Consider the following 72089-nt stretch of genomic DNA (forward strand, 5'->3'; position numbering starts at 1 on the left):
AACGTTGACACTGGAGATAGTGGGTCATGCTGAGAGCGAATCACTTATTATTCAAGCAAGCATGATGGTCAGTGATGATTAGATGCACCCCTCTAAAGATGTTGGCACACAGATGGTCTGTCCTAGGAAAAGCTGTGTTGGGACCAATCTTCAAGTGAACTTGACTCCTTTGAATTATGACAAGAGAACTCAGAACGATTTTTTGTGGATGCCGCGATAGTCCTGGGGAAAAAGACAGAGGAGGGTCTCATTACAAGTATGGCGGTAAGGCAACAACGGCGCCGGTATCGCTACCGGCACCGTTGCAACTGTACAGCCATACTACGAGTTGAGCTCGCAGGTCTGGCTCTGCCCGCCAGGTCTGACCTGGCGGGCAGTGCGGCACCCACAAGCACAACTCGTGGATGCACCGAGCTCCCCATTCCCATTCAGCCGTATGGGGCTGAATGGGGATGGGAAGTTCCTTATTGCCGGCACCCGCAAGTGGGCAATTACCGGGTTCACTGACCTCGGCATGACCCGGTAATTGCCCATTCGCGGGTGCCAGTAAAATCACGGGTCTGGCGGCAGCCGTGCCTTTGTTGCACGGCTACCACCAGACCCGTAATGAGGCCCAATGTAATACAAATTATAACAGGGAGGTTGGGACTGGCAAGCCAATTTTAGAATTGTGGTAGAGTACCTATTAGCAGATCGTAAGGGACCCCTCTTAAACAGAATTAATATTTTGGCCATGTTTCATGACATCCCCAAACTCAGACTGATGAATACTCACGTTATTGACCTGGTTGATTTTATTGGGTATACAGTGTTTATATCGAAAATGTTATAGTGAAAGAAACATATATTGAGCATTTTATAATAGAAACCTTTATACCGAATGCATTTTGGGGTGGAGTGAAGGGATTCATTTTTTCGGGAAACTTTTGGGGTGAGTTTTTAAGGGTGTTAAACAGGGGATCGGGGGGGACACCCCAACATTTTTTTTTTAACTGCATTCCGTATAAAGGATTTCATTATAAAATACTCGATATATGTTTCTTTCACTATAACATTTTAGATATAAAGACATGTAACCATTTTATTGATGATCTTAGATGTGACTTAGTAGCTCTAGAAATTCAATCTTGTGCTATTTGGGATTTAGTTCTGTCAGAAATGGAGAACTTTAGGATGATGAGCTATGACATTGTGCTAGAGTCAGAGTGGGATCATTGCTCGCAAAACAGAAGCTTCTCCTGCCTGGATCATTACAATGAGGGCTGCCCTCCTTCAAACATAAAGATAATTTGTAATGCAGTGATGGTGATTCTCAAACACGCAGTGAGTGAGCTCTGGCAAATTGAATAATTGGGGGGGGATCCAGATTTGTCACGGTTAGCAGCAGCACTGAATAAAAACCCGTGCCACTTGTGTGGAACAAATCACAGCCTTTAGCCAGGGCCCAAACTGGGAGTCCTCTCATGGAACTATAGACAAAATAGCCAATTACTAAACAATGAGGAGTTAAGTGATAAAATTAGGCAGTTCCCACTACTGATTCTGCAAGAGAAATGGCTAACCTCTATTGTTTTCCTGGACGGCTATAGTATAAGTCAGAAAATGGCAATCCGAGGCCAAATAGGGAGGACATCGGGTGGCCTTGTGATGGCTGTTTAAAATTCTTTGTGTTGGACTCTTAAGCACACCAAATCTAATATGTATGGTATCCTTGCAAATTGGTTTGTGATTACAGATGTGTTCCTTGCTATTAACGTATTAGTCATAAATATCTACTGGAACCCATCTAAGCGTTCCATTGTCCGATTTCTTAATAAACTGTCATCTTTGCTGGAAGATAAGTACTCATCAGGCAAGGGAGGTTTTGTTCCTTTGGCTGGTGCTTTTAATTCCCATCTTTCGCCCGGAAGAGGAATTGATAGGGATGAGGAGGAAATCTATCTATACGTAGTAACTTCTAATGACAAAGGTCACTTATGGTCTTATTTTATGCAAAAATGGGAATTCCAATGCTTAAATGGGAATGTTGTGGACGATCTTGAGCGCCGCGATACTTGGCAGAATGAAGCCTGTAAATCTCAAATGGACTAAGTTCGGGAGAAAAAGGATTTATTCCTTCGTAGCATAAATTGCCATGTCATTGACATGGATCTGAGTGAGCACAGAATATTAACTGCGTTTTCCTCCTCCCTCATAAGCGGCCAAATGCTGATGGGCCTTCGATTGGCTCTGTTAATTTGTCTGGAAATCGTATTAAATGTGCTCACAGTACCACCTTAAGATTTAACAATGCCATTGTGAAGGCTCTTCACTCAGGTCAGATTGATGTAAGAGAACAGTACACCTCTCCCTCCACCTAGAGTCTGTTTCTTAAGGATGCTATTCAATACCTGACATCTGGCCAAGCGGTACCAAATCAACAACATAGACACACATTTGATCACTGAGGAGGGAGCCCATGCGTAGCAATCCTATGAAATGTACTTAAAACACTAAATTCGACCTTGTTAAAAGTACAAAACTGAGACCTAAATATTGGATGAAACAACATAAATAATAGAGCTACAAAAAGAGGTAGAAAACTTGCTTAATATTGTACTAACATAGCAAGATGGGAAGTTTTGGTCTCTGATTAACAGGCTAGATCGACAGCAAAGGGAAATGTTGATAAATCCTATACCAAAAATAGTTTGGGTAAATCAATATGTCAAACTCTACGCTGATAAGGTTAACCCGCAAAATAAACCAGAGAGTTTAGTGGACCCCAAGTGATCACTTACCTTTGAGCTTAATGATGTTTTCTCAGCAATCAAAAAGGCGAGAAACTCGAGTGCTAAGGGCTCAAATGGCCTCTTGGACATTATTTTGAAAAAGGCATCAGAATTGTGGGCTGAAGTACTTTTGTTCTCTATTTGTCAATATCATCACCAGTAAAACAATTCCCCTTCCTGGACGCTCGCTACAGTGATGCCAATCTATAAAGAAGGAAATAGTGAAGACCCTCTGAATTATAGGCCCATCACTTTACTGGAGGTCGATAGTAAAATCTTTGGTACCTTAATTTTAAAACCGGTGAGAAAATGGGCCATTGATTCAGGACACGTAAATACCTTTCAGACGGCTGCTAGTCACCTCCCGCAATGGTACAATATTACATGTGTTACAAAATAAGGCATGCACACAAAATTCACCTAATGTCAACATATGTTTTTTTGATTTTACCTCTGCGTTTGATGTAATTAATTGAGGAAAAATTTGGGGTAAACTCATCAAGTGCGGCCTGCATAGTGTTCCACCTACACTCAAACACTTGTTTAACACTAGTTTAAGAGTGAGTTTAGATCAAAATGCGACTTTGCCCCAAGAGATCGATACGTTGAGGGGTCTTCGGAAGGCTGTATTATTGCACCTTGTTTATTTAACTTTCTTTTTTTTATATAGGCGATAGCCTGGAGAGCTGTTGATATGTGTCCGCTAGATTAGGCTGTCAACATCTGAAGTCGTTGGCTTACACCGATGACGTTTTCTTAATGGATTGATCTGAAATCTGCCTACAGAGGTTATCTATGGGATTATCAGTCTATGCAAAATCAAACAACTTGATTATTAATAAAAGTAAAAGGAAGATTCTGAAATTACTATGCTCCCCCAGAACGGTTAACTTTAATTGGTGTCCAAAGAAGGTACTTCTGGAAGTAACAGATCACTTTGTAGAGTTGGGAATCCTGATCCTCTCAAAACCTAATACATCAGCCTTAACAGACTATTTACGATTTAAGGCTGAGATATTAAATTTGAGTTGGGGGGAATGGAGACGCACCTATTGAGAGGCATTTTAAGTTTGCCCAACTTTGTGCCAAGAGCTGCCATACGATAGGAGCTGGGTCTTATCTTTATGAAATCGAGACTAATGTGGAATGCACTTCTATTTTTCAGAAAGATTGTATCTCCCGCTAAAGACTGTTTTTCGGTCTGCAGGCTCTTTTTGTGAATAAGGATTATGTACTTTTTAATCAATGGTATCTTAAATGTAATGATATTTTAAAGGGTTTGAATTGTAACCATGAGGCATTAGTCCATCCTGTCAAAGTAAAATTGAGGGATTGGGATTGAATTTCTACTCGTGAGACTCTAGGGAATTATAGATTACACCTAGATTTATTGTTGTAACATAAGAGGTGGGGTTGTTTACCAGTATACTTAAGATTTCCCACTATCTACCGGAGGCAACAATGTCTACACTTCAGACCGAATCTAATCCCAACACATGACATTTTAAATATTAGATGTAAATATTAATCCTCAAGTGTGGTGTGTAGGTTTTGCAACATACTGGAATTTTAAGAATCCCTAAACACATACTCTGCCAATGCCTAGCAGTGGGGTGCGGAGTGGGCTGCAACAGCGATTCTTTGAAATAACTCTAAGAGAATACAGATTGTATAATGATGATCTATTCTGGCACAGAATTGTACAAGGTTCTTCTACTTCAATTATAATTGCCACATTGAGATAGTTAGCCTACCGGAGTCTAATAAAACTATAGAGGTTTGTGATCTAGGAAGCTACTATAATAAAATGCTGTGATGATTTTAAGGAGATTGATTTTTTAATGATGTTAGCTGATTAACCCCATCTCCAGCCGAAGACCCCAAGAGACTTCTCTGAGAACACCAATCAGGAAGATATCGCCTCATCCAAGCAACACCATGGACAATATCAAACAGACCAACCACTGACAGACTAGATCAGGTGACAATAGCGTGTGCCATCTCTTCTGGCTTTTGGCTTCACTTTCTATCTGAAAGTTCACTGCCAGCGGCCATCTTGGATAGGTGACGGACATCACTTCCAGTGGCCATCTTGTATTGGTGACATCACTTCCTGTGGCCATCTTGGATTATATACATCACTTCCTGTCAGGTTCCCATGGATGTTTGTCAGGTTCCCTGTGAAGTACCCAGTTAAAAGGCGGGTAAGGGCTTGGGGCAAGTGCTGTGACTCAAGGTAGTTATTTGCTTTTAATTTTAATTTCTTTTGGGGTTGAGTTGGCTTGGACTGTTCTTCTCCTTAACCATGATATCAGCCTGCTACAATTGTCCCAACTCAAGATGGAGAATTCACTGCGCAGCAATGATTGGTCCAAAGACTATTATGAGGTAGTTTGGATCCTCTGGAGAGGTTCTTAACTGCCTTTCATTCAAGTTAAGCCCAAGAGAGGATACAGCCACATGAAGGTCCAGAAAGAATATCAGAGAACTAAATTAAACTGAAGTCAGAAGCAAATTTCAAGAAGTCAAATAGCTGTGAGATCCAGTAAAAACTCAAACTCAGATAAGTGACAGTAATGATACTAAAGAATACATGTTTGACATGACATGTAATGGAAAGAAATATGAGCTGTTCATTTAAAGAACTCTCTAACAGAAAAAGCACTGAGGAACCATAAGACGGTATAACGGAAGTTAATGTTTTCTAGTGGAATTTTGAACTGTAAAGTTTTAATGTATAGGAAATATGCGAGTTAGAAGTGACGCACTGCCAACAGCTGTGGAGGAAGGCAAGCATATTCCAAGGCCTTGCAGGCGATCATTGTAATATGTAAATAGTTTGTGCAGCTTCGTAACGAGTATGAAAAGTTTCTTTAGCACAGTAGAGGAAAGAACATAGAGATGCGAACCAGTGTTGTGTAGAAACTATGGAGGGATTGCATCGGGTGTTCCACAGATATCGAGAGCCACGCAGCAAGAAATCCCTGTGTCGGATCAAAGGTAGTTTACACACGAGTAAGGAAGCTTATGTCAGCTTAGCTTTGCGCCGCAGGCAAATGCAGAGTGTTTTAAAAAAAGGCCAACATCATTCAACATTTAGTTATTTCTCTCGTGTTAGGGAGAAGGTTGTTAGGAGGACTTTGAGGTAACAAGGAAACAAAAGGTCATTTGAGACTAGAGGATAGACAATTCCCTGTGCAATCTCCATAATCTTTAAGTTAACTGGAAGACTCAATGTTATTATAAAGAACATCTGTTTTCAAGTAAATTGACCACGGCAAGAGTTTCTCAAGTAAAAGCAGTAAAAGCATCTATAAAGGAACAACAGCAGTAAGCAGGGTAATTTAAGATTAATTTTCCATTCCCATAAATTGCCACCAGGCTTGGGATGGAGGTAGTCAGGTAATCTAGGGAAGGATGGATTAAAATAAAGGGAAGTGTAATGATATTTGGAAGATGTTTAACCATAGAAATATTTATTGCAGGTTTCCTGAATACTGAGAGATCCTGGAGTTGGAGGTTATCGGAGGAGAACTGATATTTTGTTGTTTTATCCACTTCCCCTTTCTCCTGGCCTAGTCTGCTCAGTAGTTGTAGGTAACAGACTGCTGGGTGAACCGGTCTAAGGGGTCTGGTGGCCTATTTGTCTGCTCCTGCAGGATTTCAGCGCTGGGACTTGATTCTTCCTGCAGCCACCTTGGATCAATCCCATCTCCAGACGAAGGCCACAAGAAGTTCCTCTGGGAACACCAATCAGGAAGAAATTGCCTCTTCCCAGCAACACCAGGGACAATATCAGAGAGACCAACCACTGATGGGCTAGACGATCAGGTGACAAGAGCGTGTGTCATCCCTTCTGAAATTCCTAGTGACGTCCAGCCGGGGGCATTCCAATCAAGGTTGCAACAGTGAAAGATGGAGTCCAGTCATTTACCAGCCTCTTTGCCTCATGCCCACTCACCGATCCCGCCCAACAGCCCACTTCTTCCATTACCCCCACAGCTCCATGGCATTTACTTCAGTCTTCAGAGGTAGGTGTCTTGACTGAAATACTTGGCTGCTCGCTCCTTCTCAATACACCAGCTGATCACTTCACGTTGCTCATATCGTTGTGACTTCTCACTGCCTTGAGGTTGCTCGCCACAAATTTACTTAAGGTTCTTCAGTTAGTTGTTATAAATACCACCTTTTCAGGGCACACACCATTCCCATTTGCTTTTCCTTCCCATACATTTGTACTCCATTTCTTAAAGGGACACACACTTTCGTCATTGACTTTTCTATCCACACATTTCTAAGAGAAATGCAAAATACTTCTCAGTCCCCTCCCAAGTCAGGTTCAAGCAAAAAAAACAGTAACCTCTGCCACCTTATTTTCTTCCTTATTCCATTGCAGTGTCCAACATGTATATTGCTCAACATCAGCACTACATGCCGGTCTTAATGGCAACTGGTTTATTGCAAACCTAATTAAATCAGCAACATATGGTCAAATAAATATATCACTCTTCCCCACAGGCATCTTCACCGTCCTATAAACAGAGCTGATGGCACAACAATCACCATGGACTTCCGACTAAGACATGTCCATACATTGATCAACATCGTTCAGACAATCACTCACGCAAACCCAGGTACGGAGGGGGAAGATGACAGTAGATACAATAAAGCTTAACCGGGACCCCTGATATTTAGACATCTATGCTTTTTTTTTGCAAGTCTATCCACGATGAATGGGTGGACCCCCTTTTATGTTGACATCAAAATGTCTAACTACCAGCCCATATATTTGTCGGTAGTGTGCCACAACCATTGAGATAAGGCCCGTTGATTTATACAAGTAACAACAAAGATCAGGCATCTAAGTAAAATACCCATTCAACTAATGTTATTATTCCATGTTTTTTGTGCAGGATCAATTTACATTTAAGTCATCCTGATGAAGGCGCAGAGAGAGATATTTCACCGAAACGTCTCTGTGTGCAGCAGACACACTGCCCTTCAGCTTCGAGAACGAGGGAACATCACAATATTTGGACAACTTTTTTTTTTTCTTACCAACAAGGTAACGCTTTGAGCAAAATGCTTTTGAGTAAAATGTTGGGGAATAAACTTTATGTTCAGTTTATTTAATAATAAAAACTCTGACACGATTTCTATTAAAATGTATTCAGAAATTGCTTGACCCTAAATAACTAGCATTCATGCTAATCTTGATTTAAGCATAAATAGTTGAAACGGGTATACCAGCTATCTGAAGTGACATGCACAACAGGATTCAGGTAGAAGAGTAGAAGGCTTGTCTCTTTGGAAGCCTCAGCAAGAACCTAAGCAGAATACCTACAATCACTGCCTCCATGTACTGCAAAGGGTGGTACATGTTGTGGTCACATGGATTTACTTATGCAGTTTGCTTCATCAAGAGTCGTGTCTTGGATGGAAGTCACTACACACTTATTCTTGTTCCATTCCATATTGCAGTTTTGGTTTATATCGGGCATCTGGGTAAGCAGTCATCTTGACTATTCTCCCGCCAGGAACATATTACACGTCAAACACAACTTCTTCTACATTGGCAGCTAACATGGTTGGGCGTGCTGTAATGTTTCGTGTCGTATCTTGGGTGACGATAGGAATGAGGGGCTTATGGTCAATATAGACATAATATAGAGCCTCACATATACATCCTGCAATATTCAGTGGAGCGTGTGCAGGAGATCACTTCTCATTTATTTACAGAGTCATTATTGTTAGGGTCAGGCAGAGATCTGGAGGCAAACATAACCATCTACTCAGAATTATTGCTTTTTTGCACCCTGATAGCCCCTATGCCATAGGCACTGTCGTCTGTGGTGATAATGGCTCTATCCTGGTGTAAAATGATTTATTAATGATGTCAGATTCCAGGGCACCAAGTTTAGTCTGGCAAACGGCACTCCTTGTGTATATGACACCCTCTTCTTAAGTAAAAGCGGACCCGTTTTTGTTGAAATGTCAACAAACTTAGAACAGGTTGCAGGGGAAGAGAGGGGAGGGCACCACAATAGTTCATTAGGTTCAAATTAATTCCAATTATAGTAATTCTAAGTGAGGTATTGTATGAGCTATCTGGGCTGAACAGATCCTGTGACACAGGGATCCAGAAATACATACAAGAGAAAAACCGGGTGAAACTTCACACTAAAGCCAGATGCTCACAAGAGACTTGATCAAAGGGAAACCTTTTGGATTGATCGCTTTGGCACTCTTGCACCGATTGGAAAGAATGAGGAGATTAATTATCTGTGCTTCATTTGATACTCAATGCTGTTTTCAGAACCGATGTTTTCAACTTGACTTTATTTGGTGTTTGCGTATTACATGTGATTCTTTATTGACTGTCATTTATTTACACCAGTTTTACATACAATGCCCCTTGTGTAAACGCCCCGTTTACTGTTCTTATCTGTTTTGTTTTGTGCTTGATTGTTCATTCTGCATTACATTGGCCCTCATTAGGACCCTGGCGGTAAGGGGTTTACGCCAGCGTTAGCTGCGCCGACCCCTTACCGCCAACTACGAGTTCCCAAAGCGCCATGGTCACTTTTACGCCCGCTTTTTGCGGGCGTAAAAATCCATGGCGCTATGGGACCTTGGTGTTAATTACGCCACCGTAATGTACGGTGGCGTAATTAACGCCTTCCCCACTCCCATTGAGCCCTATGGGGCCGAAATGGGAATGGGGAAGGGTAAATGGGTCAATGGGGACTTACCGCCCCGCCAACCTCGGAATGGGGCGGTAAGTCCGCCATCCGCCATGGCGTAAACGGACTTTACGCCATGGCGGAAAAGTCCGTCGATGGCGGAAAAAATCCGCCAGGGTCGTAATGAGGGCCATTGACTGTATTTGCATCATACATACATAGGGCGTTGCCTATATTGACATCACAGTTTGTATATGCCCCTTTGCACTAATAGGTGGATTTATTTTCTAGCCTCATTATGATGTTGAGCCTCACGCTCACGTTGGAACTTCATCAGCCTATGTTTCACCATGCAATATACACAACTGCGATTTTGCCGGAGATACTTTCAAGTTGTATCATAGAGTCTGTAAAGGCTTATACTGCCACTTACCAGACCCAGCCCGTGCCTCCCTGTTTGCACAGGTTGTCTGGTGCGAGAGGCGTCAAAGACGTCACTCCGCCACACGGTGCGAGAGACGTCGGCGCCACGGTTCTCCATAGTTACACATATACAAACTTACGGATGCGCGCCCCCATGTATGACATCATTGCGAGCAGAACGCCCGCACAAGCAGGTAAGCTTCATGCTGTTGGCGGTTGGAAATTCAGCATGACACTTGCACGGCGTGTTTGATCATTATCTTTGGATCTTTTAGAGATCTTATCACTCAAGCTTCCTTCCCATGATCGCGGTACATATTTTAAGGTAATACTCTTTAAATATGTTCCCCTCACCTCACATTGGTTTTGGGTTCCAGCTAACAAGCACCTCATTATTACTCACAGAGAGTAAAGGCTCTACTGTTAGGGCATGGAGCACAAAATACCTATTTATGTCATTGTTGACTTTAAGTTTTATTAGTCATTTATTTTTTACCTTTGCTTTCTTTCTCCACGTTTTTTTGTATATGTTTTGTTATGTTATGTTAAAGGTACTTATATAGTGCACCGTCACCAGCGGAATTGGTCCCCAGGCGCTCCGGTGGATCTGTAAACAGGAAGGACATGTATGGTTAGTCTGGAGTAGGGGAGCAGGAGAGTGGGAGAAGTGATGTGCTGTTGGCAGCTTCAGCTCGGAATACACTGAGTGCTGGGCTTTGGTGCTAGTATAGAATCGGGTGGGACCTCGAGTGCTGTAAGTGATGTTTATGTGTTGTTGATGCAGTGTGGTAAAGTGTCTGCGGATTGCTGGGAGAGAGATGGTTGTCTGGCTTTATGTGGTTTAAGTATGCAGAAGATTGAGGGTTGGGTTAGTAGGGTCTGTGTCCTGATTCAGGTACTTTCTGGTTCCGTTAGAGTTGTATCCCTGTGGGTTGGGATACAACTCTAACGGATCGTATTGCGGCTTTCTCCCAGTTGATGCTGGCTCCTCATGGGCTGACTCGCTTTGTTGGTGCTGTGCTGACCCCGCTGTATCATAGTGAGTATTGTTTGGATTGATAGGTGCGTCTGAACCTTTCTTCGGGTGTGCGACTGGGTTGGTAATATCTCTATTCTCTCGTTATACTGGTCATTTGAGGTTTTGAATGGTTCAGGGTCGGAGTGGTGTTGATATAGCATTCCATTGCTTCCGTCTTGGTGAGCCTGTGTATTCAGTCGTTTGTTTCATCGTGTCATGACTGTCTTTCCGTTGGTTCATTGGTTTTTGTGGGGTGAACATCCTTGGGGATGTTGTTAGTTGTAGTTTTTGTGTGATGGGGCATTGTGCTTCCCGCTGTGTGGTAGCTGGACAGTGTGCAATGATGAAAGATTCTCTTTCTCACCCACTAGATTGCGGCTCGTGGTGTAGTGCTTCCTTTATCTCTCTGTCTGTTGTCCTTAGGTCTGTTGGGAATGGCTGTTTCTGTCTTTGTCTTGCTATGTGTACGGTTTTTGGCCGTATTGCAGCTGTCTCTCGGTTAGTCGTTTAGTATGTTGTGGGATATTTTCCTGAGGGTTTTCCCCATTGATTGCTTGGTGTGGATCCGGGGCTCTCTCTACGTTCATAGATGTTTTAGTTGTGTGCGTGCCCCTGTGGCTGGTCTTTCTAGTTAACACATGAAGAGCCAGGTTTTGAGTAGTTTCCTGAATAGTAGGTGGTTTCTTGTGTTATTTATGTACTTTGGAAGGTTGTTCCAGGTTTTTGGGGCTTGGTGAGAGAAGGAGGATCCTCCAAGTTTCCTTTTGCTGTAGGGTTTCGGTTCCAGGCGGATGTCCATGCTTGATCCGAGCGTTCTTGTTGGTTGATGTAGATGCAGTTTGTCTCTCTAGAACTCAGCGCCTTCGTTGTGTACCGCTCTGTGCGTGATGCACATTTTTTTAAAGTTTTATTTGTTGTTTTATTGGTAGCCAATGTAGTGTTTTCAGCGCTGGTGTGGTGTGTTCTCTTTGGGGTAGTTTCAGAACTGCCGCGTTTTAAATGCGCTGTAGTTTTTTTAAAAAATTTTCCGGCATGCCTAAGCAAAGGCTGTTGGCGTAGTCTACTCGGGACATGACTAGAGCGATGATGGTGGTTGTTTTGTTGGCGAACGATAGGAATGGCAAGATTCTCTTTGCCGCTTGCAGGAGGAAGAAGCTTTTCTTGAGAAGGGCATTTACTTGTGGCTCTAGCGTGAGATTATTGTCCATCAGGACCCCCAGGTTTTTTACAATCAGCAAGGGTGCTGGGGTTGTCTCAAGTTCCCTTGGCCAAGTGATGAAGTGGTTTTTGCCTCCATTTTTTGTGACGATCATTATTTCTTTTTTGCCTGAGTTGATTTTGAGGCAGTTGGAGTTCATCCAGAGGACTAAATCGCAGATGCAGTTTTCTAGTGTTGCGATTATTTCCGGGTGATCTTGTGTTTTGAAGATTAGATGTTTGTCGTCGGCGTAGTTGTAGCAGGTGAGGCTGTGGCTTTTGATGATTCTGATAAGTAGATACAGGTAGATGTTGAATAGTAGCGGGGAGAAGGAGGATCCTTGTGGTACACCACAGGTCGAATCTCTCGGACTAGATTTGAAGGGTTTCATCCATACGGTTACCGTTCTGTTTGTTAGGAAAGATTTTATTCATAGTAAGGCAGTGTCTGTCATTTCCAGTCCTTCTAATTTCGTTATGAGGGTGTCGTGGTTAACTGTTTCGAATGCTGCTGATAGGTCTAGGAGTATCAAGGCAGTGCTGTTGTCCGAATCTGCATTTATTTTTAGATCGTCCCATTTTGAGAGTAGAGCTGATTCCGTTCCTCTCACTGGTCTGAACCCAACTTGTGCTTGGGCTAGTAGGCCATGCTTTTCTATGAAGTCTTGGGTCATTTTGTATATGTATGTTTCGAGCAGTTTGGCTGTGTATGGGATGTTGGAGATCGGTCTGTAGTTGGAGAGGTCCTCTATGTTTCCCGCTGTATCTTTGAGTAGTGGCCTGATGTATGCAGTTTTGAAGGCTTGTGGCACTTTTCCAGTTGTGATGGAAAGGTTGAGGATGTTCCTGTGATATTCCAAGGGCGTTTCTTGTTTAAGAATCAATTTGTATATATCTGGTGGGCTGGGGTCTTCGGGAGACCCTGATTTATTGCTTTCATTCACCATTTTGACGAATGTCTCCACTGATATTTCTGGAAAGCCTTGTAGTTTGTTTGGGTGCTCCTCCTGCGTGTAGGTGGGGATCATGATCAGAATAGGCATTCTGCTTTGTATGATTTGTTGGATGCTGGTGATTTTGGTTTTGAAGTGGTCAGCAAGGTCATTGCATAGTTTTGTGGACGGAGTTGGTGTGTTGTTACATCCCGTAGGGTTTTGATTTCGTTTATGATTTTGAAGAGTTCTTTTTGGGTGTTTGGTGCTTTGAAGATTCGGTTATTGTAGTGTTTCCTCTTTGCTTTTGGTATTTCCTTTTTGTATGCACGGTTGAGTTTCAGTTGCAGGAATTTCAGGTTTTTTTCGCATTGTCGTTTTATTTTCTCCAATCAAGTTCTAGTCTTCGGTTTTTCCTTTTCATGGTGCTAAGTAGTGGGGTGAACCATTTTCCCATTGAACATTTATGAGAAGGGGTGACAGGTTTTTCTTTGGCCATGTTGTCTATAGTAGTTATAATCCAGGAATGCAGCAGGGCTACTTTTTTGTCCAGGTCATCTTCTTCCATGAATGTTTGGTGTGGTTTGTTAAGCTCGAGGAGTTCAATTAAGTTGGAGTTTTTGATGGTTCTCGAATTTCTTTTCATGGTGTTCAGTGTTTTGTCCGGTTGACTGTTTGTTGAGGTGGTCATTTTGATTACGAAGGGGATGATGAGATGGTCGCTCCAGGGTATTTGAATTGGGTGTGTCGTGGTGAGGAGTATTTTGTTCGCGAAGATAGCGTCAAGTGTGTGCCCTGCCGAGTGGATTGCTCCTTTGACTAGTTGTTGCAGATTCATTGCTGCTAGTTGGCTGGTTAGCGATTTTTGTATGGTTGTGGTTTCTTCTTCAAACCAGATGTTGAAATCTCCAAGGATTATCAGGTGATTGTGTTTGATGGCTAGGACGATGATTGCTTTTGTGAAGGCGTCTAAGAAGGTTGCATCGTAGGTTGGTGATCTATATATTAGTATGAATTTCAGGTTTGTTTTGGGGCTTGCTGTTAGACTTATGATTAGGGATTCACATTTATCGTTGTTTAGTGGGTTTTCCATGTTGATATCCAGGTGTTCCTTGTGAATGATTGCCAGCCCCCCTCCTCTTTTGGTTTTCCTATTTGCTTGGACGCATTTGAAGTATTCAGGCAGGCAGCTGCTGAGGGAGATCATGTAGTTGTCGTCTAGTCATGTTTCTGTTACAAATAGGATGTCGATCCCTCCGTCGCAGAGCAGATCATATATTTCAGTGGCGTGTTTGGACATTGACCTTGCATTGATGTGGTTGCAGCGGATCTTTTTGGTGTGGTGTTGCTTGTTAGTTGTTCCTTGTTTTGGTTTGGGGTTGTTTGGGTGCGTTGCATAGTTATTGCTGTTGATTGGGGGTGGATGGGGGATCAGCAAAGGCTGCATCTTCATTGTAGGGTGGCGGATGAGGATCAGCGAAGGCTGCATCTTCATTGACGCGGTCTGCTAGATTGAAAGCTTGGTTGTTCAATGGTGGTGCTTCTCTATTTATGCCGGTTAGGTGAAGGTCTGTGAAGGCTTCTTCTTCATTGAGTTGGTCAGTTAGGTTGATGTTTGGGTTGTTGGATGTTAGAGCTTCATCATCGTTTTGTCCGGTGTGGTGTGGGTGTTGAGGGTGTCCTTCTGTTCTTGTGATGTATGGGGAGATGGGGTCGGAGTTTATCCACACTCTTCTTGGGTGCTCTTCTCTTTTTCCTGGTTGTCTCGGGCTGTTCTTTGTGTGCCTTTATGTCTCTGCGTCATTGAGGTGTCCTGGTTCAGGGGTTGTTGCGAGGTAAGGTGTGAGATATAAGGATTTTTCCCTTTGGAAGATTGTTCTGGTTGTTTCAGTTTTTGGCGTTGTGTTTCCTCTATTTTCAGTTGTTGCAGGTAGGTTGGATTTGTGTGTCTGTGTCCTGTGCGGCCTTGTCTTGTGCCCTTTCTCAGTGTCCCTTCCTGGTCCGGGGCATTTTGGTGCTCTGTGAGGAGGTGCCGGTTGAGTGGTTGGCTGCAGTGTCTTGTGAAGGCAGTACTGGAGTTTCTTCTTGTGTTGGTAGGCTAGGGCGCTTTTTGTGCTGTCTGTCCTTCAGGTTGGTTGGTTTATGTATCCTCAGAGCGTAGTCCGGGGGGTTGGGGTGCTGGGCGTACAGTTGTCGGGGGTGTAGTACAAAGTTCAGTGGCTGTCTATGTAGGTCTCTCGGAAAAGGTGAGGGCGGTTAGACTATACTATAACGGTCTGGTCCTCACTAGGAGTATGTTAAGGTGGATAGGGCTAAGTTTGTGCTTGAGACTAAGTCTATGTTCTAGGGTCCTCTATGGTAGGGGGGACTCTAAGGAGTATTGTAATCCCTACAATGCAAATTCTGGGAGCAGAACCTCTGCTAGGTTTGAGGGACCTGTATAGTGGGAGAGAGGCCTATCAATGCAATCTGAATATCATACAATGCAATTTGGGAACCGAACCCTTGTTAAATTTGAGAGACCCTTATAGTGGTAGAGAGGCCTATCAATGCAATTTGAATATCATACAATTCAATTTGGGAACGGAACCCCTGCTAAATTTGAGAAACATGTATAGTGGGAGAGAGGCCTATCAATGCAATTTGTATATCATACAATGCAATTCGGGAACAGAACCCCTGCTAAATTTGAGAGACCTCTATAGTGGGAGAGAGGCCTATCAATGCAATTTGAATTTCATACAATGTAATTTGGGAACAGAACCCCTGCTAAATTTGAGAGACCTGTATATTGGGAGAGAGGCCTATCAATGCAATCTGAATATCATACAATGCAATTTGGGAGCAGAACCCCTGCTAAATTTGAGAGTATATATGCCACATGACCACAATTGATATGTATGCACTGATTTATTGCTGAATTACGACTTTGTATGTAACCCTTGTATTATTATATGTGTACAATTCATTGCTCAGCCCTGAAGATGGAGCAAGACTCCGAAATGCATTGGCTGTGAGCCGTATACCGTTAAGGAAGCTGTATGTCCTTACACTTTTTACTCAACTAATTTGGTTAAATAATCATTTGCATAATTACTTGGAAAATAGTGGAGATTGCTTTAATTTCTCTACAACCTGCCAAGATAATTTAAGACTACTTGAATAGATCATTTTGAACAGTTTTTGAACATACACTGCAGCTTTTGACTTGAAGCGCAGTTTGTGAGCACCTGGCTTTACTGGGTCGTTTCCCCCGTTTTTTTTCTTGTGAAACTTAGAACAGGCCCATAAATGAACAAAGTCAGTCTTTGTGGACACCAGAGCCTGGTGGATCACCTCCACCAGGGCTGTTTTAGGCTATATTCTGGCTCTATAAATCGAGCATTAGTCCCTGAATAGTGAAAGACCACTGTCCTGAGTGTTCTGCAGCACGCAAGCAAGGGTACAGCTGTGGGCGTCATATACGAAGATATTGGGCCTCATTACAATTCCGGCGGTAGCTGTGCCGGTAAAAACGGCAGGCTGCGGCTGGAGTTGTGTTTTTTTTCCGGGGCCTGGCTTTAGGGAATCTCCGGGTCATTACAGCCCCGGCGGTCCGTGAAGCCAGGCGTCGGAATAATTAACTCCCATAATGGGAATGGGGAGGACGGTATTACTGGCAACATTCATAATGGTGCCGGTGCTACCGTCAAAGTCTGCCACCAGGTGCTGGTCCGCCCGCCAGGTCAGACCAGGCGGGTGAGAGGGCATCTGGCCTGCAAACTTACACTCTGTCAGTCCGGTAACAACGTGGTGTTACCGCACCGGCAGGGTCGTAATGAGGACCATTGTTTTGAAAGTAGCAAACCTTTGTCACACTGGCAGCAGATTTGTGATGAGACATTGAAAAACGGAGGTGACAGATGAGAGTTCAAAGCATCCTCTGGTGAAACAAAAGCAGCATCGTGTTTGGAGTCTGATTGAAGCGTGATTTGATGATACACAATTTTAAGTTTAATTATGGTGAAAAAGTTAGCTTCTTTCTGCAGAAGGAGCAGCGCTGTAATGTTGGGAAAGAGAAAAGAATCTGTGTTTAAGCTGCTGTCGAAGCTGTGAAGGTTGCCACTTCCATCACCTTTCCTTGCCAGTAAAATGGGAAAGGGCCCCTTAGTGCCCTCGAATGTTTTGATTATGTGTTCTTAAAGGTGACAATTGAGTGGGTCTTTCATATTTGTTCTTAAAGGTGAAAATGGAGTGGGTCTTTCTTTCTGTCTGGTTTTTGTGCATTATAAATCAAATCAAATCTTGACTCAAAGACTCAACAGCAGATACAGACTAAAATGAAACAGCATCTTCTCAAATCGACCCTCTAATGACACGCGCTTATTTTCATAAACAAGTCTAAAACAATATTACAAAAACCCTTGGTAGGATATGCATTCACGAACTCGGTGGGTTTCCTGTATGTTTCTTGTAAACTTCAAATAACTTTCAGCATTTATTTTTGCAGGATCGATGCAATTTTTGTACATCCTTACCCTTTTGGCTGAAAGAGCAAATGTGCCTTTTTTAGAATATGGTTTGAATGCTAGACGATCGACTTTTAAGCAGCACTTCCTCCAAGGACAATCTAAAACACTGCCTGTTTGCTTTAATGCACACTGCTCTGAGGCAAGGATGGGTTGGCTTTATGTGGACTTAAGTATATCTAGATGGTCTGAAGTATATCTTATTTTGCTCTTCAAAGTGTTCAACATGTCTGAAGGTAAACTGACAAAATCTAACAGTGGTTGTGTACTATATATCGCAGAAATTATTCACTAGATAAAACTTTCAACTTTCAAATATTGATTTTTTTTGTTACAAACTCAATAGTGGAACTCTATTTTTCTCAAGTATAAGACCAATACCAAACGTAATCATACAGTGATTGGACAAAGAAACCATTGTTATAGCCATATTGCGTAAAGACAGATTTGTTATGACGTGGCATTACGGACTGCATGACATTGCATTACCTTTGGTATCAACAACGCCAAAGGAAGTAGTATCGTGTGACCTTTGGCTCGAATGACATCACCAGAATTTAAATCAACAATGATGTAAAAACTGACAATAGGCTTAAGTTAATAATATAATAAATATGTATTAAAGCAGACAAAAGAATATTTCTGTTTCCAACCATATATTAACCATGGTGCTGCCTTGATATGTCATGGGTGTAGTAATGATATGCCATGGGTGCGCCCGCCTGGACCATCATAGGCCAGTGATGCTGCCTTTTAATGCCCTAATGTAGCCAGTCACTCACATTCTATCCCAGTTATAATCTTTTATGCAAGGTATAGTCGTTATATGCATGCAACAGCCTCCTAGGCTAGAGGCTGCCATTAAATGCTAAGCCTCAGATGCCCCAGCACTGATATCATATGCCATTAAATGTCTCATATGCCTGGTAGTTCACTGTATGTAAGGTACAGCTTTACATACCCAGGTGCTGCAATCACATGACAAGCGCAAGCCCAAACTCTACTGTAATACCACCTGGTAACAGTTTGTGTCTCATACGCCAGGTATAATTACCATATGTAAGGTATAGCCTCACAGGTCCGCAAGCTGCCGTCATACGAAAAGTCCAGCCTCAAGTGTCCTCTTAAATCAGGGGTTGAAATAGCAGTGCCAGTGAGCAAGGACGTTTACGTCAATAACAGCCAGCACCCCTGGAGGCTCCAAAATGACAACACGGCAGAGAGAAAGGCATTTCTTTCTCTCATCTGGGATGCCATTTTGGGGCAGTCACTTGACTGCCCCAAAATGGCATCCCCGATGAGAGAAAGAAAGTCCTGTGCCCTTTGAGGGTTCAACGCCTGAGGAGCAGGATCTACCATTTTAAAACTCAGCAAAACAGATGTCCAAAAAGCAGATATTAAACCGGTCGAGAAAATAGCCATTGATGGTGGTTTGCAGAAGAAATCAAGTCATTGATTGCAAGGCATTTGTAATTACGAAAGTGAATAGTGTGGACAGGACAGTGGATAGTGACATGTCTTTGGAAAGATGTGTAATGAAATAAGGTTGTCATTTTGGATTAGATCTGACCCCGCCCGGGTCTCAAAAGCTCGAAATTCCCTCCCCGTAGAACATGGGACATGATTCTTGCATTGAAATTAAACGTGCTGCTAAATTAATTGATTTTTTGAGACAGTGTTACTTGCTGGTTTCTGTTTTAATTTGATACGATATGATGTTTTATTTAGCTTTTTATTTTTTTACTCCTGCTTCTTTGCTTGTTCTGTTCTATTTCTTGTAAATGATTGATTGTGTATTATTCAGATGAATTGAGCTGTTTTTTGTATGTGTATTGTAACGGTTTGATCATTAACCGTATACAATAAATAAAATAAATAAATAAATAGTGTGGGCAGGCTAAGTATTACTGCCTAAAGAGATGAAATAGTTAATTCTTTTTGTTTTTATATGCTTAAATATTTAACCTTAAACAGAAAAAAGCACACATTTCAATATTTCATGTCAAACGATTAAAAGAATCATAATCACGTTTCAAAAACACATAGTTTATGAGCTGGAAGTATACCTAGCTATGAGATTGTGCTGGGTAGGTCGGGGATATTGGTACATGGCTCAGAAGGAGTTTTCAATGTTTCAAATTCTTCTTAAACAATGATAGTCAGAAGGAGGGGCTATGTTATTTGCAGCCCACAATATAAATAGACAGGGTGCTCATGGTACCCCTTTGCCTTCAATATTCAATATATACCACAGCCACAACAAAACATTATAAGATCCCACTGGGGCCACCCTACTCTCTAACACTGTGGCACCATGCTTTGTTTCTGGCCATTAAGTTTAATTAAACTGATACCTAAAATGGCAATGCAGTGGCCTCGGGGCACAATGTCTTGAATATGTCTTCTATCCCACAATTCCAATGTTTCTAGTTTGTCTTGTCTTGTTTTAAAAAGAACATTATACCCTCATTTTTGGGAATGTCCTAATAGCATCAATGCCCCCCTCCTCAAGCCATTACCAGTTGGTAATAACCCTTGGCCCTTGCTAAAGGTCGGGTAATGCCCTTGGAATGCAGCATTATTACTTAAGTAGAGGTAACCGCTGCCCACATCTTCGAGGTGCTGAGCCTAGTTTAGTTACACATATCAATGTTGTCTTAGGTTTCTGGATGAGACCTGAAAATAAAATGTTTGTAGAGGAAAGACTCAGAAATCGTCAGAATAAAAATGAGCATAAGAGCTAAAGCCACAACCCTTAGAATCCTGCCGGAAAGAATAGTTCAGATTTACTTTATTTCCAGTGGGGGCAACCAACAGACCTCGCAGACGTCAATGCTTTGGGTTGCAGCCGCGAGGAAGTAGATGTCTTAATCTTTCAAATATCTGAATGCAACGTCTGGATCTGAATCAGTAATAAGGATTCCACACCGAGCGCACCCGCCCAAATCATGTGCCCAAGGTCATTTGTTAGGTCGCCCGACACTTTGACCTTGCCCATCATTCCCACTTAGATATCCCCCATGAATTTATATTCCAAAATGCTCTGCCTCAGGCTGTCTGGAGTGAGATATACCATGCTCTTGCTACACCTCAACTAACCTGGACACTTGGCGAGGGCTGACTATGAGGTTCTCATGATGAAGCATGCAAAGATTGCATGGAACTAAACCCTCAACGATCTCGGAAATTCAGTGAATCACCTCCTCTCTTTCCATCCACCAGGAAAGAGCAGCAAAATGTACAATGATAGGATGAAGGCTCTTCTCCTTCCTCGTCCCAAAACCACTGTGTAAAACTGAGGGCTACCATGTTCCTCTGAGCTTCTTGGAAGCCTTTCAGTTGACCTAACTCCAACATTAGGCAATGACCAATCACTGACCACTAACCAGGCCTCACTAAGACTACTATCCCAATGTGAGCATTACAGCTGCTGATTTAGTTTGATTAAATGGGTAAAATCACATCTGATCCCTGGCAGAGACAATGCATAAGGAATGGTACACAATGCAATCACCTCTTTGGGTAATAGTGACTACTACATGGAGGGAACTGGACTTTACTCTTTGCCCCCTCCTACCAGGTTTTCTCTGTGACAATCCCATATTCGGTGTGCCCACCAAATAGGCCTCAACCTTCTGTCTGAGTTAGACCAAAGCTTAGGTGGGGCCATGATGTTGTGATGTTAGTGATGTTGATTCACGAAAATGCCAGGGGTATCAGAAAGAACGTCACACACCCAATGAAAGTAAGGCATTGTGATTTTTGACTGGGATTGCATCATATCACTTAATGTAACTTGACCTTTCAGACAGATTTCAATGCAGGAAGTGCAAACACTCGTGTAAAAACACAATAAGTGTAAGAATTACAGAATGCTACTAAAGAAGGCAAAATGATACTTTATTGTATTTTGTTTTGTTGCTTATAAAACAGACCAAGCTGAAGAGTTGCGGAGTGCTTTACCCCAGGAGGGTGGCAGCACAGGGCTCGGAATCGTATACACTAGCACAGTACTATTGCTGGAGAAAGAGAGGGATTTTTATTCGCCCAGCAAGTACTCTTGAAAGAGCTATGCATATAGAGTTTTGCAGAACTGGAGGATGGTGGAGACATTTCGGGCTAAAGCAGGGATTGAATTTCCGATGGTCGTGGGTTGGGAGGAGAAGGACAGCTTGTGAGTCTTCTCTTCACGGGCTAGCTTAGACTCCAACATTTTTAAAGTTTTGCCACGTGTGGCGCGAGAGCCTCCAGAGGTGTGAAGTTTAGCTGCCAAGTATGTTGGTTTTCTTTTTAAGACTGCCTTGCAGGTGATAGATGCAGTTTTGGATATGATCCCGGGGACTTGGGAGAGCCAATAGATCTTGCACGGTGTTGGAGAGATAATTTCGAATTTGCGGGCACCCGTGGGAAAGTCATTAAGGAGGAGGACGGATTTGATTTTTCTGAGAGGGAAGATCTATAGCCACACGGTTTGCGCCTCTTTGGCTATGTGCTTTTGGAAGTTTTTCATCACCTGCATATATATAAATAACAAATCATTTATCATTTATCAATTATAAACAAGGCTTTCCCTTATCTGCTAAGGGTACAGCCAGCAGAGACATACTTGACCAGGAGCAGTGTCCTCCCGTGCCAATACAGCCTTGTATGCCCATTGCCATGCCAGTTGTGTCTTACAATATGCGCGTTCCACATACAGCGTTGTATTTTACTCTTCGCATTTCTGTATACGAACCAGAAAGGAAAGGCACTCAGTACTTGCTGATATGCCCACGCATGACACAGAAGCAGAGCGGAACATGGACACGGCCTGTGAACATTTCCTTCCTGTGTCACATTGCGGAAAGATATTCTGAACTGAAGGGTTTATGAGGCAGCTCTATCACTGCTTTTGTGGAGGCAGCACTGGTGACTGGGCCGGCTCTCGCCGTATCCGAGATCCGGCACCAGAGGTGTAGCGGGATCTCGAGATCCGGGCAGAGTCAGCTGGCCCAAATCCATGCCACTAGCGCTCTGTGCTGGATTAGTAAAGAAAAAAAGAAAGCGCCTGAGACGGCATGGAGTAGGGGGGGCGGAACAGCACATTGCCGCCATGAGCGCTCGTTTGGCTCCGCCCCTTATGTGTACACAGCGGGACACCAGCCCCGTTTCCTTTGTCTCTCTGGTGTTTGTCAAATAAGAACAAACACGGAGCCAGCACACATTCAAATCGGTACAAACACTTGAAATTGTCACCTCTAAATGATTGCGCAGCCCTGAGCAAATGGTAATTGTCCTATTCAAATTGAGTGTGTAACTGGACAACAGATACGGTGAAACAAAGAGTCCAAAGCAAGTAGATTCTTCAGTCAAAATACGCTGTTGAAACAGATTTTATGAAATGATGCAAAAACAAGACTGCCGACACGTGTTTCGACCCAGAACAACGGGTCCTTTTCAAGGCAAGACGTATGTTATTCAAACTGCGTTGGAAAACCCAAAGCCCTCCTGGGGGGGCAGATATATGGGCCAATTCTAAAGTAGTTGATTCTCCTCAAGAAAATAAGCGGCAAATAACTGAAGCAGTCTCTGTTACTGATCCAGTGTGGTACATTCCCAGAACATGGGAGTTTGTTCAAACGTTGCAACTGTGAGTTCAGGGGCTGGTTCCCCACTGTGGCCAAAGTCCAAACGCTTCACGCTCAAATCGGGCCTGTGAAAAATGAAGCACATCAGATAAGTTACATTTCTTGTGATGTGCTGCATTTTTTATAGGCCATATTTGAATGTGTGCTGGCTCCGGTGAATGTGAAGGGCTCCAAGGGAAATGTGTTTAACCTTCAAGCCCCATATTTCCGTCCTACAAAAAATAGTTTCCTGGTTAACGGTGCATTTTCTGGGTGCACCAGTGCCATGGAAGTGGTTTAAAGTGGAATTGATATATAGTTTGGAAAAGAAGCAGCATGAAAGAAATTGGCCGTTTTTAACTGTTATTTTGGACATTTCCTTTGAAAACTATTATTTTAGACATTTCCTTTGATCAGAGGTCAACTGCTAGCTCCACCCTCTCTAAACCCTGCCTCCTCGGACACGCCCCCCCCCCAACTCTGCCCCCATCCCGGCCCTTGTGGGATCCGCCACCACATTTTTTCAATTTCCACCACTTTGTGCAGGGTTGAACTGGGAACCAAAAGAGGCTCTGGAAATAATTTTTAAAGTGGCCCCGTATTACACATTTTCAGCAAGCCATATCCTTTTCCTATGGGAAAATGTGGAAATAAAATAAGTTACCAAGCAAAAGAGGTCCAGGGTAGAGGCCTACTGGGATATGTCCAGAGTTCCTAATAGGCGAGTCCACCCCTGCTCTTGTGGCAGCAGGAAGGTGAGGCTCGCCCTGGCAGAGGCCTGGTTACTGCTGTAGTGAGCCTGCACTTCACTTGTCAAGTTGTCACCAGTGCTGGAGCAGAACTGCATTGGTGTGACAGAATCCTGCCGTACTGGTCCAGTCGCGCATCTGGATCTTGTGAGTTCAGCCAGAGTCAGGAAAACACAGCAAGGCATTGAATTATAGTGTGTGTGTGTCTGGGTGAGTGCATGGGTATGAATGGGAGTGTGTGTGTGTGTTTGTGTCTGTGTGGTGTGTGTGTGTGTATGGACCCCGCCCGCCTGAAGCCTCATATCTAATACACATACTTTGAGACAGCTAAAACAAATGCATATGATCACAGCATTATTAAGCAACTATCATAGTTAATGCAGCATGCAAGTTTGTAGTGTAAATACCATTTACGCGTACGAACATTTGGCAGCTGGGAGCCATTTACGTTGGAGTGCTAAAGTAACGGCTCCCCGCTGCCAAATTACAGGCTCCATTAAAATGAGCTACTGTGTGATTTATGTATGAAGTGTATTTTGTTGTTGTATATCTGTGTAATGTCCTCTTTTATGTTATCCTTTGGGACTAATTGTATATATCAAGCAACCTTCTCCCCTCTCTTGGCTGAAGACTGACCGCTTGGCTATTGCTACCCATAGAGAGTTTGGTCTATCTTTGGTTCAAATATGCCTTTTCCTTAGGATAGATTGTTGCACCCCTCAGCAGAAGGCTGTGAACATTTCTTCCTGACAACTGTCAATAGGGAAGGACCAAACAAATTGAAAGTGCAGATTGCGCGGGAGAGAGGGCCATCATCCAGAGTAGAAACTCCTGAGCCTGGGGAGGGAAGGACCCAGGGTACTAGGGAGAGAACCCTCAAGGGGCTGTGGAGAGAAAGACACAATAGTTTGGTTGGGACAATTGTGGATGGGGAGAGAGAACCCCAGGAGGATCCAACAATATTGCAAGAGATATTTTTCTTGTCACAATTCATGCTCGATTAGAACACTAAGTACTGGCCCCTAGGTTTGTTTTTGTGTGTTACAGCCACTGGGGGGGACAAGGGCCCAGGCCTGACAAGAACTGAAAGAACCTTTTCATTGACGTTTTAAATATTACTGTTGAACATACCCTTACGCCCTTACACATACTTTAAGTGTACAACCATCTTGACCACATTTGAGTTAGTCCTAAGAGAATTGCTTTAGTGTGTCCTTCTAATCCTAACTGTTGGGAAATGTATACTTCATGTGTGATCCTTGTGTTCTTTGTGTACATTGTAACATCGTACACCGTCCCTGTCCCCCCCATCCTCCCACAGACAGATAACCTACTTTTATTTGTTACACTTTTGTTTGCTTGTAGTAGTCGTCTATCTCCCTGCGACCACCTCGAGCTGCTCTTTTGGTGGTAGGTGGCGGCAGCATGCATGGTTGCAGGGCCAGGTGCCTCATTTCTCCCTGCTTGCCAATCCTGATAACAGTGGCCATTCTGACCTCACATTCATCCTGAGATAGGCGAAGGAGGGTTGGCGAGCCCATCAGTGTGCTAATTGAGGCGGTGATGTTCAGTGCCCATCGAACAGTGTGGGTCATGTGTCATGTTTGGGGCTGTTTTTCAATGACTCTGGCCCTTGCAAGTCACTGCACTGGGTAGTGGGGAACACCAATGTTTGCATTTTTAAAGAATCTAAATGTTTCAGATTCTTTAGGCGGTCAGTACAATTCAAACTTTGCATTATGGAGTTAGTTTAAGGCAATCAATCCTTAATGCGTATAAAGTGAAGATTCTAGCTGCCATCTTGGGTTGGCAAACCCAGCTCCAAATGCACACACGTCCCTCTAAAAAACCTTTGGAAGCAGGGTTTATTGGCCCCTAAAGGACATGTGCTACCCCAATGGAGATCACGGCACTGACTCAGGTGGAATATGCATCTTTTGAAAGCAAAAACGTAGCCTGATTTTGACACTGAGTTCACAAATTTGGCGGAGGGGTTTGTAAATTTAGGGACATGTTTGCATCCCCTGACAAGCATCTATTCCTTCCTGCACGCACTTCACCACTCTGCATCAACAAACACACCACAGAGAACCTCACACAACATACCGCGATCAGATAACACACCAACACTAGCTGCCAACAGCACATCACAGCTCCCTTTGCTGTCTTTCCAAACTTTATCCTACTAATGCGCCCTTACTCTCCCCCCTTTCTCTCAGATCCGGCAGAGCTCCAGGGGACCACTACGGTGGTGATAGTGTGTGGTAATATCCTTTAACATTAACTATGAAAACACACTGGGTGACCTGGGTTGGGCGGTTGCTATTAAAGGAATAGTTTGCTCAGAAATATTATTGTCCCGAGGGTTCGGGCATGTGTTTTTAAGCATACGTTGATCGATCATACAAACATTTCCTATGCACCTTACTGTAGTTTTTCACTTTTGAACACATCCAAAATCAGGCAGCAGGGCGTAGCCATTTTGTGATATTCTTATCCGTTGCTGCATCGCCCAAGCAGGATTGCCCTGGCGGCACTAAATCATATTCCCCGCCTCTGAGCCTGACATCACTAGACGCGTACCGCCCATTTGACAAAGCCAAAGCACATCTCGTGTCAACGTTTTCTGCACTTCAGCTAATGACGTGTCGTCATAGAAATGGCAGGACACCTCTTTCCTCAATAAGTATAAACAGACTGCTCCACAACAGACATCATCAGATTTTCTTTTCCATTCCTCTCACTGTCTTTCTTTGAGTATTCTGTGCCTCATTTCTGTGCTCTGGTCAGCTACCTTTGTTGCTTGTAGCCCGTGCGAACAGATACCTGTACCATTACTATAAATTATTTTTGTTTCCTCCACAATGGCAACAATGCAGCCCTACCAGTACCAACCGCAGTATTCCGAAGCGGAATTACTCGAAAGAGAAAGACACGGAAACAATGGGGTTTCGGACGGCAGTTGGGAGGACGATTCAACAGATCAAGAGCCTGAGCCTAGTCACATGGACAGCGTTTCCACCTGGTACACCTGCAATCTGTGCGCGCTAATGCCAACAGAGGAGGAGAACTTCTGCTGCCAAAAAAACTCTGGATTCTTGTCCTACATATCTCAAGGCGAGACACGGCCGCCATGAGTTACTGAGTTGCCAGACTTCAGGGCAGCCTGCATCACACGGTCCGTGTTGAGGATTATAATGGCACTTATGCATGAACTACGCGCAACAGTTCACCCTCGGAATCCAAGTAACGAGTAAGTATACTCTGGTTGTGATGTCACTTACACCACTACTATTTCATGGTTGTCTCCTATATTGTCGTAACTTCAATATATCAATGTCAAACCAATTTAGTCTTACAATTCTCTAGTAATAGTAATATAATAGTTGTTCAATATTGTAGAGTTTCTAGGTAACATTTGTACTGGCAACAATGACATTGGATACAAGAATTGTCATTGCCAACTACGGTTTAATACACTTATCTTGGTCATTTAAAAACAGTTTGTATCTTTCTCTTTCACAGGTGGTACAGGCTGGTGGCCTATCGTTCGCACACATGGTGGCTTCATGGGAGGCTTGGACACCGCGTTCGACGAGTAATACCCGCCTGTGTCGTTGGTGCCATTAGAGACACATTCCCCAGTGACAGCGGTCAATACAGAGGATTTCCCCTCACTGTGCTGCAACCTGAACTTTACAATGTGTAGTTCATTTGTGCCATAAAATTAAGGAACAAAATAAAGCACAACAGAACTTTTATCAATGGTTGTTTCAATTTTTCTGTGCATCAAGTGTGTCTCCATTCAGCAGTGTTCCAGGTCTTGTCTGCACACCTCAGGCCCATCCATCCCCCTCCATTATCAATGGCAGTTAGCACCAGTGGATGTGCGCTGCCAAGGGGGTCTGGCAGGGGAGCGAACGGCCAAGGTGCCAAACACCATGTATACTTCAAAGTTATCTTACGCCCAGGGGCAATTGTACACTTGCTCTCCACAGACCCTGTGTCTCCAGGCAGGATCCCCTGAAGCAGGCCGCGCCCCTGCAATCCACATAAGTGTGTCTCCATTCAGCAGTGTTTTGGGCCTTGTCTGCACACCTCAGGCCCATCCATCCCCCTCCATTATCAAAGGCAGTTGGCACCAGTGGATGTGCGCTGCCAAAGGGGGCTGGCAGGGGCGCGAACGGCCAAAGTGCCAAAGTTGTACACTTCCAAGTTATTTTACGCCCAGGGGCCTTTGTACACATGCCCTCCACAGACCCCCTGTCTCCAGGCAGGATCCCCTGAAGCAGGCCGCGCCCCTGCAATCCACATAAGACCACGACATATACATGTCATTCATTCACATACACACCCTCTTTTCTAATTCTTTATAAACCACTTGATATTTATCATGAGAACATCTTTGAGCACTGCAAGTCAACTCGTGAACGTGCTACCTGAGAAACTCGGTGACCACTGAGAATCTGCACGTCGTTGTGCTACCTGGGAACCTCTGTGACCACTGCGAGTCAGCTCGTCATCGTGATACCTGTGAACATCTCCCTGTTCTCCTGCCACTAACTACCCTTCTTGCTGAATCTAACTGTTTGTTGGTCAAGGTAAGGGCATGTCACCTAATCATATCTCTTTGATCTCTAAATTTCGATATATTTCGAACGTACCCAGTAGTGTTATGTTCATTTGTCTCATTGCCATTGACTTGAGTTTCATTTGTTATATTATCTATTTAACAATGGTCATCAGTGTCATTTGTCATCGAATTGCATCCTTCGCGGACTGTGTCTATAATATAAGCATGTTTCCTTTTCATGCACGATAGTACATTCAAGGGACGAGTAACATGTTCTGATTTTTGTCACATCAATGAATTGTTTATGAAAGTTATCCTATAATACATCCGGCCACGCTACACTGGTTTTGCAGTGGTGACCAAAACATACGTTGCTTAGATGAATGTATGGTATAATTCCTTCTTTCTCACGTTTTAATGCAAAGTAATTTTCAAATAATGTTGACCTTTTTTTGCAGAATTTGCAACAATGCCTGCATGTTTGTTTGTTATTTTGTTTATTTTATTTATAATGCGCGCAAGACCCGGGGGTATTAGGGCGCAGAAAGCATAAAGAGGATTGTTCAGCTTAGGTTACAAGGTTACATGAAATTACGTTACATTACAAAACATTAGCATACAATGCTGTCTGGTGTCATACAATTTAAACATATTATGGCAGGAAACATCAAGAACATTTATATACAATGAGTACAGACAGTGGCAAAGTGTTGTGTGCAGAGTATGGTAGGAAGTCAGAAGTCGTGTTCCTTGATGCAGTAGATGAGCTTGGATCTTAACTGCATGTGCGATTTTTCCGTTACCTTTCTAAGACCCATGAGAAATCTGAAGGCAATACAATGCATGTATTCCCAAAGACTATAGATCGAATAAGAGAATGGGTCAGATATTGCGGATATGCGCCGGCAGAGCTTGAAAGTAGAGTCAAAGAAGTCTTGCAGGACAAGAGGGGTGATCGATTCACCATCTGCAGCCTGCACTTTACCCCGAATATGTACGACCCATCCATGTACACAAAGAAGAATCAACTCAGAACGACTCGAAAATGACTCCCAAATGCAATTCTGACTCTATTCGTTCACATGCTGCCTCAGGTGAGTCACGGTTCTGGATTTAGCTGTAGCCCTTGGGGTAGTGAACAGGTAACTAAAAGGACGGATTGGTGTTTTAGGTGTAAATGTCCCTTATAACACTTTTCATATTTACAAGATTGTATTGCTTTTTAAATAAAGACCATTTTGCTAAACATCTGTCCTTGGTTTTAGAAGCCTCATAGACAATTGATTTATGGGCACAGATAACTATGCTATAGTGTCCTTTGAAATCAGCATAATGTTTTCGTAATCTGTCTCCTTACATGCCAATTTTTAAGATTAGCATTTGTAAATCAACTAATATTTTCCCTTTACAACTCCATGACTATGCACTGAATTTGAAGGAGCAAGATTCAGTATCCATGTCTTGCCTGGAGTCAACAACCACTTTGAGCGCATATCAAGTAGTCTTACTTAACTATTCAGTTCCGGAATTGTTTTATGCATGGAATTTGAGATAATCTGATCATATTTACGTATCGTGTCATTCGTTTACACAATGTTTCATTTGTGGTCTGCTATTGATATGTACCAATGTCTGCGTCACAATGTGTGTGTTCAATTTCAATTTTTTCATCCATACTAATACAAGTACTGTGTTTCAGGGAGATTCTGAAGCTTCGACTACAATTACATCATCCCTTGTAGTTGATCCAGAGCCAGATGTATGCGTACTGACAGTTCCCTCGAATGAGATAATCTGATCATATTTACGTATCGTGTCATTGGTTTACACAATGTTTCATTAGTGGTTTGCTATTGATATGTACCATTGTCTCTGTCACATTGTGTGTGTTAAATTTCAAATTTTTTCATCCATACTGATATAAGTACTGTGTTACAGGTAGATGCTGAAGCTTCGACTACAATTACATCATCCCTTTTAGTGAAACCAGAGCCAGAGGTATGTGTACTGACAGTTCCCTCGCATGAAAGAAAGTCGGTCCTAGATCTGATACTATTAGACAGTGACTATATTAGAAACAAGCAGTTTTTGCAAATTGCTTGAGTGCAACATTTCGAAGAGTGTGCTTCGCACAGTCAACTTTGATCGAGTAAACTAGCCATCAATCAGGTGAATTTCCAAATGTATATTTTGACTAAATGGCATACACGATGTACGAGTTTATCTGTATAAGCCATGTGTGCGAAGGAATAGTTTGATTTCTAATGCAAATGAATTATTTTAAATGGATACTCTTTTCTAGGGATGTATACAAGATCCGGATATAGAAGAGGAGGCACGTGGATCCGAGTCGGTGGACCAGCTTGCTGTTGCAGACAGTGCAGTAAAGAAGGTTTCAACGAAAAGCAAGAAAGATAAGGTGATTTATAAACAATTTCAATTTTTAAACAGTGTTTTGTGCTGGGGCCTTCATAATATGCTTTTTTAATGTAAATTGTCCAATACTGTATGTTGGATTTACATTGAACATCTTTTTCCAACCTGTCTTCTAGTTCCAGTTGGTGTACGGACTATGCAGACACAGACAGCGACACAAATGAGAGATGCTGCTTGCCAAACTGATTACACCATGGAGCAACTATTAATTGAGGCGCAGCGTGTTCAGACTCGAGATGCATTTGCCCAATGGCCAGAAATGAATTTAATCTGACCGGCGAAGCCAGCAAAGTGTTTTTGGACCATTGCTACAATGAGACTGCTCCACCAGATGAAGATGAAACTGAATGTATTGAAGATGCTTTTGAATTAGTCGCAGACCACTTGACACAATCGACACCCGCCAAAAAAGGGCCACCCAAAAATCAATCGACATTGATGATTTCCCTGATTCACGTTCAAGTAACAGATGCTGAAATGACAGTGGCTGAAGCATCAATACAATTGACCAAGAAACTAGAGAAAGATCTGGACTACAGTATGTCCAGTTTGGCTGATATGTCACCCACAGTTCAGTCAGAAATAACATTAATGCAGGATGACAGTCTGATAAAGGAGGCCAAATACATAGTATTCGACAGCAGCTTGATGGAGATTATAAAGATGCTGAAATGTGTGCATTCAGTGAGAGGGGAAATATGTGGGAAGCCATTGGTGAATGTGACTCATGTATCACAAGGCAGTAACCTCAAAATACATGCCACCTGTGAAATGTTCCATGAAAAATGTTCATGGTCCGCTCAACCAATGCTGGGGAAACTGCCAGCTGGCAATCTACTGTGTGCAGCAGCTTTACTTTTCAGTGGCTCCAGTTTCATTAAATTGTCCAGTTTCTGTCAATTTGTGGGACTCCATTTCATTTCTAACAAGCAGTACTACAAATATCAACGTCAATATCTGTTCCCTGCCATTAGTGAAGCTTGGAAAATTTAACAATTGTGTATTCAAAGTACATTCTCCAAAAAACGGTTCAGGCTAGCTGGCGATGGACAGTGTGACAGCCCCGGATTTTCAGCGAAGTACTGCACATACCACTTTCAGGACATGGAAAGTAAAAAGATTGTGAGTTCGGTGGTCGTGCAGGTGTCCGAATGTAAATCCTCAGTGGCCATGGAGAAACTTGGTTTTATAAAATCACTGGAAGATCTACATTTGAGGGGAATGCAAATCGACCTCATAGCCACGGATAGACACGTTTCAAAAGCCAAGACAATGAGAGAGCAGTTTCCAAATATTCACCATCAATTTGATGTATGGCACATTGCCAAATCCATCAATAAAGAAATCTCAGCTGCAGGGGGAAAAAGGTTCTGAAAGTATTTCACAGTGGTCCCAGTCTTTCAACAACCATCTTTGGTGGAGCTCCACAACTTTAGATGGGTCTGTGGAAATTCTACTAGAAAAATGGCGGTCACTAATGCACCACTGTTCCGACGATCACTCTTGGACAGAAAACCAACATTTCCACCAATGTGAACATGGCCCTTTGTCCCTGGAGCAGTAACGGAAGAAGAAGTGGTTGATTCCATCTTCACCTCCGCACAAAGCCCTTGAGAAGATTGTGTTTGATCTGAAGGGACTCACAGAATTCTGTCACACAGGAGATTTGGAGGTGTTCCACAATATGTGCCTAAAGTACAGGCCAAAGAGATTGCATTTCAGCATTCAAGGGATGAAATATAGGACATTACTAGTGGTATAAGCGCATAACTAGAATGTAGGCTGTGAACAATCGAGGACTGCGGGAAACCTTGGGATGCTTTGCTACACTATGGCCTTTACGAAAAGAAGCAAAAAATGGGTGGTCAAGCCAGTATAAGAGGCAATGGAATTTGATTTTGTGAAAGATCTTATTATTAATGTTTTGGATATGCATAATCATGGAATTGCGTGCGATTTTGTTCTAGTACACATTGCCACAAAATATTGCCAACGTGCCCTGTCCACCTAAACCAGAGCTCGTGGAACAGTTCAAATCCAGGTACAAATGATTACCATCTGTATTTTTGATCAACACTGTTTTTATGAAGTGTCCAAATAAAGCATCCAATTTGTCTTTTAAAATGTATCCTCTTAGTTAAACTATGTTTCAACTAGTGCCATTTTTACGATTGCCATACAATATAACGCTGTGCTTTCACAGTTCACAGTTTCGTCGAGCTACTGTGGGACCTTCACTGATCGTGGGAGGGCCAGATGGATAACAGTGTGAAAGAAACTTTGGGGTTCGGCAGTTGCCTTACCATACAGTTGCCCAAATAGCTGAATAACTGCTCATCCCACAAAAGGGATGAGACCTAGGCTTCATAAGATACTCGGTACACAAGAAGTACTGACTGTAAACAAAACAGTGCATCAAAGTGCATTGTTGGTGAGAAATAGAAGCACTCTGACCAATATATTCATGGGGGCATGTGTTAGGGGTCGTTTCTAATGTAAGGAAGGGGTGGGTCGGCTGAGCCCCGGCCAACATACATTATCTGTGAAAGTGGCATCCTGATCTTGCACTCTTGGTGGGCGCATCCTTTGCCAATCTACTGCATGGGGAAGGTGGCCGTGACATAAGCAGAGGTGGGGCTATTGCTAGCACACTTTGACTCCATTATGTGTACCCTCAACTCCAATTTTGGAGTAGGGCGCATTCTGTCATTGCAAAGTTTCCCCTTCCCCTCAGCAGTGCCACGAACAGAGAGCAATGACAGCCCCCACATTTTTCCTCCTGTGCCCGTGCTTCACAATTCCAGTTCTCATGGATGCGGTGAGACAAGATGTTGCAAACTAAGAATGTAGTTTGCAAAGGTAGCGGGCGCCCCTCTCTCGACAGAACAAGGCCTGATAACCTGTTCAGTGGTTATTAACCACTTGAGAGTTCGCAGCCACTGCTTTTACTCACTGTGCCTTTCACAGATGGGAAATACCCATTTGCATATCAGTCTTTGTCCTGCCCTGGGGCAGTCCAGCACCGAAATGCAATGGCAATTCCAACCTGAACGAGAGTACCACCAGCAACCCCATACACGTGTTTCACCCTTGTTGGGGATCATCAGTGAGGTGAAGCTGATGCCTCTCTAAGCACAGTGAGAGGGAGACCACCTCTGGTTGCCCCCAGGAGACCTCGGGTTACCAATCCCAGGTTCCTTGAAATTTAGTTTGCAACGGTAGCGGGCGCCCCTCTCTCGACAGAACAAGGCCTGATAACCTGTTCAGTGGTTATTAACCACTTGAGAGTTCGCAGCCACTGCTTTTACTCACTGTGCCTTTCACAGATGGGAAATATCCATTTGCATATCAGTCTTTGTCCTGCCCAGGGGCAGTCCAGCACCGAAATGCAATGGCAATTCCAACCTGAACGAGAGTACCACCAGCAACCCCATACACATGTTTCACCCTTGTTGGGGATCATCAACAAGGGTGAAACACGTGTATGGGGTTGCTGGTTAATAACCACTGAACAGGTTATCAGGCCTTGTTCTGTCGAGAGAGGGGCGCCCGCTACCTTTGCAAACTAAATTTCAAGGAACCTGGGATTGGTAACCCTAGGTCTCCTGGGGGCAACCAGACGTGGTCTCCCTTTCACTGTGCTTAGAGAGGCATCAGCTTCACCTCACTGATGATCCCCAACAAGGGTGAAACACGTGTATGGGGTTGCTGGTGGTACTCTCGTTCAGGTTGGAATTGCCATTGCATTTCGGTGCTGGACTGCCCCTGGGCAGGACAAAGACTGATATGCAAATGGATATTTCCCATCTGTGAAAGGCACAGTGAGTAAAAGCAGTGGCTGCGAACTCTCAAGTGGTTAATAACCACTGAACAGGTTATCAGGTCTTGTTCTGTCGAGAGAGGGGCGCCCGCTACCTTTGCAAACTAAACTAAGAATGTATCTTCCTTATGAATGAAGGTCAACAGCTTTGAATTTTTGCTTCATTGTTGTCAATGCCAAAAAAGTGTCAAGGAGGGAATTTAGTTATACAGACTGGTCTATTTGCTCTGAGTATTGTACAGAGATGTCTTTCGAAAATCTTCAGGATCCTGAGTCCTTTGATTGATGGTTATTACAGAAATACTGCCATCTCATTGTCCGTGTTGAGTCCCACTTCTACAGATCTGAATCTGCAAATTATCTGTGCTTCTTCTTGTCTCAGGAGCTTTTCTTTCTCACCTCCCCGACATGAAGAAGTATGTGCTATTGTACTGTAGGATAAACCAATGTTTGAAGTATATGACATTAGCAAATGGCACAAATCAATGCTTATTACACGTAGATTCAGAAACTACAATATACCAAATAGGAACACTAAAAATGGAGACTAGAAAAGCGTATTTGCAAGTATGTGTCATGCAAATTCTCCATAAGCTTTATACAATACAATAATCGTAAAACCTAGGGATGTAACAGTGTTTGCCTAACAGTCAAGACCTAAAGACCAAATACAAATGAAACATGGTACTAAACATACCATTGCTAGATGCAAAGACCATTGAGACACATTCAAATGGCCATTACAGCAGCTACAACATATGGACAGTCATACCTATTGCTGCGCTGTAGTGCTTGTTTAAATTAGAATAATACGTTATCACTATGCTCCAAAAACGTGATTGAATAATTAAAAGACAACGCACAAAATGCAAGTAAATAAACATGTATAAATATCCCCTACTGACAATTTAAATTACATTTATTAGAAATACAATGTATATGTCATTAGAATTCAGATTTTCAACACATTCGTTACTGAAAGTCATAATTCTATTAAAGACACGGAGGCGAAGGATTATGCTTTCTCTTCATCTTTACTGTCAGCAGCAAAGAAAAAAACAATATGCAATAACCATACAAAACCATCAAACTGACCATGTGTTCCAAGTAACTAATCAAAAACAGTCCTCAAATAAAAGCTCTTGTCCTCTTTCTATTCTTCCTCTTTCTTTGATCCTGCGAGGATGTGTTCAGTACTTCTTCGAAACTCCATCTACTTCCTGACTCAGATCCCGGCTTGCTTGTTATCTGTCGCCCCTCCTACAGAAAACATCAATTTAAAAAGGTGACTATAGACCGAAACAAGGGTGGGACAATCGTATACATAATCACCAAAAAACCATATCTTCAATAAAACTAGTACAAATATTTCCTCATAAGCAGTAAGCATAACAGAAAAAAAATGATAATATCAACTAAACATTCATACGATTGATAGGGTGGGATAATCCTTCGCCTCTGTGTCTTTAATAGAATTATGACTTTCAGTAACAAATGTGTTGAAAATCTGAATTCTATGTCAAGACCGGAGGCTTGGATTATGCTTGTTCAAAGCTTACCTACCACCAACGATGTCGCACTTTCCATGGGTTTAAAATAGAAAGTTTTAAACGTCGATTCATTCGACCAATCTGCAGCTCTCATAATATCCTCTACTCTGGCTCCTATATTATACGCTTTAATAGAATGGGCGCCATACCTCTCAACATCTATGCCCGCTTGAACCATCACCCATCTAAGCCATCTAGCAATGGTGGCCGGTGTAACTGCTTTATAAGGTCTACAAATCGCTATCAACAATTGTGACACTCCCGGGGGTCTAACCTCCCTCGTCATCTCTTCATAAGCCTCTATGCATCTGACTGGACACAACTTTGGTTGAGTCGGGAAAGACTCATAGGAAATAGATCTCAAACCTATTTTGGTCCTTTTTACTATAAGGGAAGTCACCCCGTTCGGAGATATACTCTTCCTATCAACCTCCAACGCTCTAACATCAGATGATCTCTTGAATGCTAAAAGACATAACAGCATAGATAACTTGCCTGAAATCGCTTTCCGTGACAATTCCTGATTATCCGGCCAAGATAAAAACAATTTCAAAACTTTATCTACATCCCACAACGGATTATATTTAACACTGGGTGGTCTTAACATCCTTACTCCCCTTAACAATCTACAGATCAAAGGATGTTTGCCAATCGCTATACCCTCTGCTCTAGGGTACCCCGCCGATATCGCAGACCTGGCTGTGTTGATAGTCCTGTAAACCTTGCCCTGTGACACCATCTGAGCTAAACAATTGGCCACATGAACTACATCTGCTCTATCGGGATGAATATTCCTTTCCAAACACCAGCTATCCCATTTAGCCCAAGCTGATCTATAAGCCTTGTGAGTCCCCGGGGCCCATGATTAATTAATGATGTTTTCAGCCTCATTCGATAATCCTGGCCTAGCCCAATGTCTCCTGAAATCGCCCATGCCACTAGCCTGAGTCCTCCTGACCTCACTGCCATCTCTGGGATCTCAAATGATAAATTCTGTGTCGGGTAGAACTACTGGGTTGTGATATGCAGTTCCAGTAGACTGGGAAACCACGCCTGCCCCTTCCAGTCTGGCGTAATTAGAATTATGGATGCTTTTTGACGTCTCACCTGCGCTAGCGTCCTCGCTATCATTGAAAAAGGAGGAAACGCGTAATTTTTCTAGTGTTCCCAGGATTGAAGGAAGGCATCTGTCGCCTCTGCTTCCGGGTCCGGTCTCCAGCTGAAGAACCAAGGAAGCTGTTTAACCTCGATGCAAACAGATCGACCTGGCAAGGACCCCATTGTGTCATAATTTCCTGGAACACTACCTCGTCCAGCTTCCAATCGCTGGCGTCTCTGAGGTATCTCGATTTCCAATCGGCCACTTCGTTCATCTGACCCGGCAGATATTCCGCCGTAACCGAAACTCTTCTCTCTAGACAGAGTTCCCAAAATTCCTTCACCAGATCCGCCAATAACCTGGACCTCGTCCCCCCAGTCTATTGATGTACCTGACTGCGGAGACATTGTCCATCTTTAACAGAACGCAACAATGTGCTTTCTCTTGGGTCCAGCATCTCACTGCAAAAGAACCTGCCAACAACTCCAGGCAGTTTATGTGGAGTCTGGTCTCCTGGTCCGACCACCTGCCTCCTGTGGACAGGTTCCCGCATCGGGCTCCACAGCCCCATCTGCTGGCGTCGGATTCGATAATAATGTCCGGGGATGAACCAAATATGGCTCTCCCGTTCCATGCATCCATATGAATGAGCCACCATTCTAACTCCTCTCTCACCTCCTGTGAAATATTCACTTTTGATTCGTAAGAAACGCCCCTCCTGAGGTGAGATATCTTCAACCTCTAGAGTGCCCTGTAATGTAGAGGTCCTGGAAAAATCGCTTGAATTGATGCCGCTAGACGGCCCACCAATCTTGCGATGTCCCTCAACGACATCTCTCCCTTCGCTAGAGTATGTCTCAACTGTTTCTTGATATCGTTCACCCTGTGAATGGGTAAACTGAGAGTTCCCTGAATCGAGTCCACTATGAAACCCAGAAATTCTATTGACTGAACAGATACTATACTGGATTTCTCCCAATTTATCAGGAATCCCAAACTCTCCAACACCTCTATGTTATCTGAATCTGCTCTATCAACATTTCCTTCTCCTGACACATCAGACATATGTCGTCTATATAAATTATCAGTCTTATCCCTTGAGCTCTGAGATGAGATACTACGGGTTTCATCATTTTGGTGAAACACTAAGGTGCCGATGCAAGGCCGAAAGGCAGACATCGAAACTCCCAAATCGTTCTCTCCCATCTGAACCTCAGAAATCTGCAGTGCTCCTCTGCTATGGGAATAGTCAGGTATGCATCTTTCAAATCTATTCTGGCTAACCAATCTCGCTGAATGAGGGTATCCCTCAACAGTATCCCTTCCATTTTGAAATGTCTGTACACTACATAACTGTTTAGGCCTCTCAGATTTATGATTGGTCTCGTCTTGTGTCTTCCTTTTACTATGAACATATTGCTTATGTAACCTCCGACCTGACCTGCAGCGGGTCGAATAGCTCTTTTGTTTTCCAAACCCTCTAATTCTCTTTCCAGTAAGACCTTGTCTTCTCTGCTCATTTCTAAACATTTTGGCGGTTCCTTCTGATATGGAGTTTCTATAAAATCTATATAAAAACCTTGCGCCGTCTGAAGTACCCAGGGATCCCCTGAAATGTTCAACCAATTTTCCAAAAATTACGCAGTCCTCCCCCCTACCTCTGGGGTCATAGGAAGTAGGTATGGTAATCTCACCTGTGTTATTCTGCTGACGCTCCCCTCGCCAGATCCTGCCTCTTCCCCTACTCCTCGATGGGAAAAAAGGTGTATGTCTGCGCTGTTCTTGTTCGCGCCAATTCGTTCTGTCTTGGAAGGATCGGTTGTTTTGGAACCGGCCAGCTGAGCGACCCCTACCTCTGCTGGCCCGTCCAAAAATTTGGGTCGATTTTAACCAACAAGGATCTCCTCCTTTCGGTGGTTATGGCATGATTAGCATTGCCCAACATGCATATCGCCCTTTGGGCCCATCCTATAAGAAAAGCCGGATCTATCGGCTCCCCTTTCACTTTTGCCTCTTCACACATCTGGAGAATCTTTGTGAGGGGTCCCGTCATATCAAGCATCTTATCCTGGCATGATCGCCAGGATCTATCAAGGCCTTTCCTCACATCTTTTGTGAATTTACTCATAAAGGTTATCATTTTATCATCTATTACAGGTGTATCGGCCGCACCTTCCGGGAGGAGTGGTCTGGGGCATTCCACCCTCATCTTGCTTCTAGCCTCTTTGGCTAGCGGCACCCTCAGGCGTTTCTTTAAATATGCCGCAATTCTTTTGGGTGGTTCCCATTCTGATGATCTGGGATGGATCAGTGCTTCTGGATCGAAATCCTCCTCATCTGCACCGTCCTCCTCTGCCTCCTCCTTCTTTCTTTTCTTTAACGCCTCATGGCTTTCCTCATCTGAAGAGGATATAGATAGGACTTCCTCCTCTTCTGGGTACTCCTCCTCCCACTCATTCTCACTCTCATCTGAGGTATGAGATGATTCTCGTCCCCTGCTAGGCACCGCCTTGCCTTTCCTTTTCCTTTTTCCACCTTTCTTCCCTGGTGGCGTGCCCAGGAGGGTGTGGGCTTCCTCCGCCCTGCGTGCTGATTTACTGCCCCCTTTTGATTTCAAACGAGCCTCAAGACCCTTGACCTCCTCCAGGCCCTGAGAAAAACAGAGCCAATCCTCCATCAGCACTCTTTGGTGAGGATCATGTCCCAGTGAAGCCCCCAGGGCTTTGTGTAAGACATCAGTCATGGCTTGCTGGCTCCTCTTCTGGCTAACACTAGCCTTCCCCTCATCACTGGAGGAACTCATGATTCTCAGTCCCTGGGGAGTTATGAGGAATTGAATGTTATGAATATTTATATATATATATATATATAAATATATATACCGGGGGTCTCCAAACTCTCTCAGTACAGAGAAAAAACCAAATAGTAAAGTATTTCCACCTGGTTCTGCTTATGTCATCGATATAATGACAAATATTAAATCACAGGTTTTACCTGGGACTGTGCCCGTAAAAAGGTGCGGTATCAGCTGACAGCCTGCAGGGGCGTTGTTGACCTCTCGAACAGGACGCTACATTGGTATGATGCGTGCTCTTTAGGATCGAATGGGCAAATATATATAATCTTTACTGGAGTAACAGCATTCATGTAGACACCTCAAAACAACTCGAATATAGAATGAAAACGAAGGAGAGAGCGCCAGAACTACGCGGTCCCATCGCGTTCTCCCTTCCGTTATGCAGTGCCCTCTGTTACGGATCGGAGGAGCTGCGGCCGCCGGTGCACCAGCCCCGTCGCGGCCGCAACTCCCTAGAGCCGACTCCCCGTAGCGGATATGCTCTGCCTGAATAGATACACTCGCTTGTCAAACGAACTTCCTAAAACTCATCAATTCACACACACAACACTTCACTGAATAAAAGAGAAAAGTACTTAACTCGCTGCCGAGCAGCAAAGAAAGAGGAAGAATAGAAAGAGGACAAGAGCTTTTATTTGAGGACTGTTTTTTGATTGGTTACTTGGAACACATGGTCAGTTTGAAGACCAATGGGGATGGACTACAAAATCCAAAAACTTCATGGTTATTGTAGTTTTTTATGGTTTTGTATGGTTATTGCATATTGTTTTTTTCTTTGCTGCTGACAGTAAAGATGAAGAGAAAGCATAATCCGAGCCTCCGGTCTTGACATAGAACTTGAGTACCAAAGGTTTGGAAAAACCAGAGTATTTGAACACTAGACACGGCATTCTGAACCCAAAACATGGCGCACAGAAATGTCAGGTAATCTAAACCGAGAAAGGACTAATGTCGCCACGGCAACGCTAGCCCTTTGGGAGACAAAAAAGAACACTGAGTCTAAACGCGCTTTTGCCGACGCGAGAGGACTGTCCGGAGAGTTTTCAGGTAAGCCCTAACAGCCAGATATAGAGACGTGAGGTTTCCACATATTTAGTAATAGGCTTGCAAACTAATATAATGGGGATCGCTCGTATAGATAAAAGATCGGATTATACCATTCGTATGCCATAACGCGGCGAATGCGGGGTTACAAATGAGATGATTTTCCACTCGCTTGCAGAGCGCATGATTAAACCAATGCACGGATAAGATATACAAGACTTACATTGGACATTACTCAGTCTACTATTTCGTATTAGAACTGTGATATAAAAACTAGTCATACAAAATAATGCACAGAGGGATACAACATGTTTCTTACTGAGACAAATGACCAATCAAAACTAATCCATAGTATTATAATGTTAAAGGAATATTAACGCTGTACACAGACCATGTTTGATTTGTACTATATTGCCTAATAGGAGGGATTTAACCCGCAACCATCATACAAGTTTTGATCAAAGATCTGCACGATCGTAAACAAAATCTGAAAGTCAATATCGGTAAGGAACTCACTTGTACAAATGATGTGATAAAACATGGCCCTCTAATAAGGGCTTTTTATACCAATCATACCAGAACTAATGGTGACCTTTATGGTTTCTTTCTTTTTATTTCTTTCTCTCCCTTTACATTTGTATTATCTCTTTACCTCACCATCCACCCGACTCCCCCCTCCCAAATCTCTGTGGCAAATAATTATTTGACATTTTGGACTGTATAATTGCACATATATATATATATATATATATATATATATATATATATATATATATATATATATATATATATATATATATATTACATGGCCGCAGTAGCGGCCATGTAGTTATGGTTAAATTGGTGTTTCCATAGGAAGAGCACTTTTTGGGCGGCTTATAACTTCGCTCCCCCTGGACGAATCCTCACCAAACTTTGCGAAAAAAGTATATGGCCCACTCCGAATTCTTTTGCAAAGTTTGGTGAGGATTCGTCCAGGGGGGGAAAAGTTATAGGGGGGGTCCCAAAACTTTTTTTTCCCCATAGACTGAATGGGAAAAAAATTTGCGCACGTCTACAGCCCGAACCGCTGGACGGATTTACACCAAATTTACGGCAGTAGCGGCGGCCTGGTCCCGAAAGCGTGCTTTTGCAAATTTGGTGTAAATCCGTCCAGTAGTTTTTTTTAAAAATGACCAAAATGTAAGGCAAAAAAATTAGTGATATCTGTTCGCTTCGCGGACGGACTTCCCTGTTCGCTCTGCGGACAGCACCCCGATTGGCCCATGGCCTTGCGTCATGTCTGCGGATATGTGACGTGTTCGCTGATTGGATGGCGAAGGGCGTGGAGCGCGTCAGATTTTCTGTGGCGCCCGCCATCTTGTATTCGTCGTCGACTGCGTACAGCGCGGTGAAACGTGAATAAAAAATTGTATTTAGTGCCCTGTGTTGGTGTGTAAGAGTGTTTGGGGAGGGTGGGGGAGTATGAGATAGGTCCAATGTTTTTTTTTTTTGTGCTAGACGTTTTTGTTGCGTTCGATTTGTCCGCAGAGAACACTGCTGTTCTGACATTTTGTAAATAAACTAAATGGTGGGGTGTTTAGAGGACGGAGTATGTGTCATTTTTGTTTGCAAGGAAGGTAAAAATGAGCTATGAACACTCGCGGTGTACTTAATTGTTCGTAAATACACAAACTGGGGCTGTCCTCAGGACGCTGTCCGTATTGTAATCTGTCTAGTTGAATGTGTTCTAAGAACACTCGCGGTGTCGCGAAATGGCTGCAATTACACAAAATGGGGGTGTTCTGAGAACGTTGTTTGTATTGTTCGTTGTCAGGGTGAAAGTGTTTTAAGACCACTCCTTTTGTCCGCTAATAGTACAATTTCCTATGGGCGTCAACCGACTTTTTGTCCACTAAAGAAACGATAAATCCGGCTGGTGTGTGCCGACATTATGTGATAATCCTATGACTGGCGCTATTGACCTGGCTGACTTGCTTTTGCGACACTAAATCATATCTCCCGTCCCTAAGCCTGATATTATCAAAGCATTCATATTCCCCGCCTCTCTCCGTGACGTTACAGGGTGCGTCATCAAACGCGCCCAGTCCTCTCCAGTCCTAAGTGACTTTACACACTACCCGGAAGACAACACATATTATGTCACAACACAGCGCGCCACAATTCGGAATATGAAACAGTGATTTAAAAGCGAACAGCAAGATTGTAAATTTTGTAAAGTACATTTATTTGACATCAAATGTTTAGAGAATATTCAGCAATTTGCATTTGTCTTTGTTGTTGATCCGCAAAAGTTCATGTTGAGGCACACGATGTTCCTTTGCGGTACAGAGGGTGTTAGATCAGCTTACAAATCAGTGCGCCACAATTCGGAATATGAAACTGTGGTTTAAAAGTAAACAGCAGGATTGTACATTTGGTAAAGTACATTTATTTCACATGAAATGTTAAGTGAATATTTAGCGATTTGCTATTGTCTCTGCTGTCGATCAGCAAAAGTTTATTTGGAGCCACGCGTTGTTCCTTTGCGGTAGATAGGCTGTTGGTTTATGATAAAAGCAGTAAATGGTCGCTCTGATAATCGGAAGGTTGCTCCAACAACGAGCCATTAGACCACCCTATTGGTTGGTATGTTGTTTGTAGCCGCTAGTACTGCGTAAGGGCATATTGGTCTTTGGCGATTGTCCCATAAAATGGTGAGGGCCATGAAGTTGCATATTTGGACCTGCACCTGGCAGTTGAAGACCCCATCCGCTGGAGTCTGTAAATCGTGACATAGGCAAAATGGGGCCACATACTTGTTTTAAAAAACATAAATTAGTCTCACCAGCCGATCTTCATTAAAAATCATCATTTTATTTATTAGGGCGTGAAACTATTTGCTATCGAAGTATGTTAGTAATAAAATAATAATATTTTCCCATTCATATAGTGCTAAGAACCGTGAGGTATCTAAGCGGTGCTTATTATTAACCACGGTGTGTGGTGCTCATTTATCGACCACGGAAGGATGAAAGGCTGAGTTTGGCCTTGCCGGGATTCGAACTTGCGTTAGCAAGCTGTGCACGGATGTCAAAGCGAGCGTTGTACTCGCTGTGCCACTTGACAGGCTACAGTGAAGTGGCACAGCGAGTAGAGCGCTTGACCGCCAAATGATCGGTTAAATTATTTATATTAACCCACCCTGTGTCGTCTGCCTTTTTCAGAGCCCTCTAAACGACAGGGGATCAATTCGGCGGTGATAGTGCGCGGTAGAAAACATTATGCCACTTTCAACGAACAAGTTCAACTTGAGCGGTCTTCAATGCTACGCTATTGTAATTATATTTGGTATAAAATAATCTAAAGGGTTACTTACAGTACAATTGCAATTTCCATGGTCTACGAGTGATGCGGTCCCAAAGTACGACTCCGCGTATGCCAACGATCTTTCGCATAGTGATATAATATATAAAAGTGGTTTCTTTTCAGAAATTTTATACTTATCTTCTCTTACGTTTTAGCAACCCTACTTCAAGAGAAGTCTTTCATCACAATCTTTGTCTGTCAAGGTCAAAACACCATACAACCTTATAGTCCGCTTCGTGAGCCTCTCTGGGGCCCGAGAAAAAAATGGAAGCAGCTGACCTTCACTGTGAACGAGCATAATTTCTTACTTTCCAACATTCTGTTTAAAGCCATCTGTGAGAAGTTGGTTTTTGCACGCCATGTTTGTATATTGTTTGCGTGATATTAAAAGAAGCTTGTTTAAGGGACGTTATGGTTCTAAGTACAGCCGAAAGACCCCTGAAAATCGCAAGTTATGGTAAGCTATGGAAAATAACTCGCGCCACCACAGTGCACTGCTAAGACTAACACCCAGGACATCAAAGATGACATCGCAAATGTCATTGATGAAATCACTGATGACATCACATGTGTATGTACTTTTCATGGAATTTGTGTACTAGGGATTTTTATTATAATGTTGCGAAAAAAGTGTCAAGGATATTGCAATAAATATCATACCGTTATTAGTGCTTTGAATGATGCATTGATATAAATAGCATTGTATTATGGGATTCTATCTAGTATACTGAGCTACTAATGGAGAAACATAGCATTGTGTGCAGAGTACAAGATGAAAGTATAATATTTGTAATGTTAATATGTTGAATAATGAAATGATAATTGTCCTGAAATGTTCGAATATTCACAAAATGGGGGTGTTCTGAGGACGTTATTCGTATTGTGTGATTGCTTAGCTGTATGCAATGAGGGAATGGCACAGAGAGTAAAGTGGACGCCGTCCGCGGACACCGCGGCAGTTTGTGGACAGGGCGTGCTACATCCGGGTTTTTCCAGGAAATCCAACATGGAAAGAAGACTGTACGGATCAGCCAATCAGATGTCGAGGTTGTGGATTTGTGTTGAAAGAGACTGTGTGTGGTAAAGATGGCAGAAGTGGAGAAAGTCAGGGTGTTGGTGCTCGGAGATATGTTTGTGCATGGTTTACAGCAGTACGCTGAATGCAGGCATGTTACAAAGAACTTTGATGTGAAAGGAGTGGAGGTGGTGTGGAGCACTGTGCCTGATTGCAATGTACAGGGAATTGTACAAGTTTGTGAGGATATGGCCACGATGAACAGTCCGCATGTGTAGTTTTGCACTATGGTGCTTTCCATTTGGGCAACGTCAGTGCCCCTACTTTGTTGGCTGATTTGGAACGCTTGGTTGAAGCCATAATGAAGATCCTTCCAAAAGCGAAAGTAATTTTTTCTGGATTACTACCTAGGGCAATATGGGACAATAGTTCCGTTTTTTGTCCTCAGCAAAACATTGCTAGGTGTGTCATCAACCGAGGCATGTGTGCCTTCATGCTTAGAGCTGGTATGTTCTTCTGTAACAATGAGAATATTGATGCCAGTAATGCTGTTAATTTTAAAGAAGATGGCATGTCTTTATCTTTTACGGGAAATGCGTTTCTATTTTGGAATGTAAGGGTTGCTTTGGAGAAGGTTATGTAAAGATTTTAGGAGTAAAGTAAGAAAAAAAACAAGAATAAAAATACAAAATAACAGGTCTCTGTCAAGCATCTGTAAAAAAAAAAAAAAAACGGTTCTTTTCAGAGCCAACTTCAAAGGGGAAATGGGGCACACTATTTAAATTTACAATCACCACGCTCAGATTTTCGATGTGTCCGCGGACATGGCGCTAGTCCGCGGACATGGCGCGAGTCCGCGGACATGAAAATGACTACGAGGGGGTTAGTATGTTCTATGTTACATGTATATGAAGTCAGGGATATTATGGTTAAGTTGTGCTACTAAAAACCTATGAAATTCAGTGAAAAAACATTGTTAAAGGGATGTTATGGTTAAGTTGCGCTACTAAAAACCTATGAAATTCAGTAAAAAAAACTTTGTTAAAGGGACGTTATGGTTAAGTTGTGCTACTAAAAACTTATGAAATTCAGTGAAAAAACTTTGTTAAAGGGACGTTATGGTTCAAAGTAAAACCGAAAAACCCCTGAAATTCGGCAGTTATGGTAACATAAGCAACCATAACTCGCGCCACCGTGCACTGCTAGCACTAACACCCAGGACATCAAAGATGACATCACAAATGTCATTGATGACATCACTGATGACATCACATGTGCATTTACTTTTCATAAAAACTCTGTACAAGGGATTCTTATAATGCTGACCAAAAACTGTCAAGGATCATTGGGATAAATATCATAAGCTAATTAGTGCATTAAGCAATGCATTGATATAAATAGCATTCTCTTATGAAGTTCTATCCAGTATACTAAGCTACTCATGCAGAAACATAGGCAGTGTGTGCAGCATACATGATGAATTTGCCATATTCACAATCTTGCCATGTTGAATACTGAAATGATAACTGCTTTCTTATTAGAGTTTTGCGAACTGTGAAACATGTAATAAGTAGATAATAAAACCCACTTAATACATAATTATTACAGACAAAACACAAAGAGACAACAACACATACAAATATGAGTATATACAGGGACAGTGAAGTAAACAAAAAAGCAGAAATAGTAGCAGAAAGAGTTCATAACCTAACTGATTGTCTTTATGCAGAGAAACTATTGCTCTGTTTCAAAGCTGCTACTTACCATATGTATGTGTATCACATGATGTGACTGCACCCAAAGGAAAGGAGAGTGAGTATAATGTATACAAATATGAGCATATACAGGGAAGGTAGAGTAATAAAAATAAAACTATGAGAAAGTGCTGATAACCCTAATGATTATCTTCATGCACAGAAAGGATTGCTCTCTTTCAAGCCTGTGTCTTCCGCTATGTATATGTTTCATATGATGGGACTTGACCCTAAGTCTACAACTATAGTACCTTTTCAATTTTTACTTCCTGACTGTTACTGAAGAAAACTATGTGGCTTCGATATGTCGGTAAAGGATAAAAAGGGAGAGCCAGCCATGTGATGTCATCAGTGATGTCATCAATGACATTTGTGATGTCATCTTTGATGTCCTGGGTGTTAGTGTTAGCAGTGCACGGTGGCGCGAGTTATGGTTGCTTATGTTACCATAACTGCCGAATTTCAGGGTTTTTTCGGTTTTACTTTGAACCATAACGTCCCTTTAACAAAGTTTTTTCACTGAATATATATATATATATATGTATATTATTTTGTGGTACAATTCATGAATGGATCAAACATAATGTGTGGTTTTGTTACACTTGATTTGTTGGAATTACTATTGGTTAAACATATTTGTCAATAGCCCTGATTGAAAAAGGCACAAGCATGTGCCGAAAAGTGTGTCTCAACGATGGGCCACCATGTTAAAATAAAAAAGCAAAATACTTGCACACAGCAACTACTACAGCATTTTCGTTTTTCCAAAGTTTCCTGGAGGCAATGTAAAAGCTGGCCTAACCATCCTTGCTAACTGGAAGTATGTGACGCCGCCATTGCAATGTTGACACCGCCATGATCATTTTCTGTGCACTGAGTAGTCACTGGGCCATCTTCTGATCTGGTTGTTACTTTCCCTGGCAGTACGTTTCCACAAGTCAGGGTTCGAGAGGCCCTGAATTGCTGGTTTAAGTTCCATTCCTGGACCTGCCAGTGTCATACCTCAACTGGCCTGGGCATGGTGTAGTAGAATATCTAGGTGTAGGTGGTTGACGTTTGTCACAATCTCCACATGTGCCAGTCTATTGGTTTGTGTTCTGTCTCTTCAGAGTTGTGGTCCTTGTCCTGTCTTTTGTCCATCCCTCCACACTGCTGCTTCTTCATTTTCCTCTTTGCCCCCCTTCTCCCACCCAGCGGTCAGGCCCTATTCACCTCCTCCTGTCTCCTTCTTCCAAACTCTTGTGTTCCACTTGCTTTGCACTTCCATCAAAGATATGTGTTTGCCTTCTGTTCCGCATCTCTTCTTCTCTCATCCACCTGTTGCTTCTCTCTTAACCTCCTCCCTTATTGATGTACCTTACTTCTCTCCTTTCTTCACTCCTGCCTCTCTTTCTCGTCCTCCCTCCCTGAATCCCAATGACTCTTTCCCAACCTCCTACTGTTTGCTGCCTTTCACCTATCTCCGTTCCCCGTGTCTCCTCTCTGCGCTGCTCTTATTCTCACCCTCACTTCTTTTTCTCCTCTTCCTCCTTTCCAGGTGTTCCTCCCCAGTCTGAACCATTTCCGTTCAAAGTGTTTAGATCAAAAAAGCTATTTTAAAGCCGTGGCACAACAGGATGAGGTCATGAAGCTGTTATTCCTTTTTTGCCTACAAACGTTCCACGTAATATAAAGGTATGTTAGTGAATTGCCAAGGTGGTGTAACACCTCAAGGAAGCTCTTGTACACGCAGAAGGAGTACTTTTTCTTGTTTGAGTTGTAGGAATTGCTCCTCTGGGATTAAAGACCAGTCATTTATCACCCTTACAACAGGTCGAAAACTCAGCTAAAAGATTTTGAAGCTTGTGAAACTCCCAATGTGATTTATTGTATCCGCTGCACATGTGAGTTATACTATGTGGGGAAAACTACACGCAAAGTCAGGTGGAATCAGCATCGTTGCAATATTCGGACTGGGAATGGTAAATCTGAATCAGATAGCATTTTGTGGCATGTCAACAGAACATATCACAACTATGTTTTCAGATTTTGGAAGTTCTTCGACCCAATCCTCGAGGTGGGGATATGGGTAGAAGACGACCTAGAAGAGAAATGTTTTGGATACAGAAATTGGATTCCCTTGATCAGAGGGGTATGAATGAAGAGTTTGATTACTCAGTGTTCTCCTTGCAGTTTGATTTCCTTTTTATATGCACAATTAATGACGTTGAACCTGATTTAGTGTTATACTTTTTCCATTTGATTCTTTTTTGTTTTTTTCATTTCTATTATCATTTTTTCCCTATTTTATGTCTTATTTAATTTACTTGTCTTATTTTAATTTTACTTAACTTATTTTATTTTTATTTTTATTTGTTTTGCTCTCTGATATTTTTCTATTTAACAGTACATTATGGACTCTTTTCCAACATAGTTTTTTTCAGTGTTTATTTCTTCTTTCTTTTTCACTCAAAGAATGCATTTTTACGTCATTAATGGTTTACATATGTTTATTATATTGTTGTAACCACTTACATGATACTGTATACATTGAAACATTGATTGATACAGGGTTTTGTGGTACAGAGAACCGATGTATTGTTTGCATTTCTATATATTGTAGATGTATGATCTTGATAAAGGACACTTGGGTCCAAAACGTGTTGAGCAGCAACATTTCATGGCTGTACAGAACTTACATTTGCAATGGTCTTTGGAAAATAAATAATTTTTACCTATTTGTGTGATGGATAAAGAAATACAAATGCTTAAGATTTATTAAATTGGGTGGCACCATTTCTGGGCCCGTGTTGGTGTGCAGACTCTGGGTGGAGGTTTCTTCCACTCATTTTGGGATATTTAAGTTTGCAATCAGTGGTTCATGGTTGCGTTGGGTCCTCGCACCATGAATTGTAAAGAATTTCTCTAACATTTTTGTTGACTCTACTTTTGAATCTGCTATGCATCACTCCATATATGTATTTCGTTTTAATGTATTTGTTGCCAGAACAGGAAGCCAGTGTCACTTCCGCAGAAAGGGTGAAATATGTGCTCATATGATGTGCCAGTTACAATTCTGGCTGTCATATTTATAATTACTTGCACAGCGTCTAATACGTATGAAGTTGCTCCCAATAAAATGGAATTCCCATAAATGATCTTAGAGCTAATGACTGCTCGGGGTAAAAATGCTGCATGATATTCCGAAACTAACAGCCTTATTTGTGTAAGTACGATCAAGTGGTAGTTTGATAAACTATTTTATTGACGTGTTGAGACATAGAAAGATGGGAGTCAAAATGGGCTTCTAGGTTTCGCCCTGATGTTTGCACTTTAATGTTGAAGTTATCAAAAGGGATTTCTTCTGGGCTATTCAAAGATGATGAGCTTAGAGATGTTATTAGGGGTATTGTACAAAAGGACAGTATACCAAAAGTTCGAGTTATTAGGCACTCTGTTTTTGAGGCATTAAGACCAGGACATTTCCATCCATTATTCAATAGTGCTAAAGATATTCACTTTGAATTCATAGTTCATTTGCAGTTTAAATGTGTTCAGTTGGAAAATCAACTGCGTATCATCACTATTGTTTTTAAGGCTGATGTTTTCAGATATTAGCCAATTATGAAGTGTTTTAGATATACATTAAACAGCAGTGGTGACAGGTAGGCTCCTTGTGGCACGCCACTTTCAATAATAAACCTTTCCCATATGTTTCGAGTTTGACTTTAGCAATTCATCCTTTAAGGAAAAAATACCTTTTTCTGAGATTTTAGAAACTTGTTTCAGCTTAGTCATAAGTACTGAATGGTCAAGGTATCAAAAGCAGCCAAAAGAGCTAATAGAAAAAGTAATGCTGTGAACCCTGGTCCATGATGTTAAGGAGCTGATCTTTTACATCGAGGGCTGTCTCAGTACTCTTTCCAGGACAGAACTGATTGTTGGTCACCTAACAGTTGTTTTTGTTCCAGATATTCATGGAGTTGATTAGTGGATACTTTATCCAGGACTTTGTTTCTTCAAATAAACAGGTTATTTAAGATGGGACAATAGTTTCCTGTGTCATAGGTGTATATTGTTGTTTTTTCCGAAGAAGGGGAGTAATCCAAGTCCTTTTAAGATTTGTAGGAATGTGACCTTCAGTGAATGATCTATTGACGAGGTTGTGATGGATGTAACTAATATTGGAGTACACTGTTTAATCAGAGTAGAGGGACAAGGATCCCCTGGACATGTAGTTGGATTCACTGATGTTTTAATAATAATCATTTGTTCTATGGCCATAGGAGAAACGTTGAATTCAGAAGAATCAGTTTTTTCTATCAGATTGTTCATAATAATATGGTCAGGGGCTGAGGCTCATCTTGCGGGATCTGTTATTGCACGGAATTAGCATCACTTACACGATAAGGGCAACAATGCTATACATGCCTTTGGGGGGCTGAATTGGTGAGTTTTTTGTTGTGGACTCCGCCATTTGAATTTGTCTTTCAAAGAAGTCTTGTTTGGCTTTGGCAATGGATCCTTCGTGTTCCATGCTCAGATTTTTCAGTGCGAGGCTGGCACTTGGTAAAGGATCCTTTCACTATTTTCTGCTTAGAGATTAGAGATCTAATATTAGTTTTACTCTTCCTTAGATTATCATTATACCATTTATTATCTCTAGATCATAATGTTTTTCATGTATTTGGTGAGCGATATCATTGGTGACAGTATTTATTATAAAGTGGTAATGATGGCTATTTCATCTAGTGATAAAGTTTGGTTAACTATTTCAAGACCTTGTTGTAAAGGAATACATTTGTTATTCTTGGATAGAAGACTTGGGTTTCTACTCAACATTACTTTTGTATAGTTTCTAAAAGGGGGATTGGTTGGTAGAAAAACAAAACAAAAACGAGCATGATCATTGTTGAGAAGATAAAACATTTGTTATTTTAATATTTCTAATGGAGACTCAATCCAGTATTTAACCGTTTATGTGGGTTGGGCTGTGAATGGCTTGTTCAAACTCTAATGCTGACAACATAAACCATAGATGTGATGCAACTGTATCCATTGGGTCCTTAAATCCTAGATTGAGGTTGCCCGTAGAATACCTGTCCTTTGGAGTGCATTATTTGAAGCAGAACATCGAGTCATTTCAATGGAAAGTCTAGTTGTAGTGCTGGTGGATAGTACTTCATCAACCAGACAATGTAAAACAGTGGATTTCATTAAATGAACCGAGGTACTCAAAATCGTGCAGCCTTGAATAGGCGAACTGTGTACTATCTATACAGTCAGCGATGGTATCAATTCAATGATAGTTTCCACGAGCTAAAGAAGTCACCAGCAAGATCATACAATGTTACATACAATGTTCCAATGTGAAACTGAAAGCACATCTTGAGGCACTGTGATCACTGGCATGCTGATGTGCTTACCTGGGGCAATATTGGAAATGGCCTGACAATGTTGTGGCATAGCTAACCTGCCATTCATTGTGCTTAAGTGGGCAAACCTTGAACTGGCATGGTGATGTTGAATCCAGCATTACTATTTTCTTGAAGAAAGGAATTCACAAGCATTACAATACTTTTACCTGGGGCAATGTGCAATTGACATGTCGATGCTGAAACTATCTTGACAATTCTTTAGGGGGCAATATGGAAACTTGCATGGAAATGTTCTCAAATAGCCAATGCTATACCCATCATGGCAATGTGGAATCTGTCATGGCAATTATCCAGGGGCAATATAAAGACTAGCATGTCATTAGTTGATTAACTGTTGAAATGTGAAACTGGCATGGTAATGTTGAACCAGGTGTGCTAAATTCGGTTCCATGTGATAATATCCCCGCAAAAAATCGCCATTCAAGAATGTCCCCATATTTTTGCGGCAATATTACCCCATGGAACCTGCAGGGGACACCCCTGCAGCCCCCATATATTTTTAAAGGGAGCAGGGGACACCCCTGCAACCCGTGCACCCATTTACCCCAAAAATTGTCCCCACCAATCATATCGCCTATGGCCATTCGTGACGAGCATATATATGGCGATATTATTAGTGGGGATAATATTACCTGATACCCCAAATTCCCCATGCAGTATAAAAACAGATATGACAATGTTTTTAACTGGTTCAATTTGAAGCAAGCTTGTTCGCAGAGACTTAACAATAAACTAATGTGAAACTGGCATGCAAATGTTGAAAGTGTCATGAGAATATCAGAGGACATTGTAGAAACTGGCTTGCTTGTATGACAAAATGTGGTAATGTGAAACTGAAATGACAATGTCGAAAATGGTATGACAAATAATCTAGAGTCTTTGTTGAAACTTCCATGACCAATATCTGTGTTTCGTGTGGAAACTGACATGATACTGTATAAGGACATGGTTTAATGTGAAAGTGGCTTGGTCAATTGTGTGGATGCCATGTCAAAATTGGAACAATATTCTTCTTAGCTGCGGATAGGAGAAACTGGCATGGACATACTCATATTGGCATGGAAGTTCTCGCAGCCATGCAGAAATTGGCATGGAAACTGTTTTGACATGTTTCTCCAGAAAATGTACAAACCTGCCAGAAAATGTGCTAAGCTGGTTCAGTATGAAACTGCCATGCAACCTCTGAAAATGGCAAGGCAGTGTTGAGAGTAGCATGCCAACTTCCTCGAGGGGTTGTTGAATGTGGCAGTAAGTAATTTAACAATGTAAAATGACCTTCGCATTGCTGATAATGACGTCACAATCATTTGTAGCCAGAGCAGAAACTATCATGAAGCTGTGCCAATGGGAAAGTGTCGAGGCAATGCTGAAAATGGCATGCCAGTTTTATAGATGCAATGTAATGTCAACAGATGATTAACTGGAGGAATTGTGAACTGGCATGGCAGTGTTAAAATTATAACTATAATTCTCCAAAGGAAATATAGGAACTAGAATGACATTGTACTTACCAAGAGCAATGTGAAACACCATTATGCTGATTTTTCTAAAGTTGCTGTCAATGAGAACTACCCACACAGCGAGTTTACCCATTATTAATGATCATCAGTTGTCAGCATTGGTATATACCGCTATTCAGACTGCTGAATAGCTAAACTATTTTTCGTTACCAAGGGGTTTATCCTTATGCGCCAACTGGCAATGAATCATAGTCTTAGTGATTCAAGAACACAATCCCATTTTCAATTCTTCTCTCAATCGCTTCATTTTTATCCAATTTCCTAACTGATAATTGTTTCCAATTTTCACTTTCAATTATTTATCTTTTTGGCTTCTTTTTCCATAATAGTTAATCTTATTATATCTCTATACACGTGTTTCACCACCTGCATTAAGTGGCTCTTCAGATGAGATTACCAAAACAATAATCACAACACAACACAACACAAATCAGCAACATTATAATTACAAAACATCCCTATAATCATTGGGCCTTAAAAGGGTTAACAAAGTTCCATAAAGCTGAAGGGTTAACCACTCATCCTTAAATCAATTCCAAAGACGGTATTGAGGAAGCTTTTTCCCTTTTTTACATTTTTTTATAGTGCATTTGAAAAATCAGCTTCTTTCTGACATATTTTGTTCATAGTTTTTGCAAGTGGTTGTTGTAATGCACTAGAAAATAGAAAAGGAAATAAAATAATGTAAGTAAACCTTTAGCACCTTGGTCTATTAATCAAATCTTCTCAAAATAGACAAAAACAGAGATGTGTGTAGGTGGTGAAACACGACTAGAGAGATATCATAAGATGAACTATTATGGAAAATGAAACCACAATGAGAAATAATTGAAAGTGAAAATTGGAAACAATTATCAATTGGGAAATTGGATAAAAATAAAGAGATTGAGAGAAGAATTGAACATTTGCTTGTGTTCTTGAATTACTAAGACTCTGATTTATTGCCAGTTGGCGCATAAGGATAATAACATTATGCTGATAATTTCACAGCATGGAGCAAAGATAGGAGGGAGCATGAAGAGGTGGATGTGTTTAACAGCAGAAATGTAAAGACATGGCCATGTTAAAACAGATGTATACGATTTGGCCGTTGCAGAATTCTTCGCGGCCAAATGGGCCGCCAAATCCAGCTGCACTTAAATCACCGCAGCTCCCAATACATCCCCCAACCCACCCACTTTTTACCCTTTTGGCGTCTGCCTATCTTCTGACCCTGTAGCAACAGTTCCGCCCCTCCTACACAGGTCGGATCAGATGCCAAAGGGTCCGCTTTTCTTCAATTTTTGGTTTCCCATCCCCCACCTCCAAAACCTCCGGAAGCGGAGGACACGCCCACTACTCCCAAAGGCCCATGTTTGGTAGTGATTACCAATCTGATCGTTTCAAATCGATCGAATGGTACTGGCCAAATTCAGCCAGATGTACCATACAATCACTTTGAAACTATTTGATTGGGTAATTCCGTTAAAACCAGTATCACAATCCTATGAGTGCAGTGTAGAAATGAGGATGCCAATATCTCATTAACTAGAACATGTACAGCTGCCATTTCACTCTTGACACTGTCTGGAGGCAATGTTGAAACTAAGATGAACAGTCAGATTGGCAACATAGCACGCCTGATGCCTCTAATTGATGAAGGTTTGTTGTTAATTCAGCTTATATTACAACAATTGTCGGTTGTTTTTCATCAAACAGGCTTGTTCAGCCAGTTTGACATCTGCTTTATGAGTTTCTGTGTGCATTTTTAAGTTTACATCATTTTGCTTCATTTTTCTGACATACGGCACTATGGGCTCAAACCGCGCTACTGATAGCGCCTTACCCGTAATGTTGTTACTTTTCAATCGCCTCTGTGCCATGGATGGAGATGTCCTTTCACCGGGTATTCTGTTCTGAATCTCTTCGCTCCATACACATTACAGCTGTGGCAATCACCTGACTTGTCAAGTGATCGGCTGACCACACCCCCTGCCTCTACTTACACTTCTGGCCGTTTCGCAGAGACGGCACAGAGGGAACAGCGTGTACAGAGAGACAGAAACGATTGGGAGTTCCTGTCGCCGGCGACTTATAGACACTTGGTAAGCCACGCATTGCGCTCGGTTTTTCTTTTTCTCCTGCCTTTTAGATTGTGCAAGCAGGAACCGATGCTTGGGCCACGTTGCTAAATTGACTTTTTTTGTTCTCTCCACGGTTCTATTCCATAGCCGTGACATATGTGTATGGGAGAGAGACACTTTGAAACCTTTCAACACGAGGCAAGGCTTGAACATGGGCGAGACATAGCGGTCGAGTGAATTGTTTAGACACTTACCTCCCCTGAGGGTAGGAGTCTTATTTTCACTATTTGTACCTTGCACCTACTTTTACCTTGTACACATCACATGCCTGTGGCAGTTTGGTGAACTCGTTGTACAACACGTTTGGGTTAGAGGATGAGAGTACATACTCTTAACCACTCTTCCTCTTAGATTCACGTGGGATTGTTTAGTTCATGATTAACAACACAGATCCTTGGCTAGTGGTGGCAGTGTCGTGTAGAGTCACGTGGTGTGTATTCAGCGTGCACTGATAAAAGGTGTCAGTCACTTAACTTGGTAATCACTACGGGGTAGCGAGATGAATAGCTAATACCCTGTGTAAGATCTGAAGAATAGCGATTGGTTGTGTTGTGCTCATACCAGTTCTGTTGTCTTCTTCTCTTAGTCTACTGAATGTGTTTAAACGTCCACAGTGGAGACGTTCCCCTCTTCACCAGAATTTAGCATTATTTGCATTGGCAAGACTGGTACCGGTGAATCTTACTTAGGTTAGTTACAGCCTTGTAAGTTGATTTGAGGTACATTACTTACTCAGGTCCCTTTTCTCTTTCTCTCCTTGTTTGTTTCTTTGGCTATTTCCCCCTCCCCTTCCTTTTTCAGTGGGTTGTCTTTTACTAAAGGCCTTCAGTCACTTGGAAGCACCCCAACGTGGAGACATACCTCACCTTCTCAGACAGTTTAAATTACGTGTCTTTGATTATGTTCATCTATTGTGTATAGTGGTTTTTGTTTTGGATCCCGTGATGAAGTTCATGCAATTTGTTCCAAATGTATGTGAATGAAACATGTCGGGCATATGAGCACCTCAAATTGTAAGGTGCGGTTCATTAACCAATTCAGTGCTTACAGTCACCCCAGTAGCAGTTTCAAGGGGTAGACAATTAACAGATAGGTGATTAATAACATACCTCCAACAAACCAAGAAAAGTGGTTGTTTTGAGGTGCTACCTACCAAAGCGTGACTATACACCACGGTTTAATTTTTTGTGTTGCTCTGTTTAGATTTGTATAGGCAGGAGCTTTTTGGGTGTATAGGTGACACCTGGCAGATTGGTGTTGTTTTTTATCAGTTTTTTAATATTTTTATTTAAAACTGATTTAGAACTTGTATTGCGGTTTTGTATTTGATGTTTTAGTAAGAGTGCACTATGTTTTACACCTTTTTAAGATGTGTTGATTTTATTTTAAGATAACTGTGTATTGTGTTTTCCCTTTAATAAAATGGTATTTTGTTACATTTGTTTTTCAAAACCTTAGACTCGGTCCTTATTTGGTTCATGGACCGAGAGTGGGGCTAGGGGTAGAGTTTGAAGAGGAGAGACGGTCTGTTCCTTTTTTGTCTAGTATTGTCCACAAGGCTTTAAAAGGAGTTTGGAACAGGCGTCTTTAAATAACTCTGTTGGTCTCTCATAGTTATTAGTTAGAAACTAAGATGACTACATGGTTAAATGGGTTTCACAGAGCTGAATGGAATCGACAAAGATGTGGCGAGGTTTCAGGGTACTGAAGCAGTTTTTTGTTAACACACAACTGTCCTCTGTCTGGTATAAGTCAAAGACATAAAGGTGTCCACAGCCTCTGTGTTATTATCTCCAGAACAGCATTATCACTGGGTTTCTCTCAACAACCTCAGGTAGCAGTACAGTTTCTTCTCAATATCCTATCCCATGCTTAATGGTTTATTGTACCCTTCATGTTCTCCACCAGGTTCGTTGGTACTACAAATGTAAGTTATTATCGTAACCACACTATATGATGGTCTCCTATTGGTTTATCGGATCCTTAATGCTCAGTTGTGGGTTTAAGAGATTTTGTCTGCTGTGATGACCTCTTCTGAAAGGGGTATCTTCTGAGGGATTCCAACACCTCCCTCTTGCAGGGTTCTAGCTTTTACCCTCAGCACCATCTCACTGGCCTTGATCTTCTGCTGCTCCTCCTCATTGCCACACCACGCCGTCAGACATCCTCCCACGGTGGTCTCGACCCTTTCAGATAGTGGCTCGATCCCTATCACCTGCTTTGGACCAAATATGCCCACTTGAGCCTTCCTGTTCTTCATCACTGGGTCCTCAGGAGCATGTCAGTATCAGTCTTCTCTCGAATTTTCAGATGAACCCCTCCAGATGTAGCCCAACCTTATCCTGCCAGATGTAGACCAAACTCCTTCTGATAATTCTCGCCAACTGTCTTCAGATGTAGACCCACCTCATCCTGCAAATCTCACCTTCCACTTTCAGCTATGTTCCAATCTCCTCCTTTTATCTGTCAATAACATCCTCATTCTCAGGTTTCCAGTATTCTTCTTCCTTATATCAGTGTAACGCTCACCTGATTCCCACGGAGGCGCCGGTCTTGGCAGGATGGTGTCTGTGACTCGAAAAGTGAAGTGCAGGACTCGATTGGCTTCCGGGGCTGAGCCTCTTCGCACTGTGTGTCTAACTCGAAGAGTGAGATATCTGTAGGTGAAAGAATATTGGGTTAATGATCTGGGGTTGTCGGGTATCTCTCTCCCTTTCCCTTCCTTGCTTTTCCGTGGAGCCCCAAGGTCAACGTGCTCACCTTAGATAGGTGAATGCTGGACTCTCCATCTGCGTCTGGTGCAGGGTGCTGTTGCCAGTTCCTTCACTGGGTGAAACGTAGGCCTCTTGACATCAGAGGATTGCTACCGTCGTTAACTGCACAAACGGTGAGTTTCCGGACACCTTTTAAGTCCTTACAGTCTTTAGGTGCGTGGGCACGTTAATGTGGAACAGGGCTCTGTATAATGCTTTTTCTATTTGTCTTGCAGGGCTCTTGAGGTAGAAGATGGTGTGAAGAAAGCCGAAGTTCGAGCCAGAGTCTTGGAATGAAGCGCTTGGAAATGCGTATGTAAATGCCAGTTGCCTGCTTTTCAAAAGCTCTGTAACTGTCTCTTTTCCCTTGCAGTTGTGAGTTCGGGTGTTGAAGAGACGCTGGAAACGCCGGAGTATTTGTAGGTGCCCTATTGTGGCGGGCGCGATGGCGCGTAAGTAAAATACCTGTCTAATGTCTCTTCTTTTGTCTTTCAGGTGCAGGATTGCAGCGTTGAAGAAAACCGGAATTCGCGGATTGCCGGTAAGTAATTCCACACAGGAATAACTATGTTTTTGTCTTCACAGGCGGAGGAGCAGCATGAAGAGATAGTAGCTGCCGATGGATCAGGTGAGGAAAGCGCTGCGCGTGAAGGTTGCCGTGCTAACCTGTTGTTTCTTGTCTTTGCAGATGCTACTGAAGGCTGGATACAGGAATGGTAAGCGTTTGTTCGTGCAGGTTCAGGATCGGAAAGAAGAAAACTGGAACAGACACGGTGAGCGTTCTGCTGCAGATGCAGAATAACGCGAAGCACGTTTCATCAATCGGGTGTGGTTTAAATAGCCTTGGAGTGATGAGGCGTCTTCCTCCACGGCCTCGCCTAAGTAAGAAAAGAGTTCCTGTTCCAGAAGAGTTCCAGTGTTGTATCCAGGGAGTGGAGCTTGCCCCACCCAGGTAAGAAAGTAGTCCCGGCTCTCAGAGGATTCCTATGTGGCTGGTAAGTAAGCAGCATGGTCTGCTGCAGGTAAATCCACCCAAGCATCTTCATACAAATTATGAGCCTGGCGCTTCCAGTGCCGGGACCAGTGACTTTGATGAGCCTGGTGCCACCGGCGCCAGGACAAGGTCCAAAAGGTCCCAGTGGGGACCGGCTGGTGCCTAGGATGAAGGTTAGGGGCCTGCTTCCAAGGACGTTGGGCTGGTCCTAGCTCCTTGGAAGCAGTGATCATGACAGCACCCCCCCTCAAGGCCCCTCCTAAGCGTGTCTTCTCCGGGGGTTTTGGCTTGTCGGGGTGATTCAGATGGAATTTCTTGACCAGACGAGGTGCGTGGACATGTTCTGAGGGTTCCCAAGACCTTTCCTGGGGGCCGTATCCTTTCCAATCAACCAAGTAATATAATTTAGATTTGGAGATTTTGGAGTCTAGGATGTTCTTTACTTCGAACTCAAGTTCTCCATCCACTAGAACAGGTTCTGGGAGTTCGGTCAATCGGGTTTCTGGTTGTACTGGTTTTAGTAAGGAGACATGGAATACTGGATGTATTTTCATATGCGAAGGCAATTCCAATTTGACAGCCACCGGATTAATTATGGCAGAGATGAGATAGGGTCCTAAGTATCTCGGGATGAAGGTGCGGGGTCCTTTTAGAGGCAGGTGCTTAGTGGATAACCAGACCTGATCTCCCACTGCGTAGTGAGGGGCCTCTTTACGGTGTTGATCTGCTCCTTTCTTGTATAGAGCTTTAGCTCTTTGCAGATGGGCAGTGGCTTCTTTAAAAGTACGAGTGATCACTGAGTGCAAGTGATCCACAGCAGGTGTTTCGAATTCTTGGGGAGGATCCAGGTTAGAGGTCCTAGGATGGTTTCCATATAATAGGAAGAAGGGAGTCTTCCCGGTTCCAGAATGGGTCGAATTGTTATAAGCGTATTCAGCGATCCAAAGGATATCCTTCCAAGGGTTTTCAGTTTGTTGGAGCATGCAACGTAAATATTGCTCCAGCGTTTGATTTGTCCTCTCAGTTTGTCCGTCAGTTTGGGGATGGTGACTGGTTGAAAGTCTCACATCAATTTGGGCTAAGCGACAGCAACTTCGCCAAAAGTGGGAGATGAATTGACTTCCCCTATCGGAGACCAAAACCGAGGGAAAACAGTGTAACCGAACGATGTTTTCTAAGAATTCTCGGGCTAATACTGAAGCTGAAGGTAGGCCCTTCAGGGGAATGAAGTGAGCCATCTTGGAGAATAGACCCACGACTACTAAAATGGTATAATACCCTGAGCATGGAGGTAAATCCGTGATGAAATCCATGGACAGGGTATGCCATGGACAGGGAGGGATGTCCAGTGGGTGTAAGAGGCCGGCTGGTTTCTCCTTCTGACTTTTATTCTGAGCACACACACCGCAGGAGATTACAAAGTCTCTAATATCCTTCTTCCATGATGGCCACCAGAAATGTCTTTTGACCTTTTCCATGGTTTTGGTAATGCCAGGGTGACCCTCCATTAATGAGTCGTGATAACAGGAGATTACCTGTTTTTGTATTTTCTCACAGGGCAAGTACAATCGTCCTCGGAAATATGGTAGGTCTTGGTCCACTGAGAAATCCTTCCCCTTGAATTGCCAGTCCTGTAATTCTGCCGGAGTTAGGAGTGATTTGACTGTAGTCTCGATGTCTTCAAAGGATTGAGCGCTGACCAAGCCCAAAATCCTTTGTTCTGGGATTATGGGTATTGGTTCAGGATTGGTCAAGTGTTCATCTATTCCCATCCGGGAGAGGGCATCTGCTTTTCCGTTTTTACTGCCTGGTCGATAAGTAATTATAAAGTCAAACTCAGCCAAAAACAGAGCCCAGCGGAGCTGCCTGGAAGACTGAGCTTTGGCCGTCATCAGATATTGTAAGTTGCGGTGATCTGTCATTACGGTGACTGTGTGTCTGGCTCCCAAAAGATAATGCCGCCAGGCTTTAAAGGCTGATCTGATAGCTAAAAGTTCCTTGTCTGTAATTGAATAGTTGATCTCGGGAGCCGAGAATTTGCGGGACCAAAAGGCTACAGGATGTAATTAGTGTGTGACCGGATCTCTTTGTGATAAAACTGCCCCCATAGCAAGACTAGAAGCATCTGTTTCTACGATGTAGGGGAGTTCTGGGCGAGGGTGTTTTAGAACAGGTGCAGAGATGAATTTAGCTTTTAAGTCCTGAAAAGCTTGTTCCGCCTCGGTAGACCACTCAAAACGTTTGTTTTTCTTTAATAGAGCGGTGATGGGCTGGACTATTCGAGAGAATTCAGGAATGAACCTGCGGTAAAAGTTAGCGAAGCCTAACATGCTTTGAACTCCTTTTACAGAGGTTGGTGAAGGCCACTTGATGATTGTATCGACTTTCTTTGAATCCATATGGACTCCGTTTGGTGACAATATGAATCCCAGGAACTCAACTTCAGTTACGTTGAAAACGCATTTTTCAAGCTTAGCAAAAAGGTTATGTTGACGTAATCTCTCGAGGACCTCTTTAACGTGTTTCGGATGTTCCTCTTCAGATGATGAATAGACGAGGATGTCATCAATGTAGACAACAACACACACATCTATGAGTTCTCTAAGGACATCATTCATAAAATACTGGAAGGCGGCAGGAGCGTTGCATAGTCCAAAGGGCATAACTTGATATTCAAACAGCCCATACTTGGTGCGGAAGGCCGTCTTCCATTCATCGCCCTCTTTTATTCGTACCAAGTGGTAGGCTCCTCTGAGATCCAACTTTGTATATATACATGCGTCTTTGACTTGGTCCAGGAGTTCATTGTCCAAGGCCTGCCCTTGTGCATGTCTTGCGAACAGTTTCTCCATGCTGGACTGGAAGGCCTGGAAATCATGAAGAACCGGATCATCCTGAGTGACTAAAGGGATCGACCAATCTGCGGCACTGCCACTGAGATAAGAAAGCACAAAAGCCACCTTGGCCTGATCTGTTGGGAAGGCAGCTGGTCTACATAAGAAGTGTAGGCGCACTAGTTAATGAACACTGCAAATCTCTTTGGGTCACCAGAAAAGCGTTCGGGCGGAGCCAAGGGCACATTACCGGGTAGATTGATTTGCACTGGATTTGAGGAGGATGCTGAAGGATAATTTCCTCCTGGAACGGGCAAAGGTGTTTGTCCTGCCTGCGTTTGTAGCAATTGCCTAGCGAGGTCCTCTGTTCGCTCCTTGGATATTATCAGCTCTCTTCTTAGAGCGTTTGTTTCCTGACGAGCTGCATGTACTTCTGCTCTTAGTTCCCCAAGCAACTGGGCCAATTGATCAGTATCCGAGGTTTCCATTGCGCCTGGGTAGGAGTTTTGCGGTGGGCTTCGCGTTCTGTAACGCTCACCTGATTCCCACGGAGGCGTCGGTCTTGGCAGGATGGTGTCTGTGACTCGAAAAGTGAAGTGCAGGATTCCATTGGCTTCCGGGGCTGAGCCTCTTCGCACTGTGTGTCTAACTCGAAGAGTGAGATATCTGTAGGTGAAAGAATATGGGGTTAATGATCTGGGGTTGTCGGGTATCTCTCTCCCTTTCCCTTTCTTGCTTTTCCGTGGACCCCCAAGGTCAACGTGCTCACCTTAGATAGGTGAATGCTGGACTCTCCATCTGCGTCTGGTGCAGGGTGCCGTTGCCAGTTCCTTCACTGGGTGAAACGTAGGCCTCTTGACATCAGAGGATTGCTACCGTCGTTAACTGCACGAACGGTGAGTTTCCGGACACCTTTTAAGTCCTTACAGTCTTTAGGTGCGTGGGCACGTTAATGTGGAACAGGGCTCTGTATAATGCTTTTTCTATTTGTCTTGCAGGGCTCTTGAGGTAGAAGATGGTGTGAAGAAAGCCGAAGTTCGAGCCAGAGTCTTGGAATGAAGCGCTTGGAAATGCGTAAGTAAATGCCGGTTGCATGCTTTTCAAAAGCTCTCTAACTGTCTCTTTTCCCTTGCAGTTGTGAGTTCGGGTGTTGAAGAGACGCTGGAAACGCCGGAGTATTTGCAGGCGCCCTATTGTGGCGGGCGCGATGGCGCGTAAGTAAAATACCTGTCTAATGTCTCTTCTTTTGTCTTTCAGGTGCAGGATTGCAGCGTTGAAGAAAACCGGAATTCGCGGATTGCCGGTAAGTAATTCCACACAGGAATAACTATGCTTTTGTCTTCACAGGCGGAGGAGCAGCGTGAAGAGATGGTAGCTGCCGATGGATCAGGTGAGGAAAGCGCTGCGCGTGAAGGTTGCCGTGCTAACCTGTTGTTTCTTGTCTTTGCAGATGCTACTGAAGGCTGGATACAGGAATGGTAAGCGTTTGTTCGTGCAGGTTCAGGATCGGAAAGAAGAAAACTGGAACAGACACGGTGAGCGTTCTGCTGCAGATGCAGAATAACGCGAAGCACGTTTCATCAATCGGGTGTGGTTTAAATAGCCTTGGAGTGATGAGGCGTCTTCCTCCACGGCCTCGCCTAAGTAAGAAAAGAGTTCCTGTTCCAGAAGAGTTCCAGTGTTGTATCCAGGGAGTGAAGCTTGCCCCACCCAGGTAAGAAAGTAGTCCCGGCTCACAGAGGATTCCTATGTGGCTGGTAAGTAAGCAGCATGGTATGCTGCAGGTAAGTCCACCCAAGCATCTTCATACAAATTATGAGCCCGGCGCTTCCAGTGCCGGGACCAGTGACTTTGATGAGCCTGGTGCCACCGGCGCCAGGACAAGGTCCAAAAGGTCCCAGTGGGGACCGGCTGGTGCCTAGGATGAAGGTTAGGGGCCTGCTTCCAAGGACGTTGGGCTGGTCCTAGCTCCTTGGAAGCAGTGATCATGACAATCAGCAACCAACCTCCTAATGACTCAAAACCCCTCCTACTCCTGATATATCCCAACCTCCTCCAGATAACCTACACCCTCACACATGTGTGGGGTTGAATCCCGTTTTTGTCACCAAAATGTAGTGAACTAGGCATGTATTCATGACTCTGAAGGCAGGTTCAGCATAAAGCCATATTTTCTTCTTCACAGCAAGAAGTTAACCAGTAGTAATTCCAGGTAGTATACATCAAGTACATCAGAACATCCACCGATCTAGCATTTCATTCCCTCTCTCTGGGCAAACTGCTTTCTTTGGAACTATCCCTCACCTCACGGTGTCATGGTTCCATCTAAGGCATCATTGTCCTGCTGCCCACAGCTTCACACTGGCTTTCTACTAAAATAGACTATGACACCTTCTATCGGCATATTTCAACTTGGCTGGAGCTGTTCTAAAGAGTGAGTGCAATAGGATTCTGTTCTTTGACAGACCTTTGATATCTGAGTCGATGTTCAAAGCTTGCCTGTACAGCCCGACTGTGGGCTTGATGTTACATTCCCAATTCTGATTTTGTAAAGGGACAGTTTGTGGGCTGAGGGAAGTTAAGCTTATTCTTTGGCTATTTGTATCAGCCCCTGGGTCATATACATTGGTGGGTCATTGTTTTTGAAAAGCCTCAGTGGGCAGTCTTTTGTTTAGGCAGGGGATTAAGTGGCATGGGAAATTCAGCTGGGGCTCATTAAGGGGGTGTTGCCTACAAGGGTGCATGGCCTAACGAGTGGCAGGTAACCCCCCGACAGGCAGCCCTTTGCAGTGATTATCACCCTCTCGCCTAGGCGAGAGGGTGCTGATTCCTGCACCTCTTAATTAAAGGGATGTTTAGAGGGGGGTCGGCACCACACCATTTCTTCCTTAGGAACCATTATGGAACAAAAGGCAGGCCAATGCCTTTTTTTCTAACGCCTTAAGCTCTCGCGCAAGAGCCAGAGCTTTAGGCTTTAGAAAAAAGGCCTTGGGGGTCATTACAAGATTCACGGTAAAAAACAGTTTTTACCGGCATGGAGGAAATACCATGTCTGTGTAGCAATGACGCTGCTAACAGCGGCCGATTATGCGTAGGCATGCACGCGCGTAGCAGCAGGCCGGTATCGACAGTACCGGCTTGCTGCAAAAGTCCCAAAAATCCCCTTTAGCGGATCATGGAAAGCGCAGACAGCCCTTCCGTCACTGTCCATCTCCAAATAATGGGCCCGGCATCAACAGGTTCGGCATTAGCGGCCACCGCTCTTAGCGGAACCAGAAGTTACGTCATTGCGCCGGAACGGGAAACGGCACGATGCCCATCTTGAAAAACACAATCCATTGCCATCCTCTATACACAGGACCTGGAGCCTCAATCCGACACAAGAACATCTTCTCCTGCACCAGCATCATGCCAAAGGCAGTGAAGAAAGGACCATCCCGGCAGCGGAAGGAGCGGTTCTCAGAGGATGAACTGACAATGCTTGCTAACACTCTGGCTGAACATGCAGAGGAGGTCTTTGCAAATGACCTTAAAAGAGCAGCACAGCTTAAAAAAAAAGAGACTTGGGAGCTAGTAGCCCAGAAAGTGAGTGCGGTTGGGAACACCGCAAGCACAGTGAAGGACGTCTGAAAAAGTTGGTACGACCTGCGCCTCAGAGTGCGCAACTTCTTGTCGGCCAACCGGAGCCAGGGCCTTGCTACTGGTGGTGGCTCTAACTCTCCTATAAAACTAAGCTGCTGGGAAGAAACCTGCACCAGCACAATCGGCATTGAGTCGATTGAAGGTGTGGCGAAATGGAACATGGAGACACGTCATGGACAGATGGAGGTGAGTGTCCTAAGAAAACATGTAATGCAAAGTATGATGATAGTCCACCAATGTGTCCGTGCCATGAGGCAATGCATGGCCCATTACACACACATGGACACATCCCTGCCTAGATGCCGTCCTCAGCACTGACACATCCACATGCATGCAGCATGCCAATGCCATATCTGAGATACACCCACAAACATGGAAATGGCATGTGTCACACTGCATGCAGTCCACAACAGAAAGGCATGTCACACAGCAATAAACCACCTCATACATGTGTGAACCTGACGTATGCCTGTATGATCCCCCTCATATAGCAAGCAACCTGAATGTCACAACTCCAATACCAAATCCCCACAAATGTGTAGAACAGCAACAATACCAATGTATGCATGATGCATGTAGAACCATCACTGATGCCGTCCCTCTCTCGGTCCCCCACAGGCACAGATCCGGACAGCGAGGCCCGGGACTCTGCGGTGCAGGCAACAACTCCCAGAAAGAAGGCCAGGGGCAGGGAAGATGGCAACAGGCCTTCTATGTCAAAAGACCCAGGCAAGGCATATCTGCCACAGAAGGCGAAGGCACCACAGATGCAAAGTCACTGGGGCGGCTAAGGGCCACTGCCACAGCAACAGTGCCCAGAACAGCTTTATTCACTGCACAGAAGCCAGTGGCCGATGGGGCCCTGTCTGCTCCCAACAGCTCTGTCGGGGAGGCAGCTGCCACAGCACCGCAGAGTGACGACGAGGTATAGAGCCAAGGCCAGGTGTGTGTCCCTGTGGAGGACGTGTCATCAGACCTACCTGGCACACCCAGCCCCCACCATCACCCCAGATCACCCCATTCAGCATCCCCAATGGCAGCACACAGGAGTAGTCTAGAGGCGAGCCAGGGCCAGGGATCTGGAGCCCCACGGAGGACCCTCATGAATTGGGACCCTTGCCACATGCAGCATCCACCTCCACTGGCGTCCGGGATGGGGAGCAGCAAATGCCACTGATGGAGCAGCACCGGGAGGATCTGACAGGGCTAGTCAGACAGTTCATAGCTGATGGTGCCCTGACAAGGCAGGAGGGCCGGGACAACACAGCGACCATGACAGTGGCCATTGAGGCGAACACAACTCGCATCTGCGAGGAGTTGGCTGCAGTGAGGCAGGTCCTTAGCCAAATTGCGGATGCCTTGGAGGCACAACGTCTGGCCCCGAGACTAGAGCAAGCGGGCACGGGCTCCTCTTCGAGCTCTACACAGACCGGCCTCTTGCGCAGGAAGTGGCCAAAAGTAGCAGGGGCAGCCTGAATATGGCAATTGATGCAGACACCAGCAGCATTCGATTACACACCATGTGTGGGGGAGTTGTGGGGCGAGATGGAGGGGGGAGAGGTTGTGTGGGGGAGTTGTGGGGGGAGCGGGAGGGGGAAGGGTGTATGTGTGAGGTAGAGGGTATCAGCACTTGTTACTTCTTACTGTTAAATACACCCATTGTGTACTGGAAAAAATACTAGCCTGGACTTTCCTTATTGTGTATGTGTCATTTATTGGTTTACAGTGCATAGTGTCCATGTGCTCCCACACCCAGTGCCCTCAGTCCCACATTCATGGCACCCTGAGCTCCCATGTCTCTTAGAAGTATCGGTCAATCACTGACTGCTCGATGACCACACAGGTACAGGTATGGGAACGATTGTAGTCCTCTTCGTGCCTGTTCTGCGGGTTCCGGACAGGTGTGAGGAGCCACGTCTTCAATGGATAGCCACTGTCACCTGCATGGGTGCAAGAAAAGGTATGCTGTGCCATGGCCTTATAGTGTGGGTTGCGTCTTCCAGCTGATACAGGGTGTACACTCCCTTGATGTTCTGCATGCACTGTGGATGTATTGCGCTGTGTTTGTTGTCATTATGTGATGTGTAGTGATTATATTTTTGTTACTGGCAGCGTTGCCAGAAGTCTCTGCATTATTTGTCATTCAGCGCTTACCATTTCCATGCTGACATGCAGCGCTACTGTGCTGGTGGCCCTGTGACAAGCAGTATATACCCTTGTTGGAATTGATTTGTGCACTCTCATGGATGCTTGCCCTGTGTTGTGAATGGCTGCAGACATTTACATTGTGCACACTCACAGCATGTTGCTGGATTTTGTTACGGAGGGTGAGGTCTAATGATGGATGGTGGGCATGTTGTGGGATGTGGGCTGGTTGTAAGTTAGGCATGCTGTAATTGGTGTGCAGCTTCCATCATTGCTATGGGGATTGGTAGTCATGTTCAGTTAGTGATGCTTTGGGGCAAAGTGTTTGCGATGTGGACTTTGTGCTTTCTCCACAATAATGCCGCCATGGTGGTGTGTGCATCTCTCCCCCATTACACTGCCATGTGCCTGTCATGCGACTTACCAAGCAGCGAGGCACGTCATCCTCTATGCAGCGTGGTAGCGTGGAGTTCCGCAGGACCATTGAGTTATGAGTTGATCTGGGAAATCGGGCACAACAATGTGTGATGATCTTGCTGGAGTCACATACCATCTGTACATTGATGGAGTGATATAGTTTACGATTGTGGTACACCGCATCCGTGGCATGCGGGACCACCAATTCTACATGTGTGCAGTCATGTGCCCTGCTCTGTGCTGGTAGGTGCCTGTGGCCAGGAAGTGGAGCACAGACACTACCTTCTGTAGACGGAGGATGGTGGTAGGTATTTCAATCAGGCTGACAATGTCGTTGTGTATCATGTCCACAATGGTGGTGATGGTGTCCCGGTCCAGACGGTACAGGGTGTGGATCTGCTCAGGGGTTAGGTTGAATGGACTGGCTCTGATGCGAGGGATTGGGGACTGCCTGAGTGGTACCACAGGCTGCACTGGTGGGGCTTGCAGGGTCTGTCTCACCCTCCCGCTCCTCCTGCGTCTCCTCTGCAGTGCCTGTTGTTGTTGCTGGTGTAGCAATGCAAGCACGTCCTCCAACCCTAGTATTGCTACTAAAAGTGGAATCATTTTGGTGTGGAAAGGGGTGTGGTGTGTGGGTGTGCTCCTTATGTGCTGGGCCAGACTCCATTGACTCCACCTCTGCTGATTGTGTGCACCTGTGGCAGTTGGGAACACTGCACATTGCTGTTTGCGGGTGGTTCGCGATGCCGGTATTGCCGGCATCCCAGTATCCCTTATTACTGCCTTCATGATGTCGGTATTTGCATGTCCGCATGACTTGTGATGTCCTCCTGTTAGCGCCATTCCCAATAATGCCGGACCGAAGGGCCACGTGCCCATGCACATGCCGGTACGGTGGAGGACTGTATCAGCGGTGGCGCTAATACCGGGTTGTTGAGTCGGAATAGCCCAAGCGCTATGCGGTGCCGATAATCCCTTACCGGCATCGTTTTTCCATTACCTCCAACCTCGTAATGACCCCCCCTTGTCTTTTAGAAGCCTCATTCTATTCTTCCATAATTGTGGCGCCGGCCCCAACAGGCAAGGGGCCTGCGCCTCAATTATGGCAGAAAAGGCATTCTCCTGCATGAGTGAGTTCTTTGGCCGTGAGAAAAAAAAGCATTGGAAGTTCTCCTAGACTCATTGGCTAGGGCTACCAGGGACTTTAGGGAGCCCAGGCAGTGCCTCGTCTTGGAGAGGTTTTTCAGAGACTGGCGTGTCTCCACCCGACCCACTTAAAACCCTGTGCTTATGGGATGGGATTAATTGAGGTTGACAACAAGTTTACCATATACCTCTTACGGACCCATCACCCTCTGGCATTAGAAGGTACTTACCCCTTTTGTCACTCCACTAGATGTGCCCAGAGTCCAGCTGTTATGATTGCATGTCGGGTACTTATAAAGGATACTCAGGTAGTAAGGCGTAGATCTTCAGGTTCCTTTAATCAGGTTACATCACAAGGAGATAGGAAAATAAGTCATAGGGAAGCCCACTGGCTCCCACAACCCAGGCTACATCATTACTAACTGCCCAGGGTGGAATCTCATACATTCAACATTCTATGCATGACCTCATACCTGCAGACACACATCATGCATTCAGGGGGAAGGATTAAGCAAAAGGATAAACCGATAATTGGAATACCATTCCTAACAGCAGCAGTTCATGAACAATGGGTGTCTCCATGAGGAGTTATTTGAACTAGGACTTCCTCATCGAGGGGTCCCGGTGCGGTTTGAGGAGGATCACTGGAGGAAAATCACAGGTGACGCGGATGGGGCATTGATTTCAAGACAGAGCATTCCGGATGCAGTGACTATGTTCATTGTATTTACTTTCTATGTTTGTGGACATGAGAACCTTTTATTGTCCACAGGGTCCTACCAACAGCTGCATGGGTCTGCTATGGTGCAGTATTCCGTTGTGCTGCTACAGCAATGTCACTCCACTAGATGTGCCCAGAGTCAGGCCTGTGACTTCATTACACTAGGATAGTGTGAAACTGAAATGGGGAAATCAACACACATTTATGTGGACATTAGAATATTATTTTGCTTAACTAGGGCAATGTCAAATTGATGTGGTGTAATCACACCCCATTAAAGCACACTGCCATGCCAATTTTCTGAAGGCTATATGGAAAATGTCATGGCTGTGTGGTTTAATGGGGCAATGTGAAACTGGCATGGAAATCTTGAAACCACATGCTACTTTTATGGAGGCAATGTAGAAAACATCATGAGAATGGGCCTCATTCCGACCTGGGCGCAAAGGGATACTGGGCACCGGTAAGGACACTGGTGCCGGTAATCCATTTGTGCCCTAATCCGAGGTCCCCCAACGGGACCCGTAAGGTATGTTTGGTCGGACCAAACGTACCGTACGGTTCCCGTTAGGGGACCAGGGCGCAAATAAGGTCCTTGGCATGCGCCGGGACGTTATTTGCGCCCTCCCCATTTCCATTGAGCCCTATGGGGGCTCAACTGGGAATGGGGATTGCCATTTTCAATGGGGACTTACCGGTCCCGCAAAGGTCGGAATAGACTAGTAAGTCCCCATTGAACCATGGCGGACTCGGTATGGTTATTGGAGGCAGTCATGGCGCTAATAGGTTGTGAGCCTGTACCTGGAAACACACCCATGATGGCAGAGACTCGTAAACTGGAAAGACACATGGTGAGCATGACTCTGCTCCATGAAGCTAACAGCATACATGTACAAACAACAATTCCAATATGGCAGTGGTCCCCAGATACTGGCTTGACACAAGCACCACAAAGGGAGGAGGTGAATACAACAATGTGGTCACTGGACCACCC

The sequence above is a fragment of the Ambystoma mexicanum genome, chromosome 8, assembly GCF_040938575.1.
Source record: "Ambystoma mexicanum isolate Mex_15411 chromosome 8, UKY_AmexF1_1, whole genome shotgun sequence".
NCBI classification, from domain to species: domain Eukaryota; kingdom Metazoa; phylum Chordata; class Amphibia; order Caudata; family Ambystomatidae; genus Ambystoma; species Ambystoma mexicanum.